General features: G+C 39.5%; 1 non-coding gene and 2 pseudogenes across 1 annotated transcript; 2 read left to right on the top strand and 1 right to left on the bottom strand.

Annotated features, from left to right (window-relative positions):
• The first annotated feature begins 15,585 nt into the window (after positions 1-15,585).
• On the top strand, positions 15,586-27,337 carry LOC136151535 (placental prolactin-related protein 3-like; annotated as a pseudogene).
• LOC136151979 (U6 spliceosomal RNA) lies at positions 19,926-20,034 on the bottom strand. Its single transcript, XR_010660141.1, has one exon. It is a non-coding gene; the product is annotated as a U6 spliceosomal RNA (small nuclear RNA).
• Positions 27,338-53,011: 25,674 nt separating the features above from the next.
• LOC136151503 (placental prolactin-related protein 3-like) overlaps positions 53,012-57,031 on the top strand; it is a 12,429-nt pseudogene continuing 8,409 nt past the window's right edge.

The following is a 57,031-nucleotide window of genomic DNA, read 5'->3' as shown; positions in this document are numbered from 1 at the left end:
AGCTGAAACTTCAATACTTTGGCCACAGGATGTGAAGAGCTGACTCATTTGAAAAGACCGTGATGCTGGGAAAGATTGAGGGTAGGAGGAGTAGGGAACGACAGACAATGAGATGGTTGGATGGCATCACTGACTCAATGGACATGGGTTTTGGTGGCCTCTGAGATTTGGTGATGGACAGGGAGGCCTGGTGTGCTACTTTCATGGATCTCAAAGAGTCAGACATGACTGAGTGACTGCACTGAACCTAACTGAAGTGGCCTAGAAGAATAAATAAAATGTCGTATAGAGATCATTATATCTATATGCATGTGTAAAGAAAATTAATGAAAAAGTACAGAAGACTTACAATTTGCTGAAACAGAAAGTATACTCACTCAGAGCTGAATATACATATAATCTAGAAAAAATACTTTCTCAGCTTCTGATGACTTCTAAAGAAAGGGACGCCATGACATTCATCTCCAGCCCACTGTGGACTCCTTTCCACTTCCCTGCTTAACTTCCCTCCATGAAATCTCTTCCCCAGGTTATAAAACACACTTTGGGCTTCTGGTTCAGACACGATGACCTTGATCCCTTGTGCCTACTCCTCTGTTTATTCTGGAAATAAGAAGAGACCACTAAAGGAGACCTATTATAGTTGGCCAGAAGAAGGGGAACTAGTTCAGGGCCTGAACAATGGAAGAGAAATGCAGCAGCACATGACAGAAGACAACCAGGCCCAGCATCCCTGACCTCCAACCTGGCATCAGAAGGCAGCCTGAGTGGGGCTGCTCCTCCCAAGGAGTAAATGAGAAGGAACACCAGGTGGTGGTGTAGTTGTTAAGTTGTGTCTGATTCATTGGGACCCCATGGACTGTAGCCCACCAGGTTCCTCTGTCCATGGAATTCTCCAGACAAGAATACAGATTCCCATGTCCTCCTCCAGGGGCTCTTCCCAACCCAGGGATTGAAGCCAGGTCTTCACAAGGCAAGTGGATTCCTTACTGTCTGAGACATCAGGAAAGCACCAGAAATTTAATAATGGCATGGATATTTGGATATTAAATGGATAAAAACATATGTTAATATTAGATAAAGTAGATTTTAGAGCAAAGAAAATATCTAAGGACAAAGAAATACAAGGACATTACATAAGGAAAAAAGAGTCAATCGAGCAGGAACACATAATAATCCTAAATATGTATACATCAAACAACATAATCTCAAAATACTTGAAGCAAAATTAGATACATCATATGAATGCTCCTATACACTTTACTGAGATTGAAACTGTGACATAAAATTTTTGAAAAAGAAATCATCAATCCAAGATAGTTTGACCAGAGAATAGCCTTGGGAGTGTTAACTCAAAAGTTGGAATCTGAATCCCAGCTTGTAGCTTACTTATCCAAGAGACTCAATCCAACTGCCCAAAGTTGGCCCCCCACCTTCAAAATCTTGCAGCTATTGTAATCATAATAGAAGATGCTTTAAAACTCTCTTTTGGGGGCAAAATAACTATTTTTACCAGTCACCAAGTAAAACACCACCTAAATGGGAGAGGCCATTTATGGATGTCGATCAAAGAATCTTCAGATATCAAGTAATGCTGATGAAAAATCTAGGCCTCACTATATCTCCTTGTGAGGTTCTTAACCCATCCACCCTCCTGCCTACCCCCAAGGGCTCTCTCCCCTTTCACTCCTGTCTAGAAATGTTGGACCACTATATACAACCCCAAGAGGGATTGTCAGAAGATCCTCTGACCTATCCTGAGGAGATCGGGTACACTGACAGAAGCAGCTTTGTCTTAAATGGAAAAATAAGAGCCAGATATGCAGTAGTCTCCAACTTTGAGATCATAGAGGCTAAGCCTCTACCACCAGGTACTTCAGCCCAATTAGCTGAGCTCATAGCCCTGACTTGAGCTTTAGAGCTGGGAAAAGGAAAAAGAATAGCCATTTACACTGACTCCAAGTATGTCTTTCTGGTGCTACATGCAGATGCAGCTATTTGGAAAGAAAGGGGTCACTTGACCACCCAAGGGTCCCCAATCAAATATGGTGATTAAATTCTTAGACTCTTGGAGGCAGTCCATCTGCCCGCTGAGGTTTCAGTCTCCCACTGTAAAGGACACCAAAAAGGGAGCACAGATGTGGCACAAGGGAAACAAGCAGCTGATCAGGCAGCTAAGAGAGCAGCGTTACACCACCATGACCTAATAGGGATTGCCACTTTAGTTCCACAATTTGCCAGAAACTCCTGCATATACTGAAGGCGGGACTCTTAAGCTAAGAGAGAGGGCTTTCAAGAAGATTATATGGGGTGGTTCCAAAAGGAGGGGCTCCTTTTTTGACTGGGAACCTCCAATGGAAGTTGGTTAACTCCTTACATGCCACCACTCATTTAAGAGAAAAGGCCCTCCAAAGATTACTAGAAAGGCCCTTCAGAGGAATAGGCTTCCAAGCAACTATAAGATAGGTGGTCTCCTCTTGTCCCACTTGCCAATTAAACAACCCTCAAGGAGCTCGAAGACCCCAGCTGGCCCAGCCTGTCCAAAGACATGGGGCCTACCCAGGAGAAGACTGGCAGATGGACTTCACCCAGATGCCAGTTTCTCAAAGGTATAAATACCTATTAGTCATGATAGATACATTCACAGGATGGATTGAAGGCTTTCCCACCTGGGCTGAGAAGGCTGAGGAGGTGGTAAAAACAAAACAAAACAAAACAAAACAACAACAACAAAAAAACTGCTCCATGAAATAATTCTAAGGTTTGGTCTGCCCAGGTCATTACAAAGTGACAATGGGACATCATTTTCTTCTAAGATCACCCAAATCAGAAACTGACTTCTCCCATTCAAGTTAATCCTACCCAGTCATTTTCAGTGTCTAGCAAAAATCACTGCAACTAGATTCATAAAATAAAGAAAACAATCTACTACATAGATATGGTGGGTGTGTTTGATATTTTTTATTTGCCCCTGAGGAGCCCTCTTGATCATTTTCTATCATGTTATGAACCTTTGGAGGCTGAGAAGACCAGACTTTATCCCTCTAGTTCTCCTGGCCTCTGACTTCTACTTGAGTTTGGCCAGTGGTGGACAAAAGAAATTGTTGAGTCAGTGGAGAAAGAGATTCGTGGGTTGATTATTTCCTCTGACTCCTTTCTTGCTGGGAGCTGCCAAATCTCTCCACTGATGCCCAGAGCTCTGGTCAGAGGTCCTCACTTCTAGTTGCAGCTATGTACAAGACACTTTAGAGACTGCAATATCCATTCTCATCTTTGCCCCATGGCCCTAAAAGTGTTCATGCACTCCTGTTCTTGCATGTTTCAAAGAGGTTTGCTTTTCCTTTTAAGCTTTCCTTAGCTCTGCTACAGCTTCCAAATCCTTAAAGCCCATTGTGTGTTAGTCGCTCAGGCATGTCTGACATCTTGTGATCCCCATGGACTGTAGCCTGCAAGGCTTCTCTGTCCAAAGGATTCTTCAGACAAGAAAGTGGAGTGAGTAACCGTTCCCTACTGAATGGATCTTCCCTGACCCAGGGGAGCAACCCGTGTCCCAACATTGCAGGGAGATTCTCTATCATCTGCACCACCAGGGAAGCCAGTTTTCTTTATTTTCCTTATCTGTGTAAATCATCTTGATTTCTGACAATGATAGGGGTGTCTATGGAGTTGCTAGATAAAGATGGTCTCTCAAAGAATTAATTCTAAACTGCTTACAACAGGAGGGCGACATCTTTTTTGCTGTCTCCAAAATCATAAATACAAGAACATGTCACAGGTCGTGTAAAAATAAGTGCTGAGAAATCAATGATTTAAGAATGAATTTGGTTAAAAGTGCACAAACTTTAAGCTGTAAGATGATGATTAAATCTGAGGATCTAATGTGTAACATGGTGACTATGGTTTGTAATGTGTCGTTGACATTTGTGGGGGTTTCCCAGGTGATGTTAGTGGTAAAGGACCCTCCTGCGTGTGCAGGATGCATAAGAGATATGGGGTGAATCCCTGGGTCAGGAAGATCCCCTGGAGGAGGGCATGGAATCCCCATGGACAGAGGACCCTTGCAGGCTATAAAGTCCATGGGGTCACAAGGATTTGGACATGACTGAAGCCACTTAGCACACATGTAAGAGAGGAAAACTTAAAATTTCTCACCTAAAAGATCTTTAAAGATAAATATGTGAGGTGATATTAATAGATATGTTAATTAAATCAATGAGGGAATCCATTAATCATGTATACCTATTTAAATTGTCATGTATACTTTAAACGTCTTGCCATTTTATCTGGAAATTATATTTTAAAAAACTGAACAAAGGAAAAAAAAACAAGAATTTCAATGCTTTTTATATAATATTGTAGATATTTCAGCCATTACTCTTGGTATGTAAAAGGGTTTTCTTTATTCCAGATAATAACCAGTGGGATTCACTGGATATTCAGAAATGGAAGAAACATTGGAAATTATCTAGACATTCCTCCCACATTAAGGATATATTAGGAAATCAAAAAATTACTAAGTCACTTATCTAAACTTATAAAACTCGATGCAAAAATAGCAATAGAAACCAGGTTTCCTAGGTTTAGGGGACTCTACTGAATTACCCAGCAAATGGAACTATCTCCTATGCTCTGTAAAACTTGATTCTTATCTCTTTCACAGAAGTGATCATATTCTGCCTTGTATTCAGTGTACAGTTAGCATAAGTTTTACCAAGTAAATTAAATTCCTTGAAGGTTCAATCCTGGCATGTCTGATCATCTCACTCTATATTCTCACTTATGGCTAAAACTCTTTATAAATTCTGTTTCTTCTCCCTGGAAGACCCTCGCTCTCTTACCTCGTGACTTCCCTGACATCTTTCAGATCTCAGTAAAAACCACTTCCACAAAGCAGCCTCTCGTGATTCTGACACAGCCCAGGTCTCCTTGTTATGTGGGCATATGGCATTCTGTGCTTTTCCCTCTTGACACGTGTGCCAATTATGGTGCAACATTTAACTTTGAAATTTACCTCATTTCTGTTTTTCTATTCAAATTTAAGTCCTACTTTACAAAGCCCACATGCATGCTCTTGACTACTGTCCATTCTTTGCATCCAGCAGGCCTTCGTTAGGTGTTTGGTCAATGAAACACTTATATTCGTGCAGAGTTTAATTCGAAAGAAATTTTGATGCTACTCTCACAGCATACAGTGAACTAAAACCATTGAGGTTTTTTCTTTCAACCCAAACCCTCGTACCCTGATTATTTGGACATAATTTCAAAACTAGAACTGTGGGGTTTTCCCTCGTGTCTCAGCTGGTAAAATATCTGCCTGCAATGTGGGAGGTCTGGGTTTGATCCCTGGTTTGGGAAGATTCCCTGGAGAAGGGAAAGGCTACCCACTCCAGTATTCTGGCCTGGAGAATTCCATGGATTCTAGAGTCCATGGGTCAGAAGTCGGACATGACTGAGTGACTTTCTTTCACAGAACTGTGGATGCATTTGTTTTTAATTGTTGCCCTATTAAATGGAAAGCACTGGATGTTTGGTCTTTTATGCCACATACACTCGCCCTCACAGCTTCCTGTCCTACAATAATGTGATAATTGAGTCACTGACTAAAAGACTGAATAGGACAGAACTAGAGACAGTGCTCTGAACCTGCACTTGAGTCTACTTTTTACCATAGGATTCTTAACGTCACTAGAGGAATTCACTTTCTTAGCTGTACTCTTTGATCATGACAGATAAAAATACTTTAAGGAGAGTCTACAAGTCAAATATTCTTACACTGTACACAGACACCTAATCTCTTTTCGAAGGTTCAAAAGAAATTCACCACCTTGATGAATTGTTACCTACTTTTCCTTGATGAAAGTACCATCTTCTTCCTTATGGCTTCCTAACTTCATTCGCACCATTTTTATCTCCCTGACCACATTCTGACTTATATTATAGTTAATTATCTCAAAAACACCCATCCAAACTCTTTTAATTCAGTTCTGCTGGGGTTACGTTGATATGCCAGCTGCCCTGATAATACTTTTAATTGAGTATCAAACATGGCAGAAAATGGCCAGCCATTTGTTCTTTCTAGGTAAATATTATAATTAAAATCAAATAACCAGCCTCTGGTATTTGGGATAAACTGAAAACTGGACAAAATCTTAACTGCTATTCCTATAAAGACCAATAAATTATACTAACTTATTGGAATTTAGAAAGATGGTAATGACAATCTATATGCAAAAGAGGAAAAGAGACACAGATGTACAAAACAGACTTTTAGACTCTGTGGGAAAAGACGAGGGTGGGGTGATTCCAGAGAACAGCCTTGAAACATGTATATTATCTAGTATGAAACAGATAATCAGCCCAGGTTGGATGCAGGAGACAAATGCTCAGGCCTGGTGCACTGAGAAGACCCAGAGGGATCGGGTGGAGAGGGAGGTGGGAGGGCGGATCAGGATGGGGAACACATGTAACTCCAAGGCTGGCTCATGTCAGTGTATGACAAAAACCACTAGAATATTGTAAATAATTAGCCTCCAACTAATAAAAATAAATGGAAAAAAAAAAAAAAAAGAAAAACAAAACAAATAGCCAGCCTCTGGTATTTTGGATACACTGACAACTAGACAAATTTTAATTGCTATTCTATAATTAAAAACAAATACCCAGCCTCTGGTATTTTGGATAAACTGACAACTGGACAAAATCTTAACTGCTATTCCAGATAAAAGTTCCCTTTGTGTTAATGTCTTTCTTTTAGAGAGAACTTCCATTCTACATAGAGTTCAGGTAAATAGAAACGGGATTTATATGTTGGCTTGGAAAAAAAATTAACAAAAAAAATACACTGTTGCAGGAAACAAAAGTAGACAAATCACTCATTTTCTGTATACTTCAAGACCCATTTTATTAGGAGCTGGCAGCTCAGACAGTGATGAGTCCGCCTGCAGTACAGGAGACCTGGGCTCCATCCATGGTCAGGAAAATCCCTGGAAAAGGGCATGTCAAACAACTCCAGTGTTCTTACTTACAGAATCCCCATGGACAGAGGAGCTTGGCGGGCTGCAGTCCAAGGTGTTGTCAGTCCATGGGGTCGTAAAGTGTTGGACACGATGGAGCAACTACACACAGCAAACATCTCAAGTTGACATAGTGACATTTAGAAACCGTTTCTCTCACTGGTGTGCTTAATTACAGCTCCTGCTTTTCAATGGAAGATCAAAGATAAAAGTAATATTTCATAACAGTCAAGTAATTATTTCTATCAATGGATTGTTCTTAAAGGTAAGCTAGAGAAATACATTGTGAGACAGAACAGATAATGAGAAGTATAAGAGGTCCAAACAGGGAAGTTGCTAAAGCAATAGATAATTTTCTTTTAGGAAAGAAGAACAAACCTCAGTTTGGTATCATGTTTTATACAAAGATATGCATAATCTTTGGAAAGGTAAAAGATTTTCTACTCTAATTTTCCTTTTCCAGTTGAGAAAACCAAGTCTTGGGGAAGTGAAGATATTTTTTCCAAGTCAAAGAGCAGTTATACTAGGATTCTGATGACATCCTGGTGACAGGCCTTAGAGTCCAGTTGCTTCATCTTTAGGCTGACAGGCTGGAGATTGGGGTATCAGTAATGATGCCGTCTTCAGGTTGAATTGCTTTTATTTTGAGAAACTTATTTCTCTGCTCTTAAAGCCCTCAACTGATCACATACAATCCACAATCTATAGGTTTAAATGTTTATTACGTCTAAGAAAATATGTTCCCAGATGAGCATGTCAAAGAACTACAATTTTTATGTTTATTTATTTTTTCCATTTATTTTTATTAGTTGGAGGCTAATTACTTTACAATATTGTAGTGGTTTTTGCCATACATTGACATGAATCAGCCAAAAAAGCTACAATTTTAAAGAAATGTGCAATTCTATGGAATATGTTACCATGTGCCACTTTATTTGGAACTGAATATCTATGCTACCTGTTCCACATTCATGACCTTGGGAGGGATAAACAAGATTGACATTTTTTTTTTTTCCCATTTAATCATGTCCAGTGTTTTAGTGCATGGAGTCTGCTGTTAAAAAATACCAGAGGCTGGGTGGTTTATAAACCACATTATTTATCACTGTTCTGGAAGCTAGAACATCAAGATGAGGGTGCCAGCATGGCTGAGTGAGTGAGGACCTCTTTCAGGATATATCCCTAAATAGACGGGATGAGCAAGTATTTCAGGCCTCTTTCACAAGAGCCCTAATCCCATTCATGTGGGCTCTGCCCTCTTTACCTAATCATTTTCCAATGGTCCCACCTCCTATAATCATCACTTTGGGGATTAGGTTTTCAGCATATGAATTTTGGAAGAACACAGTATTTAGCCCACGGCACCCAACGAGGGGACTGACTGGTCTGAGGTGACCCAGTGCCTCATGCCACTGAATGCTCTGTGTGCTGATAGGGAGCCGAGGACTAAGGGAGCTGAGTAAGGACTAGCAGCCCCGGGTGGAGGGTCTGAGATGGCAAACTCCTTGATGGACTTCACAATGATATGTGAGTGTCTCCAGTGTCTTCCTTGGTTATCAGTCATTGAGGAATCTCCCCCTCCTATACATGTTCCTATTTGAAATATGAGTTAATTACTGAGTTCCTAAAGAAAGTACCATTTGACCAACATGACAATATGATGACTATGCATATGAAGAAAAGGGCCTTTGACAGATACAAATTTCAGAGTGGAAAGTCCTTAAGACTTTATTCACTTCAGATAGCGATTACAAGTTTGGGGATCTCCCAAGACCTTTCTTGGGTTCCATAATCAGCTAGGATTCTAAGAGCTCACTGAAAGCTGTTATAGATGTGGTTATGGTTTATTTCAGATCTTTGATTTATTTTTAATTCATTTTTTATTTTTAGTGAAGTATAATTGATTTACAATGCTATAATTGTGTATATATATATACATATATCACTCTTGTTTAGATTGTTTTCTCATGGAGCGACAGGTTCCAAAAAGGAAAAAGAGTATGTCAAGGTTGTATATTGTCACCCTGCTTATTTAACTTATATACAGGGTACATCATGAGAAACGCTGGGCTGGATGAAGCACAAGATGGAATCAAGATTGTCAGGAGAAATATCAATAACCTCAGATATGCAGATAACATCACCATTATGGCAGAAAGTGAAGAAGAACTAAAGAGCCTCTTGATGAAAGTGAAACAGGAGAGCGAAAACTTGGCTTAAAACTCAACATTCAGAAAAGAAAGATCATGGCATCCTGTCCCATCACTTCATGGCAAGTAGATGGAGAAACTGGACAGTGGCTGACTTTATTTTTTGGATCAAGATCACTGCAGATGGTGATTGCAGGCATGACATTAAAAGACACTTACTCCTTGGAAGGAAAGTTATGAACAACTTAGCATATTAAGAAGCAGAGACATTACTTTGTCAACAAAGATCAGTCTATTCAAGGCTATGTTTTTTACAATAGTCATGTGTGGACATGAAGTTGGCCTATAAAGAAAGCTGAGCTCGAAGAATTGATGTTTTTGAACTGTGGTATTGGAGTGTTGGACTGCAAGAAGATGCAACCAGTCCATCCTAAAGGAGATCAGTTCTGGGTGTTCATTGGAAGGACTGATGTTGAAGCTGAAACTCCAATATTTTGGCCACCTGATGAGAAGGGCTGGCTCATTTGAACAGACCCTGATGTTGGGAAAGATTGAAGGCAGGAGAAGAAAGGGATTACAGAAGGTGAAATGGTTAGGTGGCAACACCGACTCAATGGACATGAGTTTGGGCAGACTCCGGGAGTTGGTGATGGTCAGGGAGGCTTGGCGTGCTGCGGTTCATGGGGTCGCAAAGAGTTAGACTCGACTGAGCAACTGAACTGAACTGAACACAAGTGGGTGTTTACAGACAGTTGAGTAGAGTTTCCTATTCTATACAGTAGGATCTTTTTAGTTATCTATCTTATATATATTATTGTGTACATGTCAATCCCAATGTCACAATTCATCCCTCTCTTCTTCCCCCTAGAACCATAAGATAATTTTCTACATTGTGAATCTCTCCTGCTTGTAAATTCATTTGTACCATTTTTTAATGCTCCACATATCAGTGATATCATATGCATTTGTCTTTCTCTGTCTGACTTACTTCACTTGGTATGACAATATCAAGGTCCATCCATATTGCTTCTGATAGCATTATTTTGTTCCTTCTTATGGCTGAGTAACATTACATTCTATATCTGCACTACATCTTCTTTGCCCATTTCTCTGTTGATGGACATTTTGGTTGCTTCCATGTTCTGGCTATTGTAAACGGTGCTGCAATGAACACCGCTATGCTTAGTAACTTAATCGTGCCCGACTCTTTGTGACCCCATGGATTATAGCCGGCCAGGCACCTCTGTCCATGGGGATAGTTCCCATGGACAATAAAGGCAAGAAGATTGGAGTGGGTTGCCAACCCCTCCTCCAGGGGATCTTCCCAACCCAGGGATCGAACCCAGGTCTCCCACACTGCAGACAGATCTTTACCATCTGAGCCACCAGGGAAGTCCTGATGAAGCAAGGAACACTGAGGTGCGTGTATCTTTACAATGTATGATTCTCTCTTGGTTTATATCCAGGCAGCTTTTTAAAAGATACAGATAAAAAACTGCCCAGGAAAAGGCATATAGGGCAGAGTCAATGGAAATGTGAAACATGGAACTTTGGTTTCCCCTTCCCAGGGAGTCATGGGCAGGTTGTGTTCCCAGCAGCGATGTGCCAGCAGTGAGCACTTGCAGACAGGGAAGCTCACTCCAGGCTCCGTGTCCAGAGTTTTTACTGGGGCTCCATCGCCAAGGAATGACTGAGGGTCCATACAGCTGATCTCAGGCTCAAACCTCTCTAAGGCTGCAGCTGATACTGCATGACTAAACCCTCATCATGATTCACATCATTCTTGTGGCCCAAAGTTTCTACTCTACATCACACTGTTGACATCTTATTAGACTGGCCCAAGACCCTCACATAAACAATAGCATTTTTCTCAGTGTCAGCCTTTGACACTTTTAATCACTCTTTATCAGATGACTCAATCTAAGGGTTTAGAGAGGAGCTCCCGGGAAACAAGGGCAAAGTCCAGAGTTCCCTTTGGGATGAGGATGAGTCCTTCACTATAAGGCCCAGTGGCTGGTTTTGCTTGACAAGTTTCCCTTGTTGTAACTTCACAATAAGAAAATGTGAAGTGACAAACATTGGTCAAGCATTTATCTTGTTCTCGTCTTTCTCTGAAAAAAAAATTTTTTTTTGCATTATCTTCATTAATTCTTATGCAACACCATGAGGTAGACCCTAGTTTGAATGGCATTATGGAGAGAAGTGATATAAAGCTTGCCTAAAGGTTCAGGGCTAGTGACGGTAGAATGGGAGTATGTAAAAGGGGTACATGACTCCAAGGTTCATACATAAGCCACTTGTTTGAAAGATACCAATAATTCTTTTCTAAGCCTTTTTATTTTTTTGGTTGCGTTGCTGAGGGGATAATGTTTAGCTATTGATTTTTTTGGTTGCAAGGCTAAGCGTCTATTTGTCCATTGATAACTACTTAATTATAAATCCTTTTGCTTAAGTGATATTTAAGCATCAAAAAAGTCTCCATTTTGCCTTTCTCAGTAGACACTTCAAAGTTTTTTTTTTCCTATGTAGACACCAACATATATAAATCAAATGCCATGCATAGTGACTAGCAAGCAGTATTGTTTGAGACAGAATTGGCAAATAAAACTGTAAGATATTTAAAGTATATAACATGAGAATTTGATAGATGTATATATTATTTTTTAAATTTACTTTTAATTTCTTTAAAATGTGTGGTACAGCCATGTGAATCAGCCAGAAGTGCACATATCCCCCCTCCCTCCTGAGTCCCCCGCTCGCACCCCGCCCCGCGTCTCCAGGTGGTCACACAGACGGGGTGAGCTTCCTGAGTCACACAGCCACTGCCTGCCAGCTGTCTGTTAACAGTTTACACATGGTAATGTACTGTGTTTCAATGCGACTCTCTCAACTCAACTTGCTCTCTCCTTCCCGCATTGTATCCACAAACATGTTCTCTGTCTGTGTCTCTCTTCCTGCCCTGAAAATAGGTTAACCAGTGCCATTTTTCTGGATTCCATATATACATTAACATACAATATTTGGTTTTCTCTTTGTGACTTACTTCACTCTACATAACAGGCTGTAGGTTCATCACCTCAGCTCAAGTGACCCAAATTCGCTTCTTTTTAAGGTTAATTAAAATTCCCATGTATAGATGTACCACAGCTTTCTCCATTCCTCTCTCAGTGCACATCTATGTTGCTTCCATGTCCTGGCTATTGTAAACACTGTTGCAATGAATTTTGGGGTACACGTGTCTGCTTGATTTATGATTTTCTCAGGGTATATGCCCAATAGTAGAATTTCTAAATCATATGGTAGTTTTGTTAGGACTTCCCTGATGGCTTAGCAACTAAAGAATCTGCCTGCAATGCAGGAGACCCAAGAGATGGTCCATCCCTGGGTCGGGAAGTGTCTCTGGAGGAGAAAATGGCAACCCACTCCAGTATACTTGCCATTTCCACCTACCCCTCTGCTATAGTGCTGACCCTCATTTACATATGTATTAGAAAAGAGTTCCCCTTTCTATTAACTTAAGTAACATAGCTTTCATCTGGCATGTTTACCTTTTATTTTTTGAAGGAACACAGGTAAGTTCCACTCTCTTAGACAGCACCAATTATACAACACAATTTTATCAGTTATTGTCATCATGCTACACATTAGATCCTCAGACCTTGTAATTTTTGCCTGTTAAAATGTATAACCTTTTACAAACCCGTTCCTTTTTCCTCCACTCTAAAGCCCTGGTAATTACTTTCCTCCGCCATTTCTGAGGTCCACATTTTTTTCTTTTTTTATGTTGTTGTTGTTGTTGTTTTTTTTTTAAGATTTCTTCCTATTGAGATCATACAGTATCTGTCTTTCTCTAACTTATTTCACTTAGCATAAGGCCCTCCAATTTCATCCATGCTACCACATATGGAAGAATTTCTCTTTTTTAATGGCTAAATTAAATTCATAGATATATAAATAAACATCACATTGTTTTAATCTCTTCCCTTCTGAGAGATACTTAGATTGTTCCTATAATACATTGTTTCTAGGCTACTGTGATGGAGAAGGAAATGGCAACCCACTCCAGTACTCTTGCCTGGAAAATACATGGATGGAGGAGCCTGGTAGGCTACAGTCCATGGGGTCATTAAAAGTCGGACATGACATCACTTCACTTTTCACTTTCATGCATCAGAGAAGGAAATGGCAACCCACTCTAGTGTTCTTGCCTGGAGAATCCCAGGGACTGGGGAGCCTCGTGGTCTGCCGTCTATGGGGTCGCACAGAGTTGGAAACGACTGAAGCGACTTAGCAGCAGCAGCAGGCTACTGTCAATATTGATGCAGTGAATATGGGAGTACACATTTCTCTTTGAGATAATTATTTCATTTCCTTTGAATATATATATAGAAATGAATATATATCCAGAAGTGTGAAATTTCATGAGAAACTTCCTGAAGGTATTCCATGGGAGTTTCACCAATATACATTCCTACCAATAACCATTAAGATATCCATTTTCTACACATCCTCATCACACTTATTTCTTACATTTTGGTAAAAGCCATTTAAACAGGAGTGAGATGGTATGTGTTGTACTTTTGATTTCCACTTCCTTGATAGTGATGTTGAGCATCTTGTCATATGCTTCTTGGGCATTCTGTATGTCTTATTTGGGGGGAAAATTGTCTATTCTCTAAAAAATAGCATGCATTTTGTATATTGTATTTGAATATATAAAGCTCAGGTACCTACCCATACACCAAAAGAAATTATAGAAATAAGAATAATTCCATTTATAATTGCATCAAAAAATTAAAATACTTAGAAATAAATTTAAGCAAGATGTTGAAAGATCTATGTATGAAAATATTCAAGACACTCATGGAAGAAATGTTTAGAAGACACAAAAGAAAACATGTTTCATATTTATTGACTGGCACGAAAACAGACACATAGATCAACAGAGCAGAACGACAAAGCCAGAAAGAAACGCACATCCATACACTGTTGCTTAGCTTATGAAAAAGGAGCGAAGAATATCCAGTGGGGAAAGGAAAAGCTTTTCAAAAATGGTACTGGGAAAACTGGATAGTGCTATGAAAAATTGAAGCTGTGCCCCTGTCTTTTAGCATACACAGAAATCAACTGAAAAGGGATTAAAAAGATGATCATAAGACTTGAAAAGATTAAACAGCTAGAAGAAAACAGATTAAAGAGCTAGAAGAAAACATTGAGGTAATCTTCTTGCCATCAGCCTTTGCAATGAGTTTTTGGGTTTCACACTAAAAGAAAAGCAACAACTGCAGAAACAAACATGTGGGACCACAACAAACTCCAAAGAAAGGAACATCAACAAAATCAAATGGCAATTTACACACTGACAGAAAATATTTCCAAACCATATATTTCATAGGGCTTAATATCCAAAAATACATGAGGCATACAACTCAAGGGCAAAAACACCAAATAATTCAAATTTTTAATGGAGCATAAGAAAAGTAAGAGTTTCAATAAATCTGAAGATTAGACTGCAGATGAGAGACACAACAAGGTTTTCCTTCTAGAACAACAAAAGCCTGTGCCTTCCTGGCATTACTTTCTTCATCTCCACTCACTTGTTTGACAATTATAGTTCACACTGTATATTCTTCAGTCAATAGAAATCACCCCACAGTGAGTTATAATATGTACTAAGAACAGACATACAGGGGAAAAAACAACAAAACAAAACAAAACTAATATTTGCATACTAACTAATGAGGCATAACAAACGGAAGGTAATTTCCAGAGTTTACCCCTCCATTATTTTCTATATTTCAATCAAAATTGAGCCACCTAGTAAGGAAAAAGACTTAAGAGACCTCACTAATTTATCGATAGGAAATCGGTTTCACATGGGAGCATTAATGGATTATAATTTGGGGGTAATTTATTACTAGTGTTGAAACTGGAGTCCTTTTGATTCTCTACTGCATCAGGTTAATAATTTATTTTAAAAATTAATAGCAACATAGGGACACAGAGTACTAAAGTTATAATGAATACAGAAAGACATAGAATATAGTAGGCAAGAAGTGAAAGTATGGGAAGTCAGCAATGGTGGTAAAGTAAAGGGCAGTATTGCCTTGAGAGGAAGGAAGGTTCTCAAGATTTCTTGAAACACCAAGAACAAGCCAGATGTGAAGAATTAGCTTAATTTGTAAACCAGAAACTCTGCCAGAAGAAATTGAAGTTCATAAAAATATTAGGATTCTAAAACCCACAATTTAGACAGAGAATAGGGTAGGGTAGGGTATATAGACATTCAAAACTCTTCATTGCTTAGTGCATCAGGCACTCAAGGAACACCCTCACTGATGTCTTTCTCTATAGCTCAACCTACAGGTACCAGCATGAAGAAAGAGATAGCTCTACTCCACAGGCAGTTGAGCCCTATTTTTATGGCCTCATGGCTTTCCTTAAGAGGCATTTGATGCAGCAGATTTCCTCCATCCCATCCCATCTGGCTGACTCCCCACAGTAAACAGGAGTCCTAATCCTGGCATCATTCCGCAGTCCCATGGCTCCAGCTCCCAGCTTCCGCGGACACCAGTGGATTTACAACCCTGTCCAAGGTATGAAAGGCTGCAGCATGTCTTGTCTATGTGGTTCTCAATCCCTTCAGACGGTCACAGGTTAGTTCGTTCACTCCCCAAGAGCTTCAAATGACTTCCCAATTCTAGTGGACGGCCATAGAGACGGGGATCTCTTCCCTGAGCTTCAGTTCCCTCAGCCCCAGGTGCAGATTGGTCCCACGTTCTCTCCTCCTTCTTTCCCCTTCGTCCTCATCCCTTCTTTCCTTTGTTCTACCGTGTTATGTTTGGATCTGAATATTCCTTCTCAGTAGTCATGGAGTCCTACCAGTATTCATCTGGTCTTCTGTGAGAACTGCTGTGTCTTTAGACGTTCTTGATGCATCGGTGGAGAGAGGTATATCCCACTTCAAACTATCCAATCGTCATCTTGTCAACCCCCATTTGTGTATGTATTAGAAATGAGTTTCCCTTTCTATTAAGTAACATTGCCATCACCACACCTGTTTAACTTTTGCTTCTTGAGGAGAACACCTGTAAGTTCCACTCTCTTCACTTGAGTCAGTCATTCTGTCGTGTCCGACTGTTTGTGACCCCATGGACTGTGGCACACCAGGTTTCCCTGTCCATTCAAGACACCCAGAGCTTACTCAAACTCATGTCCGTTGAGTTGGTATGTCAGTCGATGATGTCCACTCTCTCAGAGATTATTTTTTTTGAGATTCCTTATAATTGAGATCATATTGTGTTATTCTTTCTCTGACTTAGTTTATGTAATGTAATTCCCTCCAGCTTCTTCCATGTTGCAATAATGGGAAGGATTTCTTTCTTTCACTAATGGCTATATAATATTTACCTATATATGTCAGATCACATTGTTTTAATCCATTCACCTGGTGAAAGATACCTAGGTTGTTCCTATACCAAGGCTACTGTGAATAATGCTGCAATGAACATGGGAATACAGATCTCTCGAGGCAATGATTTAATTTCCTTTGACTATATATCCAGAAGTGGGATAATGGATCACTTAACAGTTCTCTTTTAAATTTCTTGAGGAACCTCCACTGTATTTTTCCATGGAAGTTTTATCGGTATACATCCCTACCAACAGTGCATAAACACTCCTTTTTCTCCACATCCTCAACAAGATTTGTCATTTGTTACATTTTTGGTGCTAGCCATTCAAATAGGTATTAGCCTATATCTTTGTACTTTTGATCTGCATTACCTTTGATTATTAGCGATGCTGAGCATCTTGTCACATACCTCTTGACCATCTATATGTCTTATTTGTGGAAAAATGTCTATTCTTTAAAGATGTAGCATACATTAAGTTTACTATATTCCAATATACAAAACTTTTTTGTCTACCTATATATCCACAAGGAACTATCAGAAATTTGAATAAAGAAAACAAACCCATTTCTATTGCATCACAAATAGAAAACACTTAGAAATAAACTTAAGCAAGGTGTTGAAAGATTTTACAGAAAACCTTTAACACATTGATCTGGTGAAGGAATTGGCAACCCACTCCAGTATTCTTGCCTAGAAAATCCCACAGACAGAGGAGGCTAGTGTCCATAGTCACAAAGAGTCACAAAGGTCACAAAGAGTCGGGCATGACTGCGGAACTTCCCTTCCCTAAGACACTGGTAAGAGTAATTTAAAAAGAGCTAAAGATATGTAAATTTAGGTTGTCTATTCAATGTGTTTCTTGAGGTAGGATTTGTATTACTATAACTTCCCTCTTAGAACTGCTCTTGTTGCATAATATAGGTTTTATATCATCATGTTTTCATTGTTCTCTGTTTCTAGGAATGTTTTGATTTCCCTTATTTCTTTTTTTTTTTAATTTTTTTTTATTAGTTGGAGGCTAATTACTTCAGAACATTTCAGTGGGTTTTGTCATACATTGACATGAATCAGCCATAGAGTTACACGTATTCCCCATCCCGATCCCCCCTCCCACCTCCCTCTCCACCCGACTCCTCTGGGTCCTCCCAGTGCACCAGGCCCGAGCACTTGTCTCATGCATCCCACCTGGGCTGGTGATCTGTTTCACCATAGATAATATACATGCTGTTCTTTCGAAACATCCCACCCTCACCTTCTCCCACAGAGTTCAAAAGTCTGTTCTGTACTTCTGTGTCTCTTTTTCTGCCCTGCATATAGGGCCATCGTTACCATCTTTCTAAATTCCATATATATGTCTTAGTATGCTGTAATGTTCTTTATCTTTCTGACTTACTTCACTCTGTACAATGGGCTCCAGTTTCATCCATCTCATTAGAACTGATTCAAATGAATTCTTTTTAACAGCTGAGTAATATTCCATGGTGTATATGTACCACAGCTTCCTTATCCATTCATCTGCTGATGGGCATCTAGGTTGCTTCCATGACCTGGCTATTATATACATGGCTGTGATGAACATTGGGGTGCACGTGTCTCTTTCAGATCTGGTTTCCTCAGTGTGTATGCCCAGAAGTGGTATTGCTGGGTCATATGGCAGTTCTATTTCCAGTTTTTTAAGAAATCTCCACACTGTTGATTTCCCTTATTTCTTTGGTAATCTGTTTATTATTTAGAAATGTGCTGCTGAATCTCCTTGTGTTTTTGTTCTTTAAAGTTGTTTTTTTTCCTGTAATCTATATCTAGTCTTATAGTGTTGTTGTCAGAGAAAATGCTTAATATAATTTCAATTTCTTTAAATTTATTGTGGCTTGATTTGCACCCAAGAAGAGGAAAATGTTGCATGTGCACTTGAGAAGAAAGTGTACTCTGCATTTGGATGGAATGTGCTGAAGATATCAATTAGGTCTGCTTGCTCTAATATTTCCTTTTAGGCTTATTTTCCTTATTAATTTTCTGTTTTGTTGATCTGCCCATTGGTACAGGTGAGGTGCTAACATGCCCTACCTTTCTTGTGTTATTGGCAAGGGTGGGCTGACGTGGGAGAATGGCATTGAAAGATGTATATTATCACATGTGACACAAATCGCAAGTCCAGGATCGATGAATGATCCAGGGTGCTTGGGGCTGGCGCACTGGGATGATCCAGAAGTATGCGATGGGGAGAGAGGTGGGAAGACGTTTTAGAATCAGGAACACATGTATACCCATGGCGGATTCCTGTCAATGTATGGCAGAATCAAAACAATACTGTAAAGTAATTAGCCTCCAATTAAAATTAATAAAATAAAATAGTAATACCAACATAGAAACACATAGCACTCAAGTTACAGTAGATTGAGAAAGAGAAAATTTATGAGGCAGGAAGTGAAACAACAGAAAATTAGAAATAGTATCAAATGAAGGGGCAGTATTGAAAAGAAGTGGCAGAAAGAAAGCATAGTTCTGTAATTTTTTGGAGACAACGCGAAAAAGCCAGATGGGAGCCCACCAGGTTAAGCTGTATTCTAGAAACCTCACCAGAAGGAAAATGAAGTTCATAAAAATATGCTGATGCTCAACGCCAAAATCCAGACAGTAAGCGAATAGGGTAGGGTATATGTAGATACTGAGAACTACTCAGATATAGACATGGAAGCAAATACACTAATAAGCATCAGAAAAATGAAAGCTCAAAAGGGTCTAAAAAGTACATCGTAAAGAGACTTGGTAGTCTGATCAAAAGAATAAGAGAATCAAATTAGACACCAAAATAGAAAGACTTGTGCACATGATAAAACCAGAAAATGCTCAGGAGAGAAAGTTTCGGACCTAGTGGACCAGCGAACAGAAGCCTCCAGCATCAGGAACAAAAACCCTGAACAGGACTCATGACTGTGTGCTTCTGGGAACGGGGTCAGTTTCAAAGTTTGGGCACTATACCACCTAAAAGTGAACACAGACAAGGCTTATAGCTTGCTATGACACTGAATCAGACAGTAGTGTTTGTTAGTTTATTTTCTCATTCAACTATAAAGTTAATGAATCACTAACCAATGATAATTGACACCATCAGTTTGCAGTCAGATCCCTTTTAGTCATAGAATGGACATCTGAACCTGTTATATGATCCCCAATAACAGTTTTAATAATTAGATTTATTGATGCTTAATTGAAGGCTAATTGCTTTACAATACTGTACTGCTTTCGGCCAAACATCAACATGAATCAGCCATAGGTTTACCTATGTCCCCTCGCTCTTGAACCTCCTTCCCACCTTCCTTCCCATCGCACCCCTCGAAGCTGTTAGAGAAAATATGGAAGGCTTGACAAATTTGTGTGTCATCCTTGGGCAGGGGCCATGCTAATCTTCTCAGTATTATTCCAATTTTTTAACATATGTGCTACTGAAGCAAACACGTAAATAACACTTTAACAGAAAAAAAAATCATATAGTTAGTCATCTACCAACAAATGATTAATTACATTAGGAATTAGGGTATTCTGCTATATTTACTGCCACTTATAAAATTGAACTGTATAAGGTCCAAAGTTCCATGTAGGAATTAAGCATATATTTATTCATAACATATGTATACATGCACAGAATATATACACACAAATACATCTATGTTATACAAGCTATTATTCTCCTTGCTTGTCACAATAAGCTCTTTAGTTGATGAAAGAGATAGTCCCAAATTTCTCCAACTTATATGTCTTCTTTGATTTTCATCACCTAATTTTAAATAACCATTTTATTCTTAGATACCATGCCCCTTTAAAGTAACTAAGAGCAGAGAAAACCTAGTAAATGCTGATATCTTATCCTTCATTAAATTACCACTCTTCTGGTAAACTGGAAAAAGAATTATGTTCAGATCTCATTGCTGCTTAGTCACTTCAGCTGTGTCCAACTCTGTGCGACCCCATCCCTGAGATTCTCCAGGCATGAACACTGGAGTGGGTTGCCATTTCCTTCAGATCTCATTAGGAGGATAAAATTCCTGTTTTATCAGTTCTCTTGTCAAAACTCAATTCTTGCTAACTTCAGTCTTAAATTCTGCTTACTTACAAAGGACGGACAGGAAAGAAAAATGTTAAAATCACACTTGCAAGAGTTTATAATTTTATGCTTCCGTTGGCCAAAAGTAGGACCAGGAATAATTTCTGAAGTATTGCAATACATCATGGAAGCCTGAAGGTCTAGTTCTCCTATCAAAGAGGAGATGTTTGGAGATGGTTCAAAAACTAAGCCCCATGGGTTGTCAGGATGTGCTCCCGACCAGACAGATGAATTTTCTCATTAAAACGTCAAATCCAGGAAAGGGAGACGTTGTTCGCAGAGCCAATAACCGGGTCCTGGGTGCTGATCAGGTAATATTCTTGGATTACTATCTGGAGATTTACCTGCCATTGTCTCAAAGAAACAAATGCAATGAGAAGATTAAAGATGCATAAAGGTAGAAGAGCTGTCAAGGTGCCTAGAATCAAGGCTAGCCAGGAAAACCAGACCCCATACTGAAAATTGTCAAAGACGTTAATGGTGAGTGTTTTATAGACAGAGCAGAACAAGTGGATAAAACCAGTGTTCTAGGGTCACACCTGCTTTGCAGTCAAAGATAAAATATTTTTCGCTTTAGGCAGAATCATCACAGCTCCTGATATGGTCCGGTTACACACATGCAGACCGAGAGCCCACAGAAATGTGTGATGTGACATCAGGAAGTGAACAGATGACTGCATTGGTGCCCAGTCACCTCCATCTGCTAATAATGGAACCTGGGGAAAATTATTTGCCCTCTGCAAGGCATTGCATCTTCATTAACATAACTTGATGATCATAGTGAAGATGAACGCTATCTCACCAGGTTACTGTGAAACACAACTTTTAAGATGTTTTAAAGCTTCTGGGAAAGTATCAAAGACATGCATGGGGTTACGAAGCTGAGTTAGCAGATCCAAGGTACAGTACCTTTTTCTCTTAGTATTCTCTCTGTACTCAATAGTAGCGATCAGTGGGTCATGTGTTTACTTTTACCCCAGAGTGATGGTAAACCACACAGATCAACTGTACACTTCTTGTCATTTCCGTGTCTAAAATTCAAGCACTAGTCAATGTAGAATGAAAAAATTACAAACTCCTAGAGGGCTTTGCTGCTCAGAGTGGCAGAGTCCCGACATTTAACTGTCTTAAAAGAGTGACCTAAACACTCTGGCTCAGAATTAAGTTTCAAATGTTTGCAGAGCACAGAGTAATTCTGTGAGAAATACAAAAATGCAGGGAGTAACCTACTTTTCCAACTATCTATCTGTGCAAATATCATCATCCATCTAAATTCACACAGAAGGCACTCCTTCTTCCCCATCCCAGCTACTAGAGCACCAACTCCTGCTCAGAGCAACAGGAAAAGAAAAGACTTCCCTCCACAGGATGGATTTGATAACCTCAGGTGACTAGATCATCTCAGAATGGCTCATGTTTTTATTTTAGCAGGGTCCTGCCTGCTCCTGCTGCTGGTCGTGTCACATCTGCTCCTGTGCCAAGGCAACGTATGCCCGTCCTGCGGTCCTGACATGTTTGGCGTCCCCCTGAAGTTCCTTAGAAAAACGTTTAGCCGTGCCTCCAGGCTGTCCCACGACATGCATAACCTTTCCACAATAATGTTCAATGAGTTTGTAAGTACTGTGGTGGTGGTGGTTTAGTTGCTGAGTCGTGTCTGACTCTTGTGACCCCATGGACTGTAGCCCACCAGGCTCCCAGAAGGAACCTTTGTGTAAGTGACTGGGCCATACTGTCCTTTAAACAAGAGGGCTGCACCAGCCAAAGTTCAAATAACACACTCTCTAGGTTAAAGATGCTGTCAGCTCATAAGATGTAGAAATCGAAGAAAGGACCAGTTATGTGAAATCTGAAAGATTCCTAAGAAGTGCAATAACTTTTTCAATTTCCTTTCATTCATTTTCTTTCTTTAAATTTCCAAAATAAATGATTTTGCATTTGTCAGCTAGGAATGCCATAAAAGAATACAATAGACTCAGTGGAATAAGCATGAGAAATTTATTTCCTCACAGCTATGGGAGCTAGAAGCCCCAGACAGGGCACCAGAAGGTGAGGCTCTGCTGAGAATTCTTTCTTCCCAGGATGGCTTCTCCGTGCATCCTCACACAGGGTGGGGAGTGGGGCAGACAGACAGAGGAAAGGACACACAGACACAGAGACAGAAGAGAAAATTCTCTGGTGTTTTGCTTCATGGAGACACTCAACCTATTAGATGAGTGTTGCACCCTAAGAGCTCATTTAACCTTAACAGCCTTGGCTGGTGGCTCAGATGGTAAAAAGACATGGGTCTATCCCTGGCTCTGTAAGATTCCCTGGAGAAGGGAACAACAAGCCTCTCCAGTATTCTTGCCTGAGCAATTCCATGGACAGAGTATTCTGGTGGGCTATAGACCATGGCGTACCAAAAAGTCGGAACCCTTTTCAAAACACAGTACTTTAGCAGTTCGGGCTCTAAGACATGAATTTGAAGAACACACATTCAGTCCATAATACTACTTGACATAAAGTCGTTTTAGATGGGACTGGGGAAAAGGAGCATGTTGACTTTCTGGTCCTTTAGTGTCTCTCTGGGTTTTCTTCTCCAGGCTCAGAGTAAACAGCCAGTAAGTGATAACTGCTCTGCAGTGAACTGGGTGGATGGAAGATGTTAAACAAAGCTGAATCCGGGTCACAAAAACGAATACTGGTAGTTTTTTTAATGCTACATATTATTGTTTTAAGATTTGCAGTGAATAGGTTTCGAGCTACAATAGAAGGGGAGTTTACAATTGGAAACAATTATTTTCTTTCTGATGAAGGTATATGAAAGTTGTGTGTTAATTCTTTTAGGTCAAACAAGGAGCACACAGTAGAGCAGATAGCTAATAAAAGGAGGTGCTAAAGGTTTCTATTAAATTCATGTAGTTCTTTATAAACAATAGTTTTGGTTTCATCCTCCATTTTTGACTATCCATTCTTTTCCAACTCCTCCGAGTAATCTCTTTAAATGTTCATAACTTCCGCTAAAGATTAGTTTTTCTCTATCAATGTGCTATCCAGATTTCTCTACTCTTATTATTCTCAGTCCATTGCTTAGTATTTCCTATAAGTTTATGCTATATTTTTCTGATGTACAATTTTGTCACCATAAACAACATTGTATTCTGTACCTGGGATGAACAATAAGCTTTTTGGTGAGCATGTTCAGAGATAAATCAGAGTCATTACTGTATTACTCCTTATAGGGGAATATATTGACTCCTACCCACAGTAAACTTGAGATTAAATGGTTAAATATAGGTGCATGCATGCATTCTAAGTCACATCTAAGAGTTGGACACAACTCTTTGCAACCCTACTGACTGTAGCCTAACAGGCTCCTCTGTCCATAGGATTTGCCAGGTGAGAGTCCAGGAGTGTGGTGCTGTACCCTCTTGCAAGCGATGCTCCTAACCTAGGAATCAAACCTGAGTCTTCTTATATCTCCTGCTTTGGCAGGAATGTTCTTTACCACTACCGTCATCTGGGAAGCACCAAGTATTGGTACAAAAGTACCTCATTTGGTTCAATTACTAAAAGAATTTTTTAAAAAGATAGTGATCAAATACAGAAGGGAAAAGTTTGGACTTAGAAAAGTTAGATGTAAAATCATCTTTATAGAGACAATATATAGAAAACGTAGGAAAACAATGACTTTCAAATTTTTTGATGCCCCCTTAAAAAATTACACAAATAAGAGGCATGTTAATGTTCTGGTAATGGGCTCATCTACTGAATGCCCAACAACCCTAACTAATTGCCTGATCACTTTCAGGATGAAAAGTATTCCCAGAGTAGACCAGAGTATATCAATGCCACCAGTGACTGCCACACCAATCCCCTCCAGGCTCCTGAAGAAAGAGAAAAAGCCCAACAGATGAACGTGAGTCTTTCACCTGGGTTTTTCACCAGATCAAATGAGACAGTATGTAGCTTAACGCGCTTCAGATTATTAGAGGTAATGGTAACTGTGCATGCAGAAATCAGTGGAGGAATTGTAAGCAGTTGAAGAGAAATTATATTATGTAGTTGATGAAACATGATCGAAATCAAAGAATGACTAAAGAGCTGTAGTAGCAAAACAAATAACAAATTTACAAATTGTCCATGTAGACATGTTTAGTTCAAGCAATGCATTAGACACAGGATTACAGCTGTTATTCTGTACAAAAACAAGAAATGAATGGGAACTTCCATGTTTAAAACATAAGATTGCAAGATTCATGAATGTGTAAGAAACACACCCCAGTTTTGAGAACTCCCTGTTACTAGTGACTTGTACGTGGAACTCTTATACTGCACCCCCAAGCCAGTGCGACTGCCTTTCAATGCTCTCCTGATTCTGCTTCTACTTTTCTGATACCTCCTTCGTTCATCATTCTCAGTGACTCCTCTGTCACCTTTTTTTTTTTTTTTTAGTTTGTAAGTTTCCCCCACAATGGCCTATATCACATTGCTTTGCTTCTCATGGCCACAACAATTGGCTCTGTTCTGAGGACAACACAGTTTATATATCAAGCCTCAATCATTTATGGCAGCTCCAAATTGTCACCGTTATAATCTCTCTTTTCTGATTTCTTGCATTGTCCTTCATCCTAACATTATTTAAAATATTTTGACATGCATCCCCCCTTAAAATTCTATCTTTTCTCTCTACAACTTTCTTAATATCAGCATTCTTTTCCTCTGTTAAGCTCATTAATAATGAGGATGATCAAGTAAAGGAAAAGGTCAAAGAGGAGGAGGAGGAGGGATTTTTCAGTAAGCTTGAACTTAAAGTTTATTGAGAGTTACTACATGGCCATATATTTTACTAAGCACTTTATGTGCATTACTATATTTAATCCTACTCAGTTCTCTGTTTTTTCCACTAAAACAGTTCATGGTTGTAAAGAAATCAAGCATATTAACCAGAGATATTCAGACCCCAGGATTTTCATGCTGAATTCTAATACTAGTAGTGAACCTGGGGGGGAAACCCTCCATTGTGAATCCCACGGATGCTGTTACTAAAGACAACGCTGTGCCATTTTCTGCCCGGACACATGTCAACAAGACAGACTCTTCTGATACCAGCATGGGGGCTGGTGTTGGGATCAACTGAGGAAAGAAAGCCTGTTTAGGAATGTCTTGTGTTCTTCACTGTCTCTTTGTTTTAATATCATAAAACAAACCACCAATCAAAAATCAATATGAATGACTCATCTGATCTGTTAATACGAAAGAATCACTGGTGACAATGATGTGTGCACAGGCAGAATGCCTCTTTCCTGGGTCAGGTACTGCAGGCACATACTGACTTGTCATAAAACACTTAGATTTCTCTCACACAAATATAAATCATCAAAGAAGTCACTGAGTGGTTGGTAGAATTTCACAGGAAAAAGAAAATTCATGTTATAAATTAGAACTCATCAGAGAATTAATTCCTAACATAACCTAGATTTTTAATAATTCAGTGAAGTGTGAACTAATAGGTTACATTTTATAATTTTGCAACTTTTACTATCTTCAAAAATCTGTGCATACACATAGGAATAATCAAAAGTCTTTTCAGTCATCTGCTCTGAGCAAGGATCACATGTTACCCAAACCACTGAATTATGATTATTTTAACATGACTGTTTCTTATGTTTGCTTAGAATGAAGACCTTACTAAGTGGATACTCATGTTACAATACCTCTGGATTGCTCCTTTGTTTGATCTAGCCCATGAACCGCAGATTGAGAAAGACCTCACAGATACTATCATATCAAATGCCTTAGGGAATATTAAAAAATCATACCAACTTCAAGCAATCTTAGAGAGGCGATTCAGCCAGGTGAGCATCCTGCAGAAGGCTTTCTTGCTTTGTTCATGAATGAAAGAGGTGACCTCTGTAATCACAAGGAGTTTTGAAATATCTCATTTTGTAAGAAAAAGATTCATGAATTCTATATGCTAGACTGCTACTACATAAAGCAGGAGCCTAGTCATTCATAGTGATATATTCTATTGTAAAGGGATCAAAATTTCACTGCAATTATTGACATGTGCAGCCTTCCCTACATTGCACACGATTCCACCAAAAGCTTGCCTCTTCCTGGGTACAGGTGGTTGAAATATTTTAAGAGTAAGAGAACTAGAGAACAGAATTTCCAAGCTCAGCATTTTCCTAAAAGTATCCCAGGACATCGGCTATTGAAGTTCCACTTGTCTTCTTTCTCTGTTCTTCTCAAATCAAAGGATGAGAGTGGGAAGGAAGAAAAGAGAATGTTAAAACTAAATTTGAGTTATGTTTCTACTTTCTAGATTCCTAATTGTTTTCTCATAGGTTGGCCCCAAATTCCATATCTAGAGAGTTTTACATTTGTATGTGTTCCCCAAATCTTAACTTGAGAATTACAAGAGACAAAGATAAGGAAATTCTAATAAAACACATAAGAAATCATTATCTTTTGGGTATTCAGATGATTCTTCCAGTCTGGCGGAACTTTTCTGAGGATCGCATGTACTGGTCAGGATACCAATCCCTGTTGTCCAGCGATGAAGATGTACGTCATTCTGCACTTTATAACCTGTTCAAGTGCCGAAGAAGGGATTCACGTAAAGTTGACATGTACAGCAAGATCCTGGCGTGCAGAATCAGCGACGAGTGCTAAATCACATTCATCCCATCCAGCTCTGAGATGGTGCTAATGATCTATACCTTAGCAAGCTTCTTTGAAATTTACAACTTTTTCATGCATGCTCTGTGAAATGGTTCTCCTCTTAAAAAAAATACCTCTTAAAAAAAATAAACACATTCTCTGTAGAGATGTCAAAATCTAAGAGGGTAGTTTGTTAAAGCTTCTATTTTCATTTAATTAAAAATCAAAAGAAAATCCACCCGTACATTTTAGAGAATGAAGCTCCTTTTAAAATTAGTCACAAATAGCAGAACCTGGCATTACAAAGACCATTAAGAGATAACGTAAGAATCACAGAAAATTATTCTGGGTCAAGCTATTAGAATCAAAGTATCAGGCAATTGTTCATGGTTCTGGTCATGCTACCAAGAAGACTGAATCCTCAGGATTCTTTATGAAAGCCAGCCACGAACGGTCAGCCCACTGTCACAGTGTTACACCAGACAGGATCAGTGCTTCGCACCTTTGTACAAAAAGCATGAGGTTTACTGAACTGTCTGAAGATTGTTAGGGTGCTGTCTTAGTCCTTCTGCATTGCTATAAAAATATCACAGAATTGTAAAACAGTGGAAATGAATTTCTCCAGTGTGGTCATGCAGGGTCCTTTCTGTTCACACACTTCTTATTGTATCCTCACACGGGGGAAGGGCTCGGGAGCTCTGTGTGTCTCTTATATATAAAAGAACTCATCTCATTGAAGTGGCTCCATACTTATAACTCCATCACCTCACAAAGGCACCCTCTATGGATACTATAACCATGGGAATCAGGATTTCATCATGTGATATTTCTGGGGGACACAAAGTTGAGACCATAGGGATACAAACGTGAACCGGTTCCATCCTCCTCCAGTGGCTGTCTTCACCCACACTCCACTGCATCCTCATTTTCTGCATCACCTTGCAACCATTCCGTACATTCTGTCACTCTCGGTTTCACAAGGCCAGGTCAGTCAAGTGTCAACTCCATCTCATATTCAGCCTATTCAATGTTTTCCTCTCCCCTGCTGAGGCCCAGGAGACCTACCAGGAAGCACTGATGTGTCCATTTTTGCAAGGTTCCTTCTCTCTCTCTCTCTAGATCTTCATTCCTTGGGCCATGTTGGAACTGGGTAGATGGTAACGAGGTGGGAAAGTTCTGACATCACTGACTTACATGGTGCTCTGGTAGTTTCTCTTGGTCCAGACAGACTGATCTGCAATTCCCCCTGACTGACAAGTGTTTCTCTTGTGGGGGATCCTTGTTATTATCCCGGACTTTCACACATTGGGGATCCCCAATGCCATAGTTTCCTTTTTAATCAGAGGAAATGTTCTGGTACCCACAGCTCACCACCCGCAGTCATCAGCACAGCCTCTCTGTTTCCCTCACTCTGCAAGCACCATCTGGAGAAAATTAAGTAGTCCACAGTCAGCTGCCTACTAGCTGACCCACAGAAAACCCATGTATCATACACACTCTGAACAACTGAATGCAGAAATGCTGGTGTGCATCTGTCCCCACCTGGGGCCTCAGGACAAATGTCCAACTGGTCATATAGATACTGCGTAGGTCAGAAAGCTGGATTCAAAAACATATATCTGAGAAGTGAGATTCCATTCTCTCTTTCTTTAGAGTAACAATCCTAGGCAGTAATTATTTGGCCTTACAAACATGCCCTAGTAGATCCCTGATTTAAACATCCTCCCAATAGACTGAGTCTCTACTGAGACTGGAGCAGTGTGACTGGATTAGGCTTGCTCAGCTTGTTCCATAGCCTCCAGACAATCTGGGATGAGGGCCAATCTCTTGACTGGCTCTCCTAAGAAGTCAGTGATGTTGCTGGGCTGGTTGTGCAGCATCTTTAGGGCTTTACGAGTAATTTCTATTAAACAGAAAGTGGGAAATCAACAGGCAGATGGGAAAGGGAGATAAATAAGAGAGAAGGAAGAGAAAGACAGAAGGAAAGAAGAGCAGCAAAAGGAAAGTGAGTCAAGGACTTGGATAGTGAAGGATGAAAGATGCTAGAACACTGCATTTTTAAGGACCCAAATACATACATACACACACAGACACACACAGACATATATATATATATAGTAAGAGCAAATATCTATTTCCTTTTATTTCCATTTTCTCTTCTCTCCTCTTTTTCCTGAAATTGTCCTTTATATTAGGAGAATTTTTTTGTTGTTACTAAAGGTCATAGTTCTGTAAATGAACAAAGCCTGGCAAGTCTTCAGGGCAGAATCCAGTCAAATTATGTTCTTTTAGGCAAAGACACATTTCGCTTGCATACAGGAACACTGTCCAGCAAAACTAACCTCTTCCCTCATAGCCAGGGTTATTCTTGCCTGAGTTCTGCCCCTGTGTCTACCTGGGATGAAGCAAACCTTCCAGAACATGACAGAATACTCTGCCCCAAAGGAATGTATCAAACCTTCCTTTGGGAGAATATATATGCCAGTTTTCATTAGGGAGAATCATATATGCCAATTTGGGTAGTTTGTCTTTATTCTACAAACAATAGGAAACCAAGAACATTTAGTCCAAGAGAGCAGAATGTCCAGAATTAGAAAAGAGAAACTTTAATGTGCATTGAGGAGTTGTGGCTGTTGGGACTCGTAGAGAATAAGAAAGAGACCAGAAAGAGCTGGGAATATTATGACATTAAAAATCAAACAGGGTCTTGCATTTAGATCTTTTTTGATTTTTAATGTCATAATATACCCAGCTCTTTCTGCTCTCTTTCTTATTCTCTACGAGTCCCAACAGCCACAACTCCTCAATGCACATTAAAGTTTCTCTTTTCTAATTCTGGACATTCTGCTCTCTTGGACTAAATGTTCTTGGTTTCCTGTTGTTTTGTAGAATAAAGACAAACTACCTGGATTAAAGATCTAAATGTAAGACCAGAAATTATAAAACTCCTAGAGGAGAACATAGGCAAAACACTCTCCGACATAAATCTCAGCAAGATCCTCTATGACCTACCTCCCAGAATATTGGAAATAAAAGCAAAACTAAACAAATGGGACCTAACGAAACTTAAAAGCTTCTGCACTACAAAGGAAACTATAAGTAAGGGGAAAAGACAGCCCTCAGATTGGGAGAAAATAATAGCAAATGAAAAAACAAAGGATTAATCTCAAAAATATACAAGCAACTCCTGAAGCTCAATTCCAGAAAAATAATTGACCCAATCAAAAAATGGGCCAAAGAACTAAACAGACATTTCTCCAAAGAAGACATACAGATGGCTAACAAACACATGGAAAGACGCTCAACATCACTCATTATTAGAGAAATGCAAATCAAAACCACAATGAGGTACCATTACACACCAGTCAGGATGGCTGCTATCCAAAAGTCTACAAGCAATAAATGCTGGAGAGGGTGTGGAGAAAAGGGAACCCTCTTACACTGTTGGTGGGAATGCAAACTAGTACAGCCACTATGGAAAACAGTGTGGAGATTTCTTAAAAAACTGGAAATAGAACTGCCATATGACCCAGCAATACCACTCCTGGGCATACACACTGAGGACCCCAGATCTGAAAGAGACACGTGCACCCCGATGTTCATCGCAGCACTGTTTATAATAGCCAGGACATGGAAGCAACCTAGATGCCCATCAGCAGATGAATGGATAAGGAAGCTGTGGTACATATACACCATGGAGTATTACTCAGCCATTAAAAAAATTTCATTTGAATCAGTTCTAATGAGATGGATGAAACTGGAGCCCATTATACGGAGTGAAGTAAGCCAGAAAGATAAAGAACATTACAACATACTAAGACATATATATGGAATTTAGAAAGATGGTAACAATAACCCTATATGCAAAACAAAAAAAGAGACACAGTAATACAGAACAGACTTTTGAACTCTGTGGGAGAAGGTGAGGGTGGGATGTTTCGAAAGAACAGCATGTACATTATCTATGGTGAAACAGATCACTAGCCCAGGTAAGATGCATAAGACAAGTGCTCGGGCCTGGTGCACTGGGAGGACCCAGAGGAGTCGGGTGGAGAGGGAGGTGGGAGGGGGGATCGGGATGGGGAATACGTGTAACTCTATGGCTGATTCATGTCAATGTATGACAAAATCCACTAAATGTTGTGAAGTAATTAGCCTCCAACTAACAAAATAAAATTAAGAAAAAAAAATCAAAGAGGGTTCTGCCAAGTCAAAAGAAACAAAGGATGTTAGAGATAGAGGAAAGGAAATAGACCTTGAACACATGCAAGGAATGAGGCAGACGTAAGAGCCAAAAAAGGCATCCAACAATATGGGACTAGTTGAGTCAATCAATGAAACATCAGAGAGAAGGGAGAAGATAAATTAAGGTTTTATCCAAAGCATCTGAGCTCTATTTTCCTGTTATTTCATCAACTAAGTACCAGAAATCAACAAAAAATGTTAAGGTTCTGCAGCAATTGATAGAAATAAGTACTCTACAGAGCCTCTGTAAGACCCTCTGGAATACCAGAAGCAAAGCAAAACTACCCAGTGATAACAAGCAGTAAGTCTCTAGTCACTTTCAACACTTAAATAAGACATAGATTGTAAAGCATAGAGGATGAATGGAAATAAAATGGAAACAACCCATACCTTTACAGAGCCAGCCTGAACAAAACCTAAAACCAAACCAAAATAGAGGCAATGGTCTCCCTAATCATGTGTCCACTTTCTCCAAGAGTTCCTCATTTCTTTTGCCTGAATCCTCTCTTGTTTACTAACCCTCCATTGCCTTATTCTCAGCAGACAGTCTTGTAATTCCTAATTAAATAAATAATTAAACCATATTTACTCCTGAAATATAGTTGTATTGATGGACTCTTCAAACTGAAAAGGTGTCTAATCCCCTGAAAGTAAAACTCTAATACTGGAAGGACTCCTTCCCAGCCTCTTTCCAAAATGCCCAGTGGGCAGCAAGTGTGAGTGTAGCTACTTAGAGATGTTCTGCCATAATTATAACCTGTTTGGATAGTGAAGACAGGAGATGGAAGAAGCACTGAAAGATGTCGGGAAAGAATTGCATGAAGAAGTGAAAAAGACAGCAGAAGCCTTAAACACTGATCTATGCCTGGACACCATATCATGAGTGATGGGAGCCAGGTAGGCCTAATCAAGGATGGATTTTTCAAGAAAGCTCTATATGAGTTGGCACTGAGAAGGTTGATTCAACTCAACTGTTTCAACATGATTCTATGATTCTTTGATTCTAAGACTCAAAGACACTTGTCTCATTTAACTGCACTAAGTCAAAGCTGGAATATACTTATTTCCTATTCGAACACTGCTAAGAGATCTTAGAAGTTCTCATTGCAAGAAGAAAATTATAACTATATCTAGTGACAGATGTTCACCAGACTTATTGCTGCAATATATATCAAATATTTGCACTGTATACTTGAAATCAAAATAGCATTATATGTCAAAATTATCTATGTATAATGATACCTGAAACTAAAATAGCATTATTTGTCAATGTGACCTTTGTATAATGATCATATAATCATTATGTTATATACATAACACATATGCATACCTTCAGTTAAGTTCAGTCACTCAGTCATATCCAACTCTTTGAGACCCCATGACCTATAACACATCAGGTTCCCCTGTCCTCCACCATCTCCTGAAGCTTGCTCATACTCATGTCCATTGTGTCAGTGATGCCATCCAACCATCTCATCCTCTGCCATCTCCTTCTCCTCCTGCCATTCATTTTTCCCAGCATCAGGATCTTTTCCAATGAGTCAGTTCTTTGCTTCAGGTGGAAAAATATTTGGAGCCTCAGCTTCAGTATCAGTCCTTTCAATGAATATTCAGGGTTGATTTCCTTTAGTATTGACTGCTTTGAACTCCTTGAAGTCCAGGGGACTCTCAAGAGTCTTCTCCAACACTGCTGTTCAAAAGTATCAATACCTTGATGCTCAGTTTCCTTATGGTCCAGTTCTCACATCCATCCTGACTACTGGAAAAACCAAATCTTTGACTAGATGGAATTGTATTTATATATATAAACATATATGTACACACACCTATGTAAGGAAAAGTTTTGAAAAGGAATGTAATTCTATTTTAGATAAAGAAATCAAATCAACTGGTATATATAGTTTTTTCAAATGTGCATTTTAGCTATCATTGGGTCTAAAACCTTTTCTTCATATGTAGTTTATGTTCATGATGATAAAAGAAACAGAAACGTGTCTTAACCTTGTAACATAAACTACAAAACAGTTTATTTACAATAGCTAATCGAAACCACAAAATTTTGAAAACTATATGCTTGCCCAGTACTCTGCTATTGGTCTTAACCAACTGATTATTGACTTTATTCCTCCTTGACTCAGAAACTCTTATAGGTGCTTAGTTTACATCAATAAACAAAGCATGCAGACAGTTGCCCTCATGAAACAGATATTCCAGCTGGGGGCAGACAGATAATCTGCCATAAACATGAATCCAGGCACATTATATGGTATGTTAACAGGTGATCTGTACTGTGGGAAAAGAAATAGTAAAGCAGAGGATGAGGTTTAGGGAATGAATGTGAAGAAAGTGAGGTGATTTTAAGAAAAGCAACTTAGATCACACTGAGGGGAGCAAACACCCTTTCTTGCATTCAAGATTCCAGTTTTCCCCTGTCCAGTCATGTCTCTTGGTCTTCTACCCAACTTCAAAATGCTTCCGTCTCTGAGGCTCTATGCAATCTCTCATAAACATGAATGTTCTGAATATTCTGCCTCTCTTCAGTTGAACTGGTTTCATAAAAAGTTTTTTGGTAAACTGCCCCAAATTAAGTAACATTTTATGTAGCAAATTTTGATAATTTTCTGTTTCCTGAAGAACTAATCACCAATTATTTTTCATTTTACAACACACTCTCAGTGACTTATTATATTATGTAAAAATATTATATATGCAATACTATTCTAATATATTGTGACATTTAAAAATATGCACAAAATATAACCATTTTTATGGCCACTGGACTAATGGATTCTGAATGTGCATGCATAATTATACCAGTTGTTTAAATATAATAATAAAGGAATTTCTTTTATATCTAGCTTCAATCAAAGTTCTCAGAATACCACAAGGGGGTCAAGAATATAATTATATGTGAATAACTCTCTTCATAGTCAAATATAAAATTTTGAGCTCAATTAAGTAATCATCTTTAGTTCTTTTGTTATTCCATCAACTTATCTACTGGTTATTAATCCAAATTCTACAATAGATATCTTTTTTTCAGGGTTTAACTCTCAAATCATAATAAAAGCAGAGCCACGGGCTTGAAAAAAATGGTCTAGTGATAAAGTTGGGTTAAAGCTCAACATTCAGAAAACTAAAATCACATCATCCAGTCGTATTACCTCATGGCAAATAGAAGGGGAAGCAGTGGAAACAGTGGCTGAGTTTATTTTTCTGGTCTCCAAATTACTGCAGATGGTGATTGAAGCCAAAAATTAAAAGACGCTTACTCCTTGGAAGGAAAGTTATGACTAACTTAGACAGCATGTTAAAAAGCAGAGACATTACTTTGTGAAAAAAAGGTCTGTGTAGTCAAGGCTATGGTTTTTCCAGTGGTTATGTATGGATATGAGAGTTGGACTATAAAGAAAACTAAGCCCAAAGAATTGATCATTTTGAACTCTGGTGTTGGAGCAGACTCTTGAGAGTCCCTTGGACTGCAAGGAAATCCAACCAATCAATCCTAAAGGAGATCAGTCCTGGGTGTTCATTGGAAGAACTGTTGTTGAAGTTGAAACTCCAATATTTTGGCAACGAGATGCAAAGAATTGACTCATTTGAAAAGACCCTGATGCTGGAAGAGTTTGAAGGAAGGAGGAGAGGTGGACAGCAGAGGACGAGATGGTTGGATGATGTCACCGACTCAATGGACATGGGTTTTGGTGGCCTCCGAGAGTTGACAGGGAGGCCTGGTGTGCTGCAGTCATGGGGTCGCAAAGAGTCAGACATGATTGAGCAACTGAACCAAACTGAACTGAAATGGCCTAGAAGAATAAATTAAATATCCTATGGAGATATATATATATATTTATATATATATATATATATATATAGACAGATAGATAGATAGATAGATAGATGCATTTGTAAAGAAAATTAATGAAAAAATACAGAAGACTTACAGTTCACTGAAACAGAAAGTGTACTCACTCAGAGCTGAATATACATATAATCTAGAAAAATACTTCCTCAGCTATTGATGACTTCTGAAGAAAGGGATTACATGGCATTCATCTCTAGCCTACTGTGACTCCTTTCCACTTCCCTCCTCAACTTCCCTCCATGAAATCTCCTCCTTAGATTATAAAACACACTTTGGGCTTCTGGTTCAGACATGATGACCTTGATCTCTTTGTGCCCACTCCTCTGTTTATTTTGAAAATAAGAAGAGACCACCAAAGGGACCTTTTATAGTTGACAAGAAGAAGGGGAACAGTTTAGGGCCTGATGAATGGAAGAGAAACAGAGTAACACGTAACAGAAGACAACCCAGGCCCAGCTTTCCTGACCTCCAACCTAGCATCAGAAGGCAGCCTGAGTGGGGCTGTTCCTTCCAAGGAATAAATGTGAAGGAACACCAGGTGGTGGTTTAGTTGCTTACTTGTGTCTGACTCTTTGTGACCCAATGGACCAGGTTCCTCTGTCCATGGAATTCTCCAGGCAAGAATACAGATTCCCATGTTCTCCTCCAGCGGATCTTCTCATCCCAGGGATTGAAACCAGGTCTTGACAAGGCAAGTGGATTCCTTACTGTCTGAGACACCAGGAAAGCACCAGAAATTTAATAATGGCATGGATATTTGGAAATTAAAAGGATAAAAACATATGTGAATATTAGATAAAGTAAACTTTAGACAAAAAAAAATCTATGAACAATGGAATACAAGACATTACGTAAGGAAGACAAAGATTCAATCCAGCAGGAACACATATTAGTCCTAAATATATATACATCAAACAATATAATCTCAAACTATTGAAGCAAAATTAGATACATCATATGAATATTCCTATACCCTTTACTGAGATTGAAACTGTGACATGAAACTTTTGAAAAAGAAATCATCAGTCCAAGATAATTTTACTAGAGATTTCTAACAAATATTTTAAAAGGTAAGATCAATTTGACATAATCTCTTCAAGAAAAAGAAAGAGTAAGAACCATTTTCAAATAATTAGATGCGACCAGTATTGCTCTATATCAAACTCACACAAAGGAAGTACAAAAAGGAAATTTCAGACTATCGTCCCTGACAAATTTGGAGTTAAAAGTTTTCACTCTCACACATACAAATCAATCAAATGAATTCAACAATGGATAAAAACATCTCTTGATAGTTTCTGGTCCCTGCCTAAATCTGGTCACATTACCTATCTCTTCAAAGGGTTTAAGTGAATCAAGTGTACAGGCACTTCAGTTCAGTTCAGTTCAGTAAATCAGTCGTGTCCGACTATTTGCGACCCCATGAATCGCAGTGCGCCAGGCCTCCCTGTCCTTCACAAAGTCCCAGAGTTTACTCAAACTCATGCCTATCAAGCTGGTGATGCCATCCAGCCATCTCATCCTCTGTCGTCCCCTTCTCCTCCTGCCCCAATCCCTCCCAGCATCACAGTTAGGGTCCCAGTAAGAATATTATCATACCAAAAATACAGTGACAAATCCTCTAGTCTAGGTCAAATCAGAAACTGACTTCTCCCATTCAAGTTAATCCTACCCAGTCATTTTCAGTGTCTAGCAAAAATCACTGCAACTAGATTCATAAGATAAAGAAAACATATCTACTACATAGAAATGGTGGGTGTGTTTGATATTCTTTATTTGCCCCTGAGAAACCCTCTTGATCATTTTCTATTATGTTACGAACTTTGGAGGCTGAGAAGACCAGACTTAATCCCTGTAGCTCTCCTGGCCTCTGACTTCTACTTGAGTTTGGCCAGTGGTGGACAAAAGAAATTGTTGAATCAGTGGAGAAAGAGATTCGTGGATTGATTATTTCCTCTGATTCCTTTCTTGCTGGGAAGGTGCCAGATCTCTCCACTGAAGCCCGGAGTTCTGATCAGAAGCACTTACTTTTAGCTGCAGCTATGTACAAGACTCTTTAGAGACTGCAATATCCATTCTCCTCTTTGCCCCGTGGCCCTAAATGTGTTCATGCACCCCTGTTCTTGCATGTCTCAAAGAGTTTTTCTTTTTGTTTTAAGCTTTCCTGAGCTCTGCTACAGCTTCCAAATCCTTAAAGTGCATTGTATGTTAGTCTCTCAGGCATATCTGACATTTTGTGATCCCCATGGACTGTAGCCTACAAGGCTTCTCTGTCCAAAGAATTCTTCAGACAAGAATAGTGGAGTGGATAACCATTCCCTACTGAATGGATCTTCCCTGACCCAGGGGAGCAGCCCAGGGCTCCAACATTGCAGGAAGATTCTCTATCTTCTGCGCCACCAGGGAAGCCAGTTTTCTTTATTTTCCTTACCTGTATAAACCATCTTGATTTCTGACAATGATAGGGGTGGCTATGGAGCTGCTAGATAAAGATGGTTCCTCAAAGATCTAACGCTAAACTGCTTACAACAGGAGGGGGACATCTTTCTTCCAGACTCCAAAATCATAAATACAAGAACATGTCACAGGTTGTGTAAAAATAAGTGCTGAGAAATCAATGATTTAAGAATGAATTTGGTAAAGGTGCACAAACTTTAAGCTGTAAGATGATGAATAAGATCTGAGAATCTAATGTGTAACATGGTGGCTATGGTTTGTAATGTGTTACTGACATTTGTGGGGTTTCCCAGGTGATGTTAGTGGTAAAGAACCCTCCTGAGAGTGCAGGATGCATAAGAGATGTGGGGTGAATCCTGGGTCAGGAAGATCCCCTGGAGGAGGGCATGGCAACCCACTCTAGGATTCTTTCATGGGGAATCCCCAAGGACAGAGGACCCTGGCAGGCTATAGTCCATGGGGTCAGAAGAGTTGGACATGACTGAAGTCACTTAGCACACATGTAAGAGAGGAAAACTTAAAAGTTCTCACCAAAAAGATCTTTAAAGGTAAATATGTGAGGTGATATTAATAGATATGTTAATTAAATCAATGAGGGAATCCATTAATCATGTATACCTATTTAAATTGTCATGTATACTTTAAACATCTTGCCATTTTATCTGGAAATTATATTTTAAAAAACTGAACAAAGAAAAAAAACAAGAATTTCAATGCTTTTTGTATAATATTGTAGATATTTCAGCCATTACTCTTGGTATGTAAAAGTGTTTTTTTTATTCCAGATAATAACCAGTGGGATACACTGGATATTCAGAAATGGAAGAAACGTTGGAAATTATCTAGACAATTCTCCCATATTAATGCTATATAAGTAAATCCAAGAATCATTAAGTCACTTATCTAAACTTATAAAACTCGATGCAAAAGTAACAATAGAAACCAAGTTTCCTAGGTTTAGGGGAATCATTACCGAATTACCTGGGAAATGGAAATATCTCCTATACTGTGCAAAACTTGATTCTTATCTCTTTCACAGAAGTGATCATATTCCACTTTGTATTCATTGTCCAGTTAGCATATGTTTTACCTAGTAAGTTAAATTCCTGGAAGGTTCAATCCTGGCATGTCTGTTCTTCTCACTCTATATTCTCACTTATGGCTAAAGCTCTTTATAAAGCCGTTTCTTCTCCCTGGAACACCCTCGCTCTTTCACCTCATGACTTCCCCGACATCTTTCAGATCTAAGTAAAAACCACTTCCACAAAGCAGCCTTTCGTGATTCTGACACAGCTGAGGTCTCCTTGTTATGTGGACATATGGCATTCTGTGCTTTCCCTGTCGACACGTGTCCAATTATGGTGCAACATTCAGCTTTGAAATTTATCTCATTTCTCCTTTTCTATTAAAATTTAAGTTTAAATTTAGAAAGTCCACATGTGTGGTCTTGACTACTGTCCATTCTTTGCATCCAGCAGGTCTTTGTTAGGTGTTTGTGCAATTAAACACATTTATTTGTGCAGAGTTAAATTCCAATGAATTTTTGCTGCTGCTCTCACAGCATTTAGTGAACTAACACCATTGAGGTCTTTTCTTCCCACCTAAACCCTCATACCCTGATTATTTGGACAACATTACAGAACTAGAACTGTGGAGGCTTCCCTTGTGGCTCAGCTGGTAAAATATCTGCCTGTCATGTGGGAGGTCTGGGTTTGATCCCTGGGTTGGGAATATTCCCTGGAGAAAGGAAAGGCTACCCACTCTAGTATTCTGGCCTGGAGAATTCCATGGACTGTAGAGTCCATCGGGTCACAAGTTGGACATGACTGAGTGACTTTCTTTCACAGAACTGTGGATACATTTGTTTTAATTGCTACCCTATTAGATGTAAAGCACCGGATGTTTGGTCTTTTATTCCACACACACTAGCCCTCACCGTTTCCTGTCCTAAGATAATGTGATAATTGAGTCACTGACTAAAAGGTGGATAGGACAGAACTAGAGACAGTCCGTGCAGTAGCGTGGCCGTGAGAAGCTACCCCTCGTGCAAGGTCAGGGGTAGCGACCTAGAGAGCCAGGCTGTGACACCGTGAGAGCGATGGCCGGGAGAAGCTTCCCGACTTCCGAGGTCAGGGGCATTGGCCGAGAGGAGCTACCCTACACCAGAGGTCAGGAATGGCGGCCGAGAAGACCTACCACATGCCCGAGGTCAGGGGCGGCGGCAAAGAGGAGCAACCCCACCTCCAAGGAGCAACTGCTGTGGGGCGCAGGAGGGCTGAGAGGAGCTACTCCACGTTCAAGGTGTCAAGGTCAGGAGGGGCGGCAGTGAGAAGATACCCCTCGTCCAAGGTAAGGAGCAGCGGCTGCGCTTTGCTGGAGCAGCCGTGAAGAGATACCGCATGTCCGAGTTAAGAGAAACCCAAATAAGATGGTAGGTGTTGCAAGAGAGCATCAGAAGGCAGACACACTAAAACCATAATCACAGAAAACTAGACAATCTGATCACAGGACCACAGCCTTTTCTAACTCAATGAACCTAAGCCATGTCGTGTGGGGCCTTCCAAGATGATCGGGTCATGGTGGAAAGTTCTGACAGAATGAGGTCCACTGGAGAAGAGAATGGCAAACCACTTCAGTATTCTTGCCTTGAGAACCCCATGAACAGTATGAGAAGGCTAAATGATAGGATACTGAAAGAGGAACTCCCCAGGGCAGTAGGTGCCCAATATGCTACTGGAGATCAGTGGAGAAATAACTCCAGAAAGAATGAAGGGATGGAGCCAAAGCAAAAACAATACCCAGTTGTGGATGTGACTGGTGATAGAAGCAAGGTCTGATGCAGTAAAGAGCAATATTGCATAGGAACCTGGAATGTTAGGTCCATGAATCAAGGCAAATTGGAAGTGGTCAAACAGGAGTTGGCAAAGGTGAATGTCGACATTCTAGGAATCAGTGAACTAAGGTGAACTGGAATGGGAGAATTTAACTCAGATGACCATTATATCTACTACTGTGGGCAGGAATCCTTTAGAAGAAATGGAGTAGCCATCATGGTCAACAAAAGAGTCAGAAATGCAGTACTAGGATGCAATCACAAAAACGCCAGAATGACCTCTGTTCGTTGCCAAGGGAAACCATTCAATATCATGGTCCAAGCCTATGTCCCAACCAGTAACTCTGAACTTGAATGGTTCTATGAAGACCTACAAGACCTTTTAGAACTAACACCCAAAAAAGATGTCCTTTTCATTATAGGGGACTGGAATGCAAAATTAGAAAGTCAAGAAACACCTGGAGTAACAGGCAAATTTGGCCTTGGAGTACGGAATGAAGCATGGCAAAGACTAATAGAGTTTTGCCAAGAGAACACACTGGTCATAGCAAACACCCTCTTCCAACAACACAAGAGAAGACTCTACACATGGACCAGATGGTCAACACCGAAATCAGATTGATTACATTCTTTCCAGCCAAAGATGGAGAAGCTCTATACAGTCAGCAAAAGCAAGACCGGGAGCTGACTGTGGCTCAGATCATGAACTCCTTATTGCCAAATTCAGACTGAAACTGAAGAAAGTAGGGAAAACCACTAGACCATTCAGATATGACCTAAATCAAATCCCTTATGACTATACAGTGGAAGTGAGAAATAGATTTAAGGGGCTAGATCTGATAGACAGAGAACCTGATGAACTATGGACGGAGGTTTGTGACATTGTATAGGAAGACAGGGATCAAGACCATCCCCATGGAAAAGAAACGCAAAAAGGCAAAATGGTTGTCTGAGAAGGACTTACAAATAGCTGTGAAAGAAGAGAAGTGAAAAGCAAAGGAGAAAAGGAAAGATATTCCCATTTGAATGCAGAGTTCCAAAGAATAGCCAGGAGAGATAAGAAAGCCTTCCTCACTGATCAATGCAAAGAAATAGAGGAAAACAACAGAATGGGAAAGACTAGAGATCTCTTCAATAAAATTAGAGATATCAAGGGAATATTTCAGGCAAAGATGGGTTCGATGAAGGACAGAAATGGTATGGACCTAACAGAAGCAGAAGATATTAAGAAGAGGTAGGAAGAATACACAGAAGAACTGTACAAAAAAAGATCTTCACGACTCAGATATTCACAATGGTGTGATCAATCACCTAGAGTCAGAAGTCAAGTGGGCCTTAGAAAGCATCACTACGAACAAAGCTAGTGGATGTGGTGGAATTGCATTTGAGCTATTTCAAATCCTGAAATATGCTGCTGTGAAAGTGCTGCATTCAATATGCCAGCAAATTTAGAAAACTCAGCAGTGGCCACAGGACTGGGAAAGGTCAGTTTTCATTCCAATCCCTAAGAAAGGGAATTAGAAAGAATGCTCAAACTACCTCACAATTTCACTCATCTCACATGCTAGTAAAGTAATGCTCAAAATTCTCCAAGTCAGGCTTCAGCAATACGTGAACCGTGAACTTCCAGATGTTCAAGCTGGTTTTAGAAAAGGCAGAGGAACAAAAGATCAAATTGCCAACTTCCTCTGGATCATCGAAAAAGCAAGAGAGTTCCAGAGAAACATCTATTTCTGCTCTATTGACTGTGTGGATTACAATAAACTGGAAAATTCTGAAACAGATGGGAATACCAGACCACCTGACCTGCCTTCTGAAAAACCTGTATGCACTCCAGGAAGCAACAGTTAGAACTGGACATGGAACAACAGATTGGTTCCAAATAGGAAAAGGAGTACGTCAAAGCTGTATATTGTCACCCTGCTTATTTAACTTATATGCAGAGTACATCATGAGAAACACTGGGATGGAAGAAGCACAAGCTGGAATCAAGATTGCTGGGAGAAATATCAATAACCTCAGATATGCAGATGACACCACCCTTATGGCAGAGAGTGAAGAGGAACTAAAAAATCTCTTGATGAAAGTGAAAGAGGAGAGTAAAACAGTTGGCTTAAAGCTTAACATTCAGGAAACTAAGATCATCGCATCTGGTCCCATCACCTCAAGGGAAATAGATGGGGAAACAGTGGAAAGAGTGTCAGACTTTATTTTTTGGAGCTCCAAAATCACTGCAGATGGTGACTGCAGCCATGAAATTAAAAGATGCTTTCTCATTGGAAGGAAAGTTATGACCAACCTAGATAGCATATTAAAAATCTGAGATATTACTTTGCCAAGAAAGTTCCATCAGGTCAAGGCTATGGTTTTTCCAGTGGTCATGTATAGATGTGAGAGTTGGACTGTGAAGAAAGCTGAGCGTGGAAGAATTGAAGCTTTTGAACTGTGGTGTTGGAGAAGACTCTTGAGAGTCCCTTGAACTGCAAAGAGATCCAACCAGTCCACCTTAAGGAGATCAGGCCTGGGTGTTCATTGGAAGGACTGATGCTGAAGCTGAAACTCCAATACTTTGGACACTTCATGCAAAGAGTTGACTCATTGGAAAAGACCCTGATTATGGGAGGGATTGGGGCAGGAGCAGACAGGGACGACAGATAAGATGGCTGGATGGCATCACCGACTAGATGGGTACGAGTTTGAGTAAACTCTGGGAGCTGGTGATGGACAGGGAGGCCTGGCATGCTGTGATTCATGGTGTGGCAAAGAGTCGGACACGACTGAGCAACTGAACTGAACCTAACTGAGAGACAGTCCTCTGAACCTGCCAGTTGAATCTACTTTTTACCATAGGAGTCTTAACTTCGCTAGAGCAGTTCAGTTTCTTAGCTATACCCTCTGATCATGACAGATAAAAATACTATAAGGAGAGCCTACAAATCAAATATTCTTACATTGTACACAGACACATTATCTCTCTTCAAAGGTACAAAAGAGATTCACCTCCTTGATGAATTGTTACCTACTTTTCCTAGATGAAAGTACCATCTTCTTCCTTATGGCTTCCTAACTTCATTCTCCATTTTTTATCTCCTTGACCACATTTGACTTATAGTTAATTATCTGAACAACACCATTCCCAAATCCTTTAATTCACTCCCCATGGGGCTACATGGGTATGCCAACTCTTCTGAAGTTACTTGTAATTGAGTATCAAACATGGCAGAAACTGGCCAGCCATTTGTCCTTTCTGAGGTAAATATAATTAAAAACAAATAGCCAGCTTCTGGCATTTTGGATAATCTGACAACTGGACAAAATCTTAACTGCTATTACTATAATTAAAAACAAATAGCCAGCCTCTGATATTTTGGATAAACAGACGACGGGACAAAATCTTAACTGCTATTCCAGATAAAAGTTCCCTTTGTGTTAATGTCTTTTAGAGAGAACTTGCATTCCATATAGCGTTCAGGTAAACAGAGCCGGGACTTATATGTTAGCTGGAAAAAAAACCCACTGTTGCAGGAAACAAAAGTAGACAAATCACTCATCCTCTCCATACTTCAAGACCCATTTTATTAGGAGCTGGCAGCTCAGGCAGTAAAGAGTCTGCCTGAAGTACAGGAGACCTGAGCTCCATCCGTGGTCAGGAGGATCCCTGAAAGAGGGCATGTCAAACCACTCCAGTGTTCTTGCTTAGAGAATCCCCATGGACAGAGGAGCCTGGCGGGCCGCAGTCCAAGGGGTCGTCAGTTCATGGGGCCATAAAGTGTTGGACAGGACAGAGCAACTACACACAGCAAACTTCTCAGGTTGACATAGTGACATTTACAAGCAGTTTCTCTCACTAGTGTGCCTAACTACAACTCCTGCTTTTCAATGGAAGATCAAAGATAAAAGTAATCTTCCATAACAGGCAAGTAATTATTTCTATCAATGATTTGTTCTTAAAACTAAGCTAGAGAAATGAATTGTGAGATAGAGCAGATAATGAGAAGTATAAGAGATCCAAACAGGGAAGCTGCTCAACCAATCGATAATATTCTTTTAGGAAAAAAGAAAAAAAACTCAGCTTGGAATCATGTTTTATATAGAGATTTGCATAATCTTTGGACAGGTAAAGGATTTTCTACTCTAATTTTCCTTTTCCAGTTGAGAAAACCAACCCATAGAGAAGCAAAGATAGGTTTTCCAATTCAAAGAGAAGTTATGTTAGGATTCTGATGAGAGCCCGGTGACAGGCCTTAGGGTCCAGTTGCTTCATTTTTAGGCTGACAGGCTGGAGATTGGGGTACCCAGTAATGGTGCCATCTTCAGGCTGAATTGCTTTTATTTTGAGAAACGTCCTTCTCTGCTCTTAGGCCCTCAACTGATCTCATACAATCCACAATCTATAGGTTTATGTGCTAAAAACTCTAAGAAAATATGTTCCCAGGTGAGCATGTCAAAGAACTACAATTTGAAAGAAATGTGCAATTCTATGGAATATGTTATCATGTGACACTTTATTTGGATTTGAATATCTATGCTACCTGTTCCACATTCAAGACCTTGAAAGGGAAAACAAGATTGGCTTTTTTCCCCCCCATTTAATCATGTCCAGTGTTTTAGTGCTTGCAGGTGGCTGTTCCAAAATTTCAGAGGCTGGATGGTTTATAAACCATGTTATTTGTCACTGTTTTGGAGATTAGAAGTCCAAGATCGGGGTGCCAGCATGGTTGAGTGAGTGAGGGCCTCTTCCAGGATATATCCCTGAATAGAAGGGATGAGCAAGTATTTCAGGCCTCTTTCACAAGAGCCCTAATCCCATTCATGTGGGCTCTGCCCTGATGGCCTAACCATTTTCCAATGGTCCCACCTCCTAAAATCATCACTTTGAGGATTAGGTTTTCAACATACAAATTTTGGAAGAACACCAGCATTTAGACCATGGCACCCAACGAGGAGACTGACTTGTCTGAGGTAGCCCAGTGCCTCATGCCACTGAATGCTCTGTGCTGCTGATAGGGAGCCGAGGACTAAGGGTGCTGAGTGAGGACCAGCAGCCCCGGGTGGAGGGTCTGAGATGGCAAACTCCTTGATGGACTTCACAATAATATATGAGTATCTCCAGTGTCTTCCTTGGTTAACAGTCATTGAGAATTCCCCTCCTATATATGTTCTTATTTGAAACATGAGTTAATTACTGAGTTCTTAGACAAAGTACCATTTGTTCAACATGATAATATGATGACTATGCATATTAACAAAAAGGCCTTTGACAGATACAAATTTCAGAGTGGAAAGTCCTCAAGACTTTATTCACTTCAGATAGCAATTATAAGTTTGGGGATCTCCCAGGACCATTTTTGGGTTCCATAATCAGCTAGGACTCCAAGAGCTCACTGAAAGCTGTTATAGATGTGGTTATATTTTGTTCCAGTTCTTTGATTTATTTTTAATTCATTTTTAATTTTTACTGAAATATAATTCATTTACAATGCTATAAATGTCAGTTTTTGTTGAGCAGTGAATAACTTGTATATACATTGTACATTCACTTTTGTTTAAATTATTTTCTCATGTAGCAACAAACAGGTTCCAAAAAGGAAAAAGAGTATGTCAAGTTTGTATATTGTTGCCCTTCTTATTTAACTTATATACATAGTACACCATGAGAAACACTGGGCTGGATGAAGCACAAGCTGGAATCAAGATTGCCGGGAGAAATATCAATAACCTCAGATATGCAGACGACACTACCCTTATGGCAGAAGGTGAAGAAGAACTAAAGAACCTGTTGATGAAAGTGAAAGAAGAGAGCGAAAATCTTGGCTTAAAGCTCAACATCAGAAAAGTAAGTTCTTGGCGTCCCGTTCCATCGCTTCATGGCAAGTAGATGGGGAAACTGGACAGTGGCTGACTTTATTGTTTTGGGCTCCAAAATCACTGCAGATGGTCACTGCAGCCATGAAATTAAAAAACACTTCCTCATTGGAAGGAAAGTTATGACCAACCTAGACAGCATATTAAGAAGCAGAGACATTACTTTGTCAACAAAGTTTCATCTAGGCAAGGTTATGTTTTTTCCAGTAGTCCGGTGTGGATGTGAAAGTTGGACTATAAAGAAAGCAGAGCACCATAGAATTGAAGCTTTTGAACTGTGGTGTGGAGCAGACTCTAGAGCGTCCCTTGGACTGCAAGGAGATGCAACCAGTCCATCCTAAAGGAGATCAGTCCTGGGTGTTTCTTGGAAGGACTGATGTTGAAGCTGAAGCTACAATATTTTGGCCACCTGATGCGAAGAGCTGACCCATTTGAAAAGATTGCAATGCTGGGAAAGATTGAAGGCACGAGAAGAAGGGGATGACAGAGGATGAAATTGTGTGGTGGCATAACCGAGTCAATGGACCTGAGTTTGGGTAGATCCTGGGAGTTGGTGATGGACAGGGAGGCCTGGCAGGCTCGGTTCATGGGGTCGCAAAGAATAGGACATGACTGAGTGACTGAACTGAACTGAACTCAAGTAGGTCATTACAAAGTTGAGTAGCGTTTCCTGTTCTATACAGTAGGTACTTACTGGTTATCTTCTTATATATATTAGTGTGCACACATCAATCCCAATGTCAAAATTCACCCCTCCCTTCTTGCCCTTGGAACCATAAGATAATTTTCTGCATTGTGACTCTCTTCCTGTTTGTAAACAAGTTCATTTCTACCATTTTGCAATATTTCATATATCAGTGATATCATATGCATTTGTCTTTCTCTTTCTGACTTACCTCACTTTGTATGACAATATCCAGGTCCATCCATATTGCTTCTGATAGCATTATTTTGTTCCTTCTTATGACTGAGTAACATTACATTGTATATCTGCACTGCATCTTCTTTGTCCATTTCTCTTAATGGACATTTAGGTTGCTACCATGTTCTGGCTATTGTAAACGGTGCTGCAATGAACACTGCTATGCTTAATCACTTAGTCATCCCCGACTCTTTGCGACCCGATGGATTGTAGCCTGCCAGGCACATCTGTCCATGGGTGTAGTCCCCTTGTACAATAATAGGCAAGAAGATTGGAGTGGGTTGCTATCCCTTCCTCCAGGGGATCTTCCTAACCCAGGGATCGAATCCAGGTCTCTCGCACTGCTGCTGCTCAGTCGCTTCAGTCATGTCCGACTCTGTGAGACCACATAGACAGTAGCCCACCAGGCTACGCAGACCTTGGGATTCTTCAGGCAAGAGTACTGAAGTAGGGTGCCATTGCCTTCTCTGTCTCGCACTACAGGTCAATTCTTTATCATCTGAGCCCCCACGGAAGCCCTGATGAAGCCAGGAACGCTGAGGTGCATGTATCTTTACAAAGTATGGTTTTCTCTTGGTATATACCCAGCGGATTACAGCTTTTTAAAAGATACAGATAAAAAACTGCCTAGGAAAAGGCATATAGGGCAGAGTCAAAGGAAATGTGAACCATGGAACTTTGGTTTCATCTTCCCAGGGTGTCATGGCAGCTTTGTGTTCCCAGCACCGATGTGCCGGCATTGAGGACTTGCAGACACAGGAGCTCACTCCAGGCTCCGTGTCCAGAGTTTTTACTGGGGCTCCATTGCCAAGGCATGATTGATGGTCCATGCAGCTGATCTCAGGCTCAAACCTCTCTAGAGGTGCAGCTGATACTGCATGAACAAAACCCCCATCCTGAATCACATCATTCTTGTGGCCCAAAGTTTTCACTCTAAATCACCTGTTGATATCTCTATCAGGCTGGTCCAAGACCCTCACATAAAGAAAAGCACTTTTCTCAGTGTCAACCTTTGACACTTTTAGTCACTCTTTGTCAGATGAATCAACCTAAGGGTTTAGAGAGGAGCTCCCGGGAAATAGGGGCAAAGTTCAGACTTCCCTTTGGATAAGGCTGAGCCCTTCACTACACAGTTGAGTGACTGGTTTGCTTGACAAGACTCCCTCGTTGTTACTTCACAATAAGAAAATGTGAAGTGACAAACATTGGTCAAGCATTTATCTTCTTCTGGTCTTTCTCTGACATGTTGTTTTTTTTTTGTATTATCTTCATTAATTTTTATGAAGCTCCATGAGATGGACACTAGTTTGAATGGCATTATGGAGAGAAGTAAAATAAAGCTTGCCTAAAGATTCAGAGCTAGTGAGAAGTGGAGTGGGACCTTGTACAAGGGCTATAGGACTCCAAGGTTCATATTTAAAGCCACTATATTGGAAAGATACCAACAATTCTTTTTTTAGCAGTTTTATTTTTTTGGTTGTGTTGCTGAGGGACTAGTTTTTTTTTTTTTAGCAGTTTTATTTCTTTGGTTGCGAGGCTGAGGGTTATTCATCCACTGATAATTACTTACTTAATTATTAATCCTTTTGCTTAAGTGATATTTAAGCATCAAAAACATCTACACATTGCCTTTCTCAGTAGATAATGCAAAGTTTTTTTTTTCTATGTAGACAGCATCATATATAAATGAAATGCCATGAATAGTGACTAGCAAGCAGAGTATTGTTTGAGGTAGAATTTGGAAATAAAACTATAAGATATTTAAAGTATATAACATGAAATTTTGATAGATCTATATATTATTTTTTAAATTTATTTTTAATTGGAGTATAATTTCTTTAAAATGTGTTGTACAATGATGTGAATCAGCCATAAGTGTACATACATCCCCTCCCTCTTGAGTCCCCCCACCACGCACCCCGTCCCACTTCTCCAGGTGGTCACACAGACCGAGTGAGCTTCCTGTGTCACACAGCCACTGCCCGCCAGCTGTCTGTTAATATTTTACACATGGTAATGTACTGTGTTTCAGTGCGACTCTCTCAACTCAATTTGCCCTCTCCTCCCCTTTGTGTTCACAAACCTGTTCTCTGTCTGTGCCTCGCCTCCTGCCCTGAAAATAGGTTAACCAGTGCCATTTTTCTTGATTCCACATATACATTAACAAACTATTTGGTTTTCGCTTTGTGACTTACTTCACTCTCCATAACAGGCTGTAGGTTCATCCACCTCAGCTCAAGTGACCCAAATTAGCTTCTTTTTAAATTTAATTAATATTCCCTTGTATAGATGTACCACAACTTCTTTATCCGTTCCTATCTCAGTGCACATCTAGATTGCTTCCATGTCCTGGTTATCGTAAACACTGTTGCAATGAATTTTGAGGTACATGTGTCTTTTTGAATTATGATTTGCTCAGGGTATATGCCCAATAGTAGAATTTCTAGGTCATATGGTAGTTTTGTTAGGATTTCCCTGATGGCTCAGCAGCTAAAGATTCTGCCTGCGATACAGGAGACACAGGAGATGGTTCAACCCCTGGGTCAGGAAGCTTCTCTGGAGGAGGAAATGGCCACCCACTCCAGTACACTTGCCATTTCCACCTACCCCTCTGCCATAGTGCTGACCTTCATTTACACATGTATTAGGAAAGAGTTTCCCTTTCTATTAACTTAAGTAACATAGCTATCATCTGGCATGTTTACCTTTTATTTTTTGAAGACAACACAGGTAAGTTCCACTCTCTTAGAGAGCACCAATTATACAACACAATTTTATCAGTTATAGTCATCATGCTAAACATTAGATCCTCAGACCTTATAATTTTCATATGTTAAAATGTTTAACCTTTTACAAACCCGTTCCTATTTCCTTCACTCTCCAAGCCCTGACCATCAATTTCCTACATTGTTTCTGAGTTACACATTTTTTTTTATTTCTTCCTATTGAGATCATACAGTATCTGTCGTTCTCTAACTTATTTCACTTGGCATTAGGCCCTCCATGCTGCCACTAAAGGAAAACTTTGTTTCTTTTTAATGGCTAAATAAAATTCATATATATATATCACATAGCATTGTTTTAATCTCTTCACCTGCTGACAGATACTTAGATTGTTCCTATAATTGGTTGTTTCTAGGCTATTGTGATGGAGAAGGAAATGGCAACCCACTCCAATACTCTTGCCTGGAAAATCCCATTGTCGGAGAAGCCTAGTAGGCTACAGTCCTTGGGGTCTCTAAAAGTTAGAGGACATCACTTTCACTTTTCTCTTTCATGCATCAGCAAAGGAAATGGCAACCTACTGTAGTGTTCTTGCCTGGAGAATCCCAGGGACGGGGGAGCCTGGTGGGCTGCCGTCTATGGGGTTGCAGAGAGTCGGACACGACTGAAGCGACTTAGCAGCAGCAGCAGCAGCAGCAGCAAGCTACTGTCAGTATTGATGCAGTGAATATGGGAGTACACATTTCTCTTTGAGATAATTATTTCATTTCCTTTTAATATTATTCAGAAATGAATATATATCCAGAAGTTTGAAATTTCGTGAGAAACTTCCTGAAGTTATTCCATGGGAGTTCCTACCAATAATCCATTAAGACCTCCATTTTCTACACATCCTCAATCACACTTATTTCTTACTTTTTGGTTAAAGCCATTTAAACAGGAGTGAGGTGGTATGTGTTGTACTTTTGGTATACACTTCCCTGATAGTGATGTTGAGCATTTTGCCATATACTTCTTGGGCATTCTGTATGTTTTATTTTGGGGGAAAAATGTCTATTCTGTAAAAAATAGCATGCTTTTTGTATATTGTATTTGAAAATATAAAACTCAGGTACCTATCCATATACCTAAAGACATTACAGAAATACAAATAATTCCATTTATAATTGATCAAAATAAAATACTTAGCAATAAATTTAAGCAAGATGTTGAAAGATCTATGTATGAAAATATTCAAGACACTCATGAAAGAAATGTTTAAAAGACACAAATGAAACATGTTTCATATTTATTGACTGGCACGAAAACAGACATATAGATCACCAGAGCAGAACAACAAAGCCAGAAAGAAACACACACCCATATATTGTCAGTTAGCTTATGAAAAAGGAGCCAAGAATATCTAGTGGGGAAAGGAAAAACTTTTCAAAAATGGCACTAGGAAAAATGAATAGTCCTATGAAAAAATGAAACTGTACACTTGTCTTTCCGCATACACAGAAATCAACTAAAAAGTGATTAAAAATTTGAACATAAGACTTTAAGCGATTAAACCCCTAGAAGAAAACGTTGAGGTAATCTTCTTGCCATCGGCCTTTGCAATTAGTTTTTGGGTTTCACACTGAGAAAATGACAACAACTGCAAAAACAAACCAGTGGGAACACATCAAACTCAAACGAAAGGAACATCAACAAAATCAAATGGCAATTTACACATTGAAAGAAGATATTTCCAAATCATATATTTCATAAGGACTTAATATCCAAAAATACATGAGACATACAACTCAAGGGCAAAAAACCCCTAATAATCCAGATTTTTAATGGAGTGTAAGGAAAGTAAGAGTTTCAATAAACCTGACGATTAGACTATAGATGAGAGACACAGGAAGTTTTCCTTCTAGAACAACAAAAGCCTGTGCCTTCCTAACATTACTTTCTTCATCTCTACTCACTTGTTTGACAATTACAGTTCACAGTGTACATTCTTCTGTCAATAGAAATCTCCCTAAAGTGAGCTATAATATGTACTAAGAACAGCCTCACAGGGAAAAAAACAAAACAAAACAAAGAAATATTTCCATATTTACTAATGAGGCATATCAAAATGAAGGTAATTTCCAGAGTTTACCACTCCATTGGTTTCTATATTTCATTTTAAAATTGAGACACATAGTAGGGAAACAAATGAAGAGACCTCACTAATATATCAATAGAAAATCAGTTTCAAATGGGAGCATTAATGGATTATAATTTGGGGGTAATTTATTGCTAGTGTTGAAACTGGAGTCCTTTGATACTCTACTGCATCGGGTTAATAATTTATTATAAATAATAATATCAATATTTGGACACATACTATTAAAGTTATAGTGAATAGAGAAAGACATAGAATATAGTAGGCAAGAAGAGAAAGTGTGGAAAGTCAGCAATGTTAGTAAAGTAAAGGGCAGTATTGCCTTAAGAGGAAGGAAGGTTCTCAAAGTTTCTTGAAACACCAAGAATGAGATAGATGTGAGGAATTAGCTTAATTTGTAAACCAGAAACTCTACCAGAAGAAATTGAAGTTCATAAAAATATTACGATGCTAAAACCCACAATTTAGACAGAGAATAGCGTAGGGTAGGGTATATAGACATTCAAAATTCTCCATTGCTTAGTGCATCAGGCACTCAAAGACCACCCTCACCGAAGTCTTTCTCTATTGCTCAACCTACAGGTACCACCATGCAGAAAGAGATATCTCTACTCCACAGGCAGTTGAACCCTACATTTATGGCCTCATGGCTTTCCTTAAGAAGCATCGATGCAGCAGATTTCCTCCATCCCATCCCATCCGGCTGACTCCCCACGGTCAATAGGAGTCCTCAACCCGGGTTCATTCTGCAATCCCCATGGCTCCAGCTCCCAGCTTCCGTGGACACCAGTGGATTTACAACCCTGTCCGAGGTATGAAAAGCAGCAGCATGGCTTGTCTATGTGTTTCTTACTCCATTCAGATGGTTATAGTTTAGTTCGTTCACTCCCCAGCAGCTTCAAATGACTCCCCCATTCCAGTGGTCGGCCATGGACGCGGGGATCTCTCCCCTGCGCATCAGCTCCCTCACCTCCAGTTGCAGGCTGCTCTCACGTGCTCTCCTCCTTCTTTCCCCTTCTTCCTCATCCCTTCTTTCCTTTGTCCTACTGAGTTCTGTGTGGATCCGGATATTCCTTCTCAGCATTCAGGGCATCCTGCCAGTATTCACCTGGTCTTCTGTGAGAACTGCTGTGTCTTTAGACTTTCTTGATGCATCGGTAGAGAGAGGTGTACTCCACTTCCATCTACCCCTCCGTCATCTTGTCCACCCCCATTTGTGCATGTATTAGAAACAAGTTTCCCTTTATATTAAGATCATTGCCATCACCACACACGTTTAACTTTTGCTTTTTGAGGAGAACACAGGTTAGTTCTACTCTCTTCAGTTGAGTCAGTTTTTCAGTCGTGTCTGATTATTTGCGACCCCATGGACTGTGGCACTCCAGGCTTCCCTGTCCATCCCCAATACCCAGAGCTTACTCAAACTCATGTTTGTTGAGTAGATATGCCACTTGATGATGTCCACTCTCTCAGAGATATTTTTTCTTTGAGATTCCTTATAGTTGAGATCAGATTTTATTTTTCTTTGTCTGACTTAATTTACCTAGTGTAATGTCCTCCAGTTTCATCCATGTTGCCGTAAGTGGAAGGATTTCTTTCTTTTTCTAATGGCTAAATAATATTTCCCTTATATGTCAAATTACATTGTCTTAATCCATTCACCTGTTGAAAGATACTCAGGTTGTTCCTATACCAAGGCTACTGTGAATGATGCTGCAATGAACATGGGAATACAGATCTCTGTTTGAGACAATGATTTCATTTCCTTTGACTATATATCCAGAAGTTGGATAATGGATCACATAACAGTTCTCTTTAAAATTTCTTGGGGAATCTCCACAGTATTTGTCCATGGGAGTTGCACCAGTATGCATCCCTACCAACCGTGCATAAGCACTCCTTTTTCTCCATATCCTCAACAAAGTTTGTCATTTCTTGCATTTTTGGTACCTGCCATTCAAACAGGTATGAGGTGATATCTCTTGTGTTTTGATCTGCATTTCCTTTGATTATTAGTGATACTGTGCATCTGGTCATATACTTCTTGACCATCTATATGTCTTATTTGTGGGAAAATATCTATTCTTTAAAGATGTAGCATACATTATGTTTACTATATTCCAATATACAAAACTCTGTTTCCTAACTATATATCAACAATGAACCAGCAGTTGAATAAAGTAAAAAAGCCCATTTACTATTGCATCACAAAAAGATAAAACACAGAAATAGACTTAAGCAAGAGGATGAAAGATTTTATACAAAACCTTTAAGACATTGATAAGAGAAATTTAAAAAGAGCTGAAGATATGTAAAGTTAGGTTGTCTATTCAATGTGTTTCTTGAGGTAGGATTTGTATTACTATAACCTTCCCTCTTAGAACTGCTTTTGTTGCATCCTATAGGTTTTAGATCATCATGTTTTCATTGTTCTTTGTTTCTAGGAATATTTTGACTTCCCTTATTTCTTTAGTAACCTGTTTATTATTTAGAAATGTGTTGCTGAATCTCCATCTGTTTCTGTTCTTTAAAGGTGTTTTTTCCCCTATAATCTATATCTAGTCTCAGAGTGCTGTGATCACAGAAAATGCTTGATGTAATTTCAATTTCCTTAAGTTTACTGAGGTTTGATTTGTGACCCAAGATGAGGAAAATGTTCCATGTGCACTTGAGAAGGAAGTGTTTTCTACATGTGATGGAATGTGGTGAAGATATCCATTAGGTCTGTTTGCTCAAATATTCCCTTGTAGGCTTATGTTTCCTTATTAATTTTCTGTTTTGTTGATCTGCCCATTGGTATAGGTGCGGTGTTGACATGGCCTACTATTATTGTGTTACTGTCAATTTCCCCTTTTGTGTCAGTTAGTGTTTTCCTCATGTATTGAGGTGCTCCTATGTTGGCTACATAAACATTTAAAATTGTTTTGTCTTTTTCTTGGACTGACCCTTGATCATTTGGTAGTGTCCTTCTTTATCTCTTATAATAGTTTTTATTTTAAGGTCTATTTTTTCTTATACGGGAATTGTTAATCCAGCTTTCTTCTGATTTCCATTTCCATAGAATATCTTTTTTCATCCCCTCACTTTCAGCCTCTATGTGTCTCTAGGACTGAAGTGGGTCTCTTTTAGACCACATATATATGGGTTTTGGTTTTCTATCCATTCATCCAATCTGTGACTTTTGATAAGAGTGGGAGAATATAATAGCAAATAAAACAACTGATATAGGATCACTTTCCAAAATACAAGCAGCTCAAATAAGTCAGTCATCAAAAGCAAAGGCAAGAGCTTCAAAAATAAACTGATGAGACCATATCAAACTCAAAACCCTCTGCATAGTAAAATAAGCCACCAACACAGCAACCTATGGAGAGAGAAAAAATATATTTGCAAATCGCATATATGGTAAGGGCTTCATATCAAGTTTATATAAAAGACTCATGCAACTCAGTAGGAAAAAAATCAAACAACTCAAATATTTAAATGAGCAGTGTAAGAGTAAATGCATTGAAGAATCTGAAGATCAGACTGTAGATTACAGACACTGTAAGTTTTTCCTTCCAAAACAGAAGCCTGTGTCTTCCTGGCAGTGCTTTCTTTATTTCAGTCACCTGTTTGGTGATTGCAGTTCACAGTATACATCCTTCACTCAGCAGAAATCACCCTACACTGAGCTGTGTGTGCTCAGAATAGCCCTACTAACTATAAAAACCTAATCATTACATGTTTAATCTTGAGGCATCTAAAATCCAAGGTGATTTTCAGAATTTTCGACTCCATTGTTTTCTACATTCTATTTCAAAATTCAAACACCTAGTAAGGAGTGAGTAGGGGACCTCAATAATACATAGGTGGAAAGTCATTTAAAACTGGGAGCATTACTGGACTATAATTTGAGGGTCTGTATTATTACTAATACTATTGTAATTTTATTCCCTTTAATTCTCTGGTATACTAGCTTGATATTTATTTAGAACAGTAATACAGCCACTATGGAGAACAGAGTGGAGATTCCTTAAAACACTGGAAAGAGAACTGCCAGATTACCAAGCAATCCCACTACTGGGCATACACACCGAGGACACCAGAATTGAAAGAGACACGTGTACCCCAATGTTCATTGCTGCACTGTTTATAAAGGGCAGGACATAGAAGCAACCTAGATGCCCATCAGCAGATGATAGATGAGAAAACTGTGGTCATATACACAATGGAATATTACTCAGCCATTAAAAAAATAGATTTGAATTAGTTCTAATAAGGTGGATGGAACTGGAACTTAGTAAACCAGAAAGAAAGAAACCAGAAAGTAAACCAGAAAGAAAAACATCAATACAGTATACTAACATATATATATATATATATATATATATATATATATATATATATATGGACTTTAGAAAGATGGTAATGATAACCCTGCATGTGAGACAGCAAAAGACACACAGATGTATAGAAGCGTTTTGGACTCTGTGGGAGAGACGAGGGTGGGATGACTTGGGAGAAAGGCATTGAAATATGTATATTATCACATGTGACATGAATCACCATTCCGGGTTATATGCATGATCCAGGGTGCTCGGGATGGTGCACTGGGATGACCCAGAAGGATGGGATAGGGAGGAGGTAGGAAGGGGGTTCAGAATGGGGAACACATG

Source organism: Muntiacus reevesi, chromosome 20, assembly GCF_963930625.1.
Source record: "Muntiacus reevesi chromosome 20, mMunRee1.1, whole genome shotgun sequence".
Classification (NCBI taxonomy): domain Eukaryota; kingdom Metazoa; phylum Chordata; class Mammalia; order Artiodactyla; family Cervidae; genus Muntiacus; species Muntiacus reevesi.
This window is presented reverse-complemented; position numbering and strand designations above follow the sequence as displayed.